The 72,089-nt window shown below is 43.3% G+C and overlaps 1 long non-coding RNA gene across 4 annotated transcripts; it reads left to right on the forward strand.

The window, feature by feature from the left end:
• Positions 1-25,038: 25,038 nt before the first annotated feature.
• On the forward strand, positions 25,039-57,375 carry LOC129633110 (uncharacterized). 4 transcript variants are annotated; one of them, XR_008704894.1, is made up of 6 exons: positions 25,039-25,188; positions 27,093-27,174; positions 27,308-27,990; positions 32,537-32,616; positions 33,561-33,657; positions 55,069-57,375. It is a non-coding gene; the product is annotated as an uncharacterized LOC129633110 (long non-coding RNA). The 4 variants fall into 4 exon arrangements; XR_008704892.1 differs by lacking the exon at positions 55,069-57,375 and adding an exon at positions 44,346-47,898; XR_008704893.1 differs by lacking the exon at positions 55,069-57,375 and adding an exon at positions 35,168-35,291.
• Positions 57,376-72,089: the final 14,714 nt, after the last annotated feature.

Consider the following 72,089-nt stretch of genomic DNA (forward strand, 5'->3'; position numbering starts at 1 on the left):
TAATATGTGTCTTGGGGTGTTTCGCCTTGGGTTTATCCTGTTTGGGACTCTCTGGGTTTCTTGGACTTGGGTGATTATTTCCTTCCCCATTTTAGGGAAGTTTTCAACTATTATCTCCTCAAGTATTTTCTCATGGTCTTTCTTTTTGTCTTCTTCTTCTGGGACCCCTATGATTCGAATGTTGTAGCGTTTAATATTGTCCTGGAGGTCTCTGAGATGGTCCTCATATCTTTTAATTCGTTTTTCTTTTATCCTCTCTGATTCATTTATTTCTACCATTCTATCTTCTAATTCACGAATCCTATCTTCTGCCTCTGTTATTCTACTATTTGTTGCCTCCAGAGTGTTTTTAATTTCACTTATTGCATTATTCATTATATATTGACTCTTTTTTATTTCTTCTAAGTCCTTGTTAAACCTTTCTTGCATCTTCTCAACCCTTGCCTCCAGGCTATTTATCTGTGATTCCATTTTAATTTCAAGATTTTGGATCAATTTCACTATCATTATTCGGAATTCTTTATCAGGTAGATTCCCCATCTCTTCCTCTTTTGTTTGGTTTGGTGGGCATTTACCCTGTTCCTTTATCTGCTGGCTATTCTTCTGTCTCTTCATCTTGTTTAAATTGCTGAATTTGGGGTGTCCTTTCTGTATTCTGGCAGTTTGTGGAGTTCTTTTTATTGTGGCGTTTCCTCACTGTGTGTGGGTTTGTACAGGTGGCTTGTCAAGGTTTCCTGGTTAGGGAAGCTTGTGTCGATGTTCTGGTGGATGGAGCTGTATTTCTTCTCTCTGGAGTGTAATGAAATGTCCAGTAATGAGTTGTGAGATGTCTATGGTTTTGGGGTGACTTTGGGCAGCCTGTATCTTAAAGCTCAGGGCTGTGTTCCTTTGTTGCTGGAGAATTTGCTTGGTATGTCTTGCCCTGGAACTTGTTGGCCCTTGTGTGGTGCTTGGTTTCAGTGTCGGTATGGAGGCGTTTGATGAGCTCCTGTCAATTAATGTTCCTTGGAGTCAGGAGTTCCCTGGAGTCAGGGTTTGGACTTAAGCCTCCTACTTCCAGTTATCAGTCTTATTTTTACAGTAGTTTCAAAACTTCTCCTTCTATACAGCACCATTGATAAAATATCTATGTTAAAGATGAAAAGTTTCTCTACTGTGAGGGTGACTCAGAGAGGTTCACAGCGTTACATGGAGAAGAGAAGTGGGAGGAGGGAGTTAGAGGTGACCCAAATGAGATGAGGTGGAATCAATAGTGGAGAGAGTGGGCTAGCCAGTAGTCACTGCCTTGTGTGCACTCCACAACTGGACCGCTCAGAGATGTTCACGGAGTTATACAGAGAAGAGAAGAAGGAGGCAGGAGACAGAGGTGGCCAGAAGGATAAAAGGGGGAAATGAAAAGGAGGGAGACAGATCCAGCCAGTAATCAGTTCCCTAAGTGTTCTCCACCTTCTGGAACACACAGAAATTCACAGAGTTGGGTAGAGTAGAGAGGGGTTAGGGAGGAGATACAGGTGACCTGGTGGAGAAAACGGAGAGTCCAAAGGGAGAGAGAGCAGTCAAGCCAGTAATCTCGTTCCCTAGTGAAAAATGGGTCCTGAGGATTGGGTTCTTAAAGGTACAAAATTGGTAACAAATAGATAAAAGCAAAAATTAAAAATCTAGAGTAGAGTTTGGAATTTCAAAAATGCGATGTTAATGAAAAGAAGAAGGAAAAGAAAGAGAGAAAAAACGAACAAAGAAAAACAAACAAGGTTGCGAAAATTATAAAGAAACTACAGGTACAAAATTGATAACTAATACCAAAAAACAAAAAGTTAAAAATCTAGAGTAGAGTTTGGAATTTCAAAAATACAATGTTAAAAAAAAAAAAAGAAGAAGAAAAATAAAGAGAGAAAACAAACAAACCAACAAAAACAATGTCGCAAAAATTATAAAGAAAATACAGGTACAAAATTGATATAAAATACCAAAAAGCATAAGTTAAAAATCTTGAGTAGAGTTTGGAATTGCAGATATACGATGTTATATAAAAGAAGAAGAGAAAGAAACAGAGGGGGAAAAAAAGAAAAAAAAAAGTCACAGAAATTATAAAAAAAAAACTATATGTACAAAATTGATAACATATACCAAAAGGCTAAAATTACAAATCTAGAGTAGAGTTTGGAATTTCAAAAATACAATGTTAAAGAAAAGAAGAAAAAGAAAAAAACAAACCAAAACAAAACAAAACACGGTCAAAAAATTATAAAATATATATATGAAGTTTGCTGAAGAAGAAAAAAAAATAGGGTCTTTTTTTTTTTTTTGCAAAGTAATAGTTATAAAAGTGAAAATTAAAGGACAATAGAGGACTTAAAATTTTTTTTAAAAAAATTAAAGAAAGAAAGAAAGAAAGATTGATCGTAAAAATAATAAAAATATATCTAGGTCTTTCTCTGGTTTTGTTGTGAGTATTGTGGGTTCAGTTCATTTTTGGCTAGTTCCTTGGTCTGACTTATATTTCTCAAGATCTATAGGCCCCTTCCTATGTAGTCCGTAGTAACCACAGGGTTTTAATCTATGGCCTGTAGCTTCCAAGGCGTTTCCCTCTGTTATAGCTTCTTCTGTTTGCTGGTCTCTTCAGTGTCTGGTTCCCGCCCTGACACAAAGGGGACGGTGGAGGACACTATTTTTTTTATTTTATTTAGGCTCACTTGTTCAGCCGCGCTGTGGGGAGGGAGGGAGGGATGCTGCAAACAGATAACACTGGCGTGCGCTCGCAGTGCCTCAGCCACACTGGGTCTGCCCCCGCTCACGGCGCGTGTAGCCTCCCTGCCCACACTGCTCGGGCTCTAGGTTGTTCCACCGGGAACAATCAGAGGCCAGCCCTGGGCTGAGCTCCCAGGTCCAAGCTGCTCAGGTTCAGGCACTCGGGTAGTCCTCAGAGGCGCAGACTCGGTTGGGCCTGCGTTTTGTGCTCTTCCCAGATCCGAGCAGCTCAGGTGATGTGTTTGGCGGGCGCCAATGCTGCGACTTATCGCCTCCCCGCCACTCGGTTATCTGGGTGTAAAACCGGCGCACCTTCTCAGGCAGATGTTGACCGTCCAGACCCCCAAGAAGTTTTAGTTAGCAAAGAAGCCTGCTTACAGTTTTATAGATAGTGTCTCTCTTGGGCTGCGATTGCCCCCTTCCGGCTCTGGCTGCCTGTCACCGGAGGGGGAAGGTCTGCAACCGGCTATCTCTGTTCAGTCCTTTGTTCTGTGCGCGGGCCTGGCGGTGTCTTAGGTTAGGGCTGGCTTTTCGTGTGGTAGATATCCCACAGTCTGGTTTGCTAGCCCAAATTATTTCGCTCAGCGCTCAGGACATTTGGGCCGATTCTTACTCTAAGGGACACAGCCCGCGCCGCGCTTCCCTGCCCAGCCCCCGCTTGCTAATGCCGTGTGCAGGCATCTGCGCTGCTTCTCCGCTGGGGGAGTTACCGTAGGGCTCACAATCTGCGATTTTTAATTGTTTATTTATTTTTTTTCTCCCTTTTATGTTGCCCTCTGTGCTTCCAAAGCTCGGCACAGATTCGGCAGTGAGAAGGTTTCCTGGTGTTTGGAAACTTCTCTCTTTTTAAGGCTCCCTTCCCAGGACGGAACTCCGTCCCTCCCTCTTTTGTCTCTTTTTTTGTCTTTTATATTTTTTCCTACCTCCTTTCAAAGAGTTGGGTTGCTTTTCTGGGTGCCTGATGTCCTCTGCCGGCATTCAGAAGTTGTTTTGTGGAATTTACTCGACGTTTAAATGCTCTTTTGATGAATTTGTGGGGGAGAAAGTGTTCTCCCCGTCCTACTCTTCCGCCATCTTGGCTCCTCCTCCCCCATTGAGAACTTAAACCAGTCCTTACTCCCCAGTTCTCCATTCCTACAGTTTGAGTTCACTTCTGAAAGTAAACTACCTCCATGCAAACACAAGTCTCCAAAAGCTCTTTTTTAGAAGGAAGAAAATAGGGCTAAGACATTTCCTACATTTCTTTCAAACTGCCCCACCCCACCCCCACTGGTCTCTCCCATACCCTTCATTTAGCAGTTCAATTTCAGTCTTTTACAATTTTTCTTAATTCTGACATCCTGTATGGCTTACAACCATCTTATTTAGTCCAGATTTTTAGCCTAGTTTTCTTTTCAAGCCTAGTGTACTGATGTCTCCAATCCTTTCAAATCCATAGCTATAAAAATGCCTCAATTCTCCTCTGAATTCAAATGCCCATTAATTTCAGTGGATTTAGCCCAGGATAAGGTGAGGATAGCATTGTGTCTTTAATTAGGCACTTTTCAAATCTCCTGTGGTATGTAGAGTTTGAATTACTAAATTATGCCAAAAGCATTTCATGTGAGGGGGGTGTGAAGATTAAGAAGTCGTGGTTTCTAAACCGCTTTAAAAATCTAGATATGCAAGGTCTTTTGCAAACATACGGCAATGCCTCTAGTAACAGACGTTGCCTCAGCCCACAGAATAAATTCTCTTTGGGGAAAATGTCTTGGCCCACTAAGCCTGGAGAGGGTAAACATGCTGCAGCAACTCCACACTGTGATAGCACAGGCTTCAGCAACCCGTTCATTCACCCATTCAAAGACACTCATTAGATACTCATCATATGTCAGTGACTCGACTAGTCCTGCAGAGCAAAGACGTCAATCACCTCCAGGTTGCTCAGATACCAGTATGTGCATATGCATGTATTTGACGGGGTTGACCAGTACACAATCACTACGTATCTTAAGGAGGAAGCAAAGTGCTAGGAAGGTTTAGAAAAAAGAAAGTGCTAACTGGAAGATTCAGAAAGGCGTCACAGAAGAGGTGATCTTTGGATGAAGCTTGAAGGGAAAGCAGAATCTTATTTAATATATTTTTAAATTTTGAAATAAGTTTTGTGGTTGTCCAGTCACTCAGTCATGTCCGACTCTTTGCGACCCCATGGACTGCAGCACACCAGACTTCCCTGTCCTTCACCGTCTCCCAGAGATTGCTCAAACTCATGTCCATTGAGTCAGTGATGCCATCCAACCATCTCATCCTCTGTCGTCCCCTACTCCTCCTGCCTTAAATCTTTCCCAGCATCAGGGTCTTTTCCAATGAGTCAGTTCTTTGTATCAGGTGGCCAAAGTATTAGACTTATGGGTTTGGCGGGGGTGGGAATCACAGAGAAATGCCCTTGTTATCACACTATGTCAGGGAGTACCCAAAATCCACAGAACATCATAGCCAAGAAATAAGTTTAGATATATACACAGTTTAAAAAATATTAGAGCATTGTCATGTATTTCTCACTTGGTTCCCCCTCCCCCATTCTTAACATCTTGCATTCCTACAGAACACTTGTTAAAAGTAAAACCAACATCGATGCATTACTATTAACTATACTCCACCCCTTGCGGGTGTCACCAGTTTTCCCATGAATGTTCTTTTGCTGTTTCAGGATCCATTTAAGGAAACCACATTGCGTTTGGTTGTCATGGCTCCTCAGACTTCTCTGGTCTGTGAAATTTCTCAGTCTTTGGTTGTCTTCATGACCTTGACAGTCTTGAGCAGTGGCCACATAACCCAAAGCATGTCCCCCAATCTGGATTTGTGTGATGTTTTTCTCATGGTCAGACTAGACTATGGGTTTGGGGGGAATCACAGAGAAGTGCCCTTGTTATCACACTATGTCAGGGAGTACCCAATATCCACAAGACATTGCAGCCAAGAAGAAGAATTTTAATGAGGGAACTTGACCCACCGGTGAAAAGGGTCTTGTGTGAGCAAGGTGTGTTTGCGGACTTGTGAGCAGTCCGGGTGGGCTGACGGGTATAGTACTCCCAAGGGACCAGAGGGAGATAAGGTGAGCGTTGCACTAACCGCTTTTAAAAGATTTTGTGGAAACTAACTTTTTCAAAGCTTAGGACTTTGTGGTAAAGTGCTTGGGTGGATATTGTAGCCCCCAATATTAAAAGGTAAGAAAACTGAGGCTCAAGCATTTAAGAGGATCGCAGAAGGCTTCACGAACAGTGGCAGAGGCAGGCCTTAGGCACCATTCTGTTTCCCACCCCAGGGTTCTTTGTTCTTCATCTTGGTCTCTGTGCCCGGGAAAGGCCCATGGGTTAACTGATGGAAGTGATGAAACAGTATATGTGAGTCTGACGAATCTATCAGGGCTGGACCCCCATGTGAAAGTAAAAGTGAGAGTGTTAGTTGCTCAGTCATGTCCGACTCTTTGTGACCACATGGACTGTAGACCACCAGGCTCCTCTGCCCCTGGGATTCTCCAGGCAAGGATCCTTGAGTAATTAGCCACTCCCTTCTCCAGGGGATCTTCCCAACCCACAGCTGAACCCAGGTCTCTTGCTCTGCGGGCAGATTTGTTACCATCTGAGCCCTCAGGGAAGCCCCCCAGCCCCCATGCTGTAGCCCATTGTCCATCTACACTCTGCTCACGAAAGCAGAGCAAAGTCAGCTCTTCCTTTTGAAGAGATGAAAGCTCTTCCATGCAGATCTGAGGAAGTCTCCTGTCTGCTACTGCGTCTGGTGTTTGCTGCAGCATCCATGCAGAAAGGGAATGTGCCACCGAGGTTCTAAGGGTGGAGAATCTACCATGTAGCTCCTACTAGCAAATGTTCATCCATGCGTTCCATGAATGATCAGGGAAATAGAAGGAGCACAGCGGTCTTTTGGCCACTGGAAGTTAACTGTTGGTCTTGGTTGACTCAGGTACAGATTGAGGGGACAATGTGAAAGACCAGAGGAGTCTCTCTTCCTTTCTTTCCCACTGAACTGTGGGACTGGCCCCTTAATATGTCAGTTGCTGCTGCTGCTGCTAAGTCACTTCAGTCGTGTCCGACTCTGTGCAACCCCATAGACGGCAGCCCAACAGGCTCCCCCGTCCCTGGGATTCTCCAGGCAAGAACACTGGAGTGGGTTGCCATTTCCTTCTTCAATGCATGAAAGTGAAAAGTGCAAGGGAAGTCGCTCAGTCGTGTCCGACTCTTTGCGACCGCATGGACTGCAGCCCACCAGGCTCCTCCATCCATGGGATTTTCCAGGCAAGAGTACTGGAGTGGGGTGCCATCGCCTTCTCCATAATATGTCAGAAAGGGAGCTAAAATAGGCTAATAGAAAGTTTCCTTATCCCACCTTTTTTAGATTTAACATTTACTTCTTTATTTCACAAAGATGTATCATGTACTCACCATGAATCTGGGTTTGTTAGGCAACAGAAATGTAAGATAAACAATATTAATAAGTCTTCTTGCTTTCAAGAAGCTCACCACCAGGGAAAAGAGTAAGAAGAAAACTTAGTGGGAAAGAAAGTAATTATCTATCTGGGCTTCATAGAAGAGGTGATGCTGGAAATGGGTCTTGTAGGACTGTAAGGGGTGGAAACCAGCACATGCAAAATCATGGTCGAGAGCAGCAGCACTGCACGCCTGGGGGAAGTGGGAGTCGTTTGGTATTGCTGGAGCATAACCCGGGGTGTTGGGAACACAGCTTCTGCTCCAAGCCTCCATCCAGAGCCATCCTCTGGGGGTGAGGGTGGGCAGAGACCTCCAAAAAAGAGCTCTCTGGCATTTTACCTTCTATGATACTGTCCTTTAGACAGCCAGCTCTTTGGGATTTTTGCCTGACTTCCCATTATTGCAACTCCATCTTGGAAGTACATAGCCGTAATGCCTAAGCCCTTAAAATGTGTTGAAAGCATAACAGTATTTGGTCTGTGATCAGCAACAGACTCTCTTGCAACTAATTTTTATGCAGCTCCAGATTGAGTGGAAACATCCCACTGTACTTAATACAGGGTTCCTGTAAAACTGCAGGGTTTTGGGGGGGGGTGGGGAGATTATCTGTTGATCTTTGATATTCACTTGTTCACAGAGCTCTGTCATTATACTGTGTCACATGGGTCCGTTATAGTTTCCAAAGCCATTAAATGCTAAAGAAAACAGGATTTTTCCAGCTCTGATCTCATTATATGTACAAATTCCAAGAGCAGCCTCCCAGAAAATAAAAGTTTTTATACAACAGAGTGGATGTGTTCATGAAAGATATATTGTTTATTTTCTTGGCACAGAGTTAACTCTAAAATAAGATTACTTAATTGAAGAAAACATTTCCTGACATGCTGAGAAGCAACATTTGAACCAAATCTCCTCTCTCTTAGATTAAGTCTAGGGTGGATATGTTCTAGGCTATTTAATCCATGTGAATCTCAAACAAAATCATTTTAACTACTGAAGCATTTAGTTGGTAAGGCAAAATGTAACTCAATACTGTAGGCAACAGCTTGTAATCAATTATGATTTTTAGTTGGGGAAGTTCCTGGGGTTTATTGTTACAGTAGTAGTTTATTTATTTATTTATTGGCACAAAAATTTTCTTAAATCTGGAAGCATTCAATTCAATTTTTCATTGCACGGGCTGCTTCTGGCTTTGGTTTGCAGGGTAACTCAGCTCATTTTTAGTGGTTCTGTTTGCTATTTTTAGGACTTTGGGAGCAGCATCATAGTATATAATATTACCTATTATATACTACATTATAGTTATACCTAGCATGATATATAGTTTGTATATTTATTATATAGCATCTATAATATATAGCATTATATATTATTTTATAGTAACATATAATATTATATATTATACATAGTCATATTTGCACTATTAAAACTAGTCTGTATATGTATGGTTGAGGCAGCTAGTTGTTCACTAAAATGCCTTTTCCCTTTGGGCACATGGCTGCCTACTAGAACAGATTTTTGATCATACTTGGAGTTGGGTAAGGTCATGTTCTCATCTGCAGAATGTGAACACAAGTACTGGCTGCCTCTTCTAGGGCCAGGCTTTCCATGTGAAATATACCTCCTTCATACCCACCTCCCCTTTTTTTAGATTTTTGTTTTTTTTGATGTGGACCATTTTAAAAGTCTTTATTGAATTTGTTTCAACATTGCTTTGGGTGTTTTTTTTCTTTTGACCATGAGGCATGTGGGATATTAGCTGCCTGACTAGGGATCGAACCCCCACCTCCTGCATTGGAATGCGAAGTCTTAACCACTGGACCACCAGGGAAGTCCCCCCATACCCTTCTGCTGGAGTTTGGATGTGGAGACTCAGCTTTGCCCAGCTGGTAAAGACGATGCCCTAGGATAGTGGTACAACACAGTGAAAGGAACTTGGGTCCCTGCATGTTCGTGTGGAGTGGAGCTGTGCTGCCCATCTGGACTGCTCACCTTTGAGAGGGAAATAAACTCCCCAATTTTTTAAGCCATTGCATCAATCAGGGTTCATTCGGAGAAGCAAAAACACAAGGAAATATAATGTGATCAGGGATCTGTTACAGAGATTTTTATCTTAAGCTATTGGGGTAGCTGGTGGAAGTCTCTGTTAGACTGGCTCTGTGACTGACGCTAGAAATTGAAGTCTGCGGGGCGGGCAGTGGGGAGGGAAGGTGGGGCAAAACAGGGTAGAGCAAGAATAAAGCGGAACCCATCAGCGCCGGCTGGAGCTGTGGCTGTTTCTGCCCTCGATGGTACAAACGTCTTCAGAAGAAGCTGAATCCTTCATCATAGACCTAACACACGACAGCTTAGGAGTCAGAGAAGCCGAAGGCAAATCCGGTAGAAGGAGGAGTAGCTCAGGCCGGACTCCCACATCACACCATCAGGGTGAACCAGGAGATTAGTAACAGCAGCTGCCGCGTCTCTTCTGCCTTCCAAATCTCACGTGAGAATCTCTCTTGTGATGCATTCTAACTGGAAACATACAGGGAGTAACATTCTGGGAAATAGAATTCAGCCTAGCTACGCTGACACATGACAAAGCCACCACGGTCAACCCTTGTCAGCTTACATTATACACGGTTGTTTAAACCATATTTTATCTCCCAAGCCATGATACAGTTGTGCTTCAGCCAGATGGGATGCAACCATCACACATACAACCAAAAAACACAGTGACTCTTTCCCCAGAAGAGGATACAAAGTCAGTTTTTTTGATTTTTGATGTTAATTTTTCTTCTAACTGATTCACAATCTCTGTGCTTTGAATATTTGTATAAAGCTAGTTACTACATAAAACCTTTTGGGTTAGGTGATATGGGGATTAGAAGGGAAAGAAAACAAAAATTGTTGGTTAATATATATATTATATATAAACATATAAATATTAAAATGAGAAAGAAACTCTGACCATCCTCATTTACCCAATGGTCACATGATCATTGCTGGCATACAGCATTCCTTTCTTCTGCCACCCATTCCCTTTACCCTAAGCAAGCACTTCAGTTGCTTATGGTTCCTTTCCTGGTGGGAGGACTCAAATATTCATTCCTCAAGGGTCTGGGTTATTTGTGATCCTGCCTCAATTGGGTTGTTGTAGTTTTCCTTTAATTCTAGGAAATAGAGATAGTAAGAGGTGGCCCAGAGAATCTCCTGCACTCCAGATCTATTGTTCCTTAGCCCTATTGTGTAGTAATTCCAATTTCCCCATGATTATCAGGGTCAATCCCCAGAGCCAGTACCAGATCCTCTTCTCTGCTCATGGATTCACTGGCATGAACAGTGTGCAGGTGGCAATCTCAGCTTCCAGTTCAGTGGAATCATTGCTGTATCCCTTGGTGGAAGCATTTTCCACCGTTTGTGCCTTTTGAAGCTAACATTTTTAAAACCAGCAGAGTCAGTTGCAGGGATGGGAATAAAAAATGTTGCTATGTTGCTAGTGAATCACTAAGGGGGTAATTAGTGATAAGAGTCAACTCCATGTCCTCCCCTTGATTCCCACACCCATAAGTCCAGGCTGTAGGAGAAAACCCACCATATATTGGACATCAGTTTGATGCATATACTGGAGGACATTGCCCCAGCCCTGCAACGCATTGTCACCTAGCTGGCACCCAAATGAGTTTTCAAAAGGCTATTCCACTATTATATCAAGTCAGCTGCTTTAAGATGATGGGGAGCATGAATTTTACAGGCATGGACCCACTATTGCAACTTCTTTGCTGTAAAATGAATTCCTTTCGAAAACAATGCTGCTTTTAGAATACCATGATAGTGGATAGGCATTCTATAAGTCTAAACATAATTGTTTAGGTAGAAACATGGCAGACAAGGAAGGCAAGAATTGAAAGCCTCCATTCCAGTAAGAACAAAGTTCTGCTCCTTTTATTTTGAAAATAATCCAATATAATAAATTTGTCACCAAGCGGCTGGCTAATCCCCCTGGGGAATGTGCCATATTAGGAATGCAAAGCCTATTGGGAGTTTGGGCACTCAGCAGTGGTTGTAGCCAGATCAGCCTAGACTGGAAGTTCATGTTGCTGAGTCCGTACATAACCTTTATCCCTACCACGGCCACTTTGTTCATGAGCCCGTTGGGCAAAGCCAAGAGTAGATAGAGAAGGATGCTGATTGATTTCCACAGAAGGGTCTGTCTCTCCCCCTGAGGGCATCTTTCTGTAAACATTCATGTGAGACACAAATACCTCACCCTCCATGCCCATTCAGAGAAGTTATCCACATACGTTTCCTTGTCCTTGACTCCAATTTTTAATCATGTTCTTTCCAAGTCCCTGACCATTCAGTCGCACCATTAGCCACAACCCATGAATCACTGTGATCATACATCTCTCCTTCCAGCCATAGCCCATCTCTCCTTCCAGCTATAGCAGGTGGTACTCGCTGAGCTGTTAACCGAGGAGAGCTAACTTTGGCTATTTCCAAAGGATTCTGCCACACTCCTGGGAAAGTCTTAGCGAAAAATGGTTTCCAGCTTGCCTTGGTTCATAAACACTGACCTTGGATACTGCAGCACTTACATATGCACTGTAACACAGCCCTACACATGGTAGTGCCGTGGATGAATAACCTGGACCGTGCTACTGCTGAGCCCGTTAGAAAGCATCCTGATGCAGAAGAAGTTCACGCATCTGCCCAGCAGCTGAGATTGCTTAGCACATGACCACTTACATCCAACAAGACTGTATGGATCAGCTACTATGTACCCAGTTCCTATTCCACAGTAACCTTTTTATACCATTGTTGAGCTAAGCTAATTTTAAGGACCCATGACATTAATTACATAACATTACATTTATTTCTTGTTCAGATTAAGCTCATGTGTATATCCAAGCCTGGAGTCGTAACTACTGCCTCAGAAGTGCTCAAAGGGGAAAAAAGGAATTTATTGTTTCCTACTAATTAAATATATAGATTGCTGAAGTGATACACTATTAAGCTCTGGGAGGTTAAAGCCCATTTCTGACACTAGTCTTTTTTTTACATGAAGGGATTTGTTCTATATTTATCTATTTATGGCTGCGCTGGGTCCTCATTGCTGTGTGCAGGCTTTTTCTAATTGCCAAGAGCAGGGGCCACTCTCTAGTTGTGGTGTGTGGGCTTCTCCCGGTGGCTTCTCTTGTTGCAGAGCGCGGGCTCTAGGTGCTCAGGCTCAGCAGTTGTGGCACATGGGCTCAGTTGCGCTGTGGTATGTGAGATCTTCCCAGACCAGGGATCAAACCAGCGTCCCCTGCTTTGCAAGGGGGATTCTTAACCCCTGGAGCACTAGGGAAGCCCCTGACATTGGTCTTATTCAGCACTCTCAAGCTTTCTTTGGTATTCTGCACATGACAGAGCTTTATAAACAATCATTGAGAGAATGAATGAGTTGTTCACCAAGCTCGTGTCAGAAATTTTCTGAGATACCTCAAGGAGCTGAACTCTTGGCCCAGAGGTAGTATGAAAGAAAAATGAAAGTATTAGTCACTCAGTTGTTTCTGACTCTTTGCGACCCCATAGGACTGTAGCCTGCCAGGTTCCTCTGCCCATGGAATTCTCCAGGTAAGAATACTGGAGTGGGTAACCATTCCCTTTTCCAGGGGATCATCCTAACCCAGGGATTGAACCTGGTCTCCTGCCTTGCAGGCGGATTCATTACCATTTGAGCCACCAGGGAAGCCCCAGAAGAAGTACAGGGTAGTAGAAAAGCTCTGGGCCAAGGCCAGGGCAGCTGAGTTCCAGCTTTAGCTTTGCCACTGCTGGCTGTGTGACCTTGAGCAAGGCACGTATCCCTTTTGGACCTTATTTTTGGTCTGAGGACATTGGAGAGTTGAATAGCAACTATGAGAGGACTCTGATTTGTTTAGACAGTGTTCCAAAAGACTGAATGCGGAAGCCTTTGGGGCACACATTCTCTGGTTTTCTGAAGCCACCACCCATTCCTACCCTTTGCGCATTTTTATTCCCATTCTGGCCCCTGGCGCCCTTTGAGTTCGTATCTTCTGAAATCTTAGACCCCAGCTCTGATAGTCTCTGAGTTCATGCTACTGGAGTCTAAGTGCCCTATGGGCAGGAGTTTGAGCTTGTTTTGATCACCACTGAATGCCAATCCTAGTATGGTGTCTGGAATCGGACAGATGCTTTAGCAGTGTTTGATGAATGAGTGAATGCATGCGTGAGAATGAAGCAGACGCTGTCGAAAGGGAGGTGGGGGGACCACCTTGGGAGATGTCTCCCTCCAGTTTGGATGTTTGTTTTGCCTATGATGGAGTAGGAAGGCCTCTGGTCTTCTCTAACTCTTAAGCTTGTCTGGGAGGTCTCAGATTGAGTGTGATGAACAGAAATAACATCTCTGCGAAAAAGCATCCAACATCAAATAATATGAGTTGGTTTAAATATTGACTGGCACTGCTTGCAAGCTTTCTTAAGAAAACCAGTCATGTGTGCAGGTGTGTCGCTGTGGGCACTTTCAGGAGCCTTGTCCCGGATGCCTCTGCCTGAGCTTCTTGCCTATATCCTGACCTGTATCCTGACCAAGTCAGTGTTGCCTGACTGCTGGGTCCACTTGAAGAACTGCCTGTGAGCTTCCTATTGCATGTTTTGAAAAATTCCTTCCTGAGAGTTTAACTCCACAGCACTGCTGTTAACACTCAATAAAAATTTTTTTTTTCTGATAGCTCTTAAACTTTAACATCAGATTATAATACACATCAGCAGAAAATTCCACACAGGTCTTCCTTGCTAAGCAGAAGTGAGTTCCCTAAACTCATCAGCTTTGGGGAGAGTAAAAACCCAGCTCACTTTCATAGCACCTGGGGAGAAACTCTAGTAAAACAACTTCCGGTCCTTCAGAAACAGCCCTGGCAGTTAGAAGATTAAAATGTCTCTTAGGCAACAGAACAAGTTGGAGTTAGAGGCTTGAGACTTAAAGAAATCATTTAAAATTAGGAGTGAATGCTGAATTACTCCTAAGCATGTATGCTATTTTCTTACATTTTCCTTACTCTTATGATATGTGGCACACATCTTTAACTGGTGAGTTAAAAATGTAAATAACTTGACAAATTTTGTTTAACAAATCCAGACTAATACTGGTTTGGATTCCTGAAGAGAAAAACTTGAGTTCAAACCGCACAGAGAGAGGACAAAGCAAAACCTAAGAATTCTTCTGGCCTTTTAAAATTGAAGACAGCAATAATGACCATGGCCTGGAAACGGAAGGTCTCAGTCTGTGCTCAGACCCCTCTGGTGGAGTAGCATTTCATTTATAATTTGGAGGCGCAGGTGGCATCTAATCTGGGCTGACAGAGCTGGGGATGAGCAGAGCAGTCCTTTCTGAGAGTAGGTGGTGGAGGCTGTAAGAGAAATTTCTGTGAACACGGAGGAAACCCTCTTTTCCTCTACATTGTTGGTTTTCACAGGAAATATCCCAGCCAAAGTTTTTGGGGTTTTTTTTCACTTGTCATTTTTAGATGAATCAGCCTAGATGCTTTTACTCTGCACTGCCTGCTCACCAGGTCACAAAGTTAGAGATATCTTGGAAAGATAAACAGGCAGAAGAAGAGAATCTGACCCACATATTCGAAGGCTCTGCCTTTGCAAATTAGACCTCAAAATAGCACAGTGTTGTGTCATGTCCTTACAAAGAACAGCAAGTCTGAGGTTTATTCATGCATCTCTGGCTTATACTGTGTATGTTATAATCTGTATCTAACCACCTAATTAAAAATAAGGATGTGAATGTGAAAATTCATTTTAACTGAGAGGGAGAGTGGTTCAGCAGACTTGAAATTTAGAACAAAAGTGATCAACTGAAATCATTCCAACTGTATAGCATTACAGGGTAGCCTTCAGAAGGACAATGGGAGAAATTAGAGGCTAGTTTATAGAAATGATCCTGCAAAACTCTTTACTAGTTTATACAGATGTAAATTATAACATGGACAGTTGAAGAATAATAACTTCATCTTTTTCTTTAGTACACTGTAAAAAATATTGTTTTGCATGGTCATAATCATCTTCATCGTCTCCCAAACCAACAAAGTTCATTCAAACTTAATTATTATATTTTAAGCATTGCTGGTATCAGACTGAATTTATAGCCCAAAGAAGACAGAAGTGACACAGATTCCTATGCAAAATACACACAATTAAATTAATTACCTGAAAAGAGAAAGGATTTTTCTCAAGAGAGAAAATCAATGATCAGAGGCAGGTAGTCATAAGAGTGTCAGAGGTGGTAAAATCCTTAAGGCAAGCCCCTTTTAAGTTCATTTTATATTTCCCATAGCAATTAGCACAATGCCTTGCACAAAATTAGTGTCAGGAAGATTCTGTCATGAAGATAGGATTTGCAAACTTTGTTTGGAAAATGGCATAACGTTTCCCTTCAAAACATCTTAAAGAAAATATAAGTTTTTATTCTGGTTCTGTTTTTATGTATTCTCTCGAAACTTTCCTCTTTAAAAGAAGGGGGGGGAAGTGCTCCCTCAGTTTGTCCCAAGTCCTTCCTCTTAAATTGGGATCCTCTCATGGTTCACTCTATTGCTCCCACTTCCTGAAAAGACATGTTTCCCCTTGTGGAGGCTTTTCAGTGACTGCTTCCACACAAGAGAACCAGAAATAAGTCTGGAATGTCCATTCTTGGAGCCCTCACCACGTTGTCGTCTGGACAATGTCTGACTTGTATTGTCTGTGAAACTCACGCTGGAAAATTTCACAGGGACTGTGCTTCTGAGTGAACTATTTTGGACTGCTGACACTAGTTGACAATGCTTGAAAAAGACATGCGTGTGTGTTAATTGTTCGGTTGTGTCCAACTCTTTGGGACCCCATGGACTGTAGCTCACCAGACTCCTCTGTCCATGGGGATTCTCCAGGCAAGAATATCAGAGGGGATTGCCATGCCCTCCTCCAGGGGATCTTCCCAACCCAGGGATTGAACCCACGTCTCCCGCATTGCGGGCAGATTCTTTACTATCTGAGCCACCAGGGAAGCTTCCAGGGAAGCCATGCTGCTGCTAAATCACTTTAGTCATGTCCAACTCTGTGCTACCCCATAGACGGCAGCCCACCAGGCTTCCCCGTCCCTGGGATTCTCCAGGCAAGAACACTGGAGTGGGTTGCCATTTCCTTCTCCAGTGCATGAAAGTGAAAAGTGAAAGTGAAGTCGCTCAGTCATGTCCAACTCTGGTGACCCCATGGACTGCAGCCTACCAGGCTCCTCTGTCCATGGGATTCTCCAGGCAAGAGTACTGGAGTGGGGTGCCATCACGTTTTCCTAGGGAAGCCATAAATAGCCATAATTCTTAGACTGATTTTGAGGGTAAGATTACTAAATGTCAGAGTTTTCATAACAAAACATTAAAAGTAAAAGAATTCCTAAACATTCTGGGTTTGATATTATCAACCACTCTTGTCACTGTCTTCTTTTTTCTCCTGAAGAGGCTTTCTCTTACTTGTCCTCAAAAGAGAGTGAGTGCTGTAGCTTCCAGTTCTACCTCTAATTAATCAGCCTCACCTTGCAGAGGATTCTGAGGAGTGTCACGCTGGGTTAGGAAACCAAGAATAACCATTGAAGTTTCCCACTAGGATTAAAACAAATGGGTGCGTGAGACCACCAAGGCTTTTAGAAAGCAGCATCTATCAATCTGTGTTCAAAGTCAATAGTCTTCAAGAATGTGCTATGCAGAAGCCCTGTGGTGATGTTGTTTTACCAAAGGTACGTGTGCACACTTGTAAAGAGGCAAGAAGTTGTTAAAAGGCTTGCACGAAAAAGAAAAGCCTGGGCTCTCTGTCTCTCCTCATTCTCACTTTCTGAAGACAAACCCATCTATTTTTCCAAACAATTATTTGATATTCACATCTGATGATTTATCTCCAAATTAAGTGATTTTATTGCTACTTTTTGAGCTTTCACTCTTAACTATTATCTTTTGACTTCCTAGAGCAGACTACAAGGATCAAACACTCTTTTTCACCCCTTTCTATCCCCCATATTCACATGATCCATCAGTCTCCAACCCTGCACTCCCTAATACTTCTACATGCTTTTAGTTATACATATATATATATATATATATACTGCTAAGTCGCTTCAGTCGTGTCCAACTCTGTGCGACCCCATAGATGGCAGCCCACCAGGCTCCCCCATCCCTGGGATTCTCCAGGAAAGAACACTGGAGTGGGTTGCCATTTCCTTCTCCAGTGCATAAAAGTGAAAAGTGAAAGTGAAGTCGCTCAGTCATGTCCGACTCTTAGTGACCCCATAGACGGCAGCCTACCAGGCTCCTCTGCCCATGGCATATTCCAGGCAAGAGTACTGGAGTGGGTTGCCATTGCCTTCTCTGATATATATATATATTCCCATTTTATGACCATTTAAAATGCTACTGTCAGCTGAGCTATGTAGTACACTATGATTGCTTTTCCTTTTCTCCAAAACTTACTGTTTTCCCTGGCATCAATAATTGCCTTACTGCTTTTTTGCTTGGTTTTCTATATATTTATCACCAAATGAGTCCAAACTCTCTTCCAGTTATGAAACTCTCCTCTTAATAAGCTCAAATACTTTAGATAGTCCATTAGATGTCACCCCAAAAGCCTTCTAAACCCTTCCAATCTTGATTACTTTGTCTTTAGGTTTGTTACATATCTGTTGTCTTGGGTTTTCCCTTCATTACTATCTTGAAAGTTACCTTGGCCTCTGTCTTATGTTGAATTCCCTGTTTTTCGGATCTCATGTCTTCCTCTTTCTTGGTTTATTCAATTGTTTTGATGGAACACATCCTCCAGGAGTTTTCTGAGAAAGGGTAAATGGTGATAATGTTTTGAGAATTGCATTTCTGAAGATATCTCTATTCTACCACTCTACTTGATTAGTGCTAGGGCTGGGTATAAAATTCTAGGTTGGAAATAATTTTCCCTCAGGAATGGAAGACATTTCTTCTTGGCTTTTATATTTCTTGCATTGCTGTTCAGAGGTCAAATACTATTCCAATTCCTGGTACTTTGTACCTAATTTTTAGGATCTTCTCTTTGTCATAAAATGTTAAAATTTCATAATGATGAGCCGAGGTGTGAATCTATTTGTATCCACTTTGGCCAGAACCTGGTAGGTAATTAACTCTGCCAATTTTAATGAGTTATTGGATGATCTACCCCCTTATCTGTTTTCTTTGTCTCTTTCTGGAACTCCTACTCATCAATGATCAACATATAGGGCTGGTCCCCAAAATTTCTCACTAGTCTCCTATTTTTCTATCTCTTTATTTTACCCTCAGGGATATTTTTTCAATTTCATTTTCAAAACTTTTATTGAGACTTTCATTTTTATTTCCTATATTTAATTCTCCCCTTTTTAATGTAATATTGTGTTATTGTTTCATGTAGGTGGTTTCATTTGTTAAAGGTTTCATCTCCCTACATTATTTTCTTCCAAGTTGTTGTATATTTGCTTGATTGTTGATTTGGCCTCTTTTTTCTTATTAGAATTCGTCTTCAAATGTTGGTAATCTTGCCACCTATTGGTATGTAAGAGTAGGATGCTACAAAGTTGAAAGGAAGTTCTGTATGCAAAGCAGGGCTTGTCAGACTCTGAGCTTCACCTCACTCTGGGGTGATCTGGGTAGGCCATTTCATAGGTGAATCCCTGATGTCAGTTTCTAGGTCTTTTCTCCTAAGCTGGCCAGATTTATTAAAGAAGTCTCTTCTAATTAGGATGTCAAAATACTGTGGGATTAATGTCAACATTCAGTGTGTCAGCTTTCACTTATTCACCCCCTTTTTTTTTTGGACACATTTTCCACCTTGATTTCTTGGTGTTCCCCAGCCCAACAGATTCTTTGTCTTATCCTCTTCAGGGAAAACATTTCTATCTTCTTTCAGAGTATTGGAGGAGACGTGGTGTGGGGTTGGTCTCACTGCTTCTCAAGCTCAACCAGTCCTCTGGATATTAGCCCCATCATTATCCCCACTTCCAGAAGTAACTGGTACTGCCAATTCTTAGACCTATTGGGGATTTCATACCTCTCAGCTTTTCCTTGGACTTCCCTGATATCTCAGTTGGTAAAGAATCCGCCTGCAATGCAGGAGACCCCAGTTCGATTCCTGGGTTGGAAAGATCCCCCTGGAGAAGGGATAGGCTACCCACTCCAGTATTCTTGGGCTTCCCTAATTTCTTGGGTCTGCTAAGTCATTGGCTCTCTTTCAAGTGCTTTTCAGCTGCTAAAAGCACTTGTTATTGTTTCACCTCCTCTCTTCGTTTACCTTTTGTTTTTTGTTTGTTTGAATCCTTAGTTGTCACTTTAGTGGAAATTATGGACGAAGTGGAGGCAAATGTATATCCAACCAACTATTTTTAACTGGAAGTTCACTCAGTAATCTGATATATTTATTAAAGAAAAATAGAAGTAATGTTCTACAGGGAAAGGTTCCCTTTTGTGCCTGACATGTGCAGAATCTAGGACTTACCATACATTGCTAAGTGAAATAGAAAGTAATATCTTTATCAGTTCTCTCTAATATCTGATCTGTAGGTTGCATCCTTGATTCACATCCCTGCCGTGTTGGCCAGAAGTCCTGTGGCAGTCCCACACCATTGGGCCTATACTAACAATACAAGAGTCTTAGAAAGAATTTCAGCCTCTCATTTTAGCACACCATTCTCTTCACCTGCAGCCAATTACTGAGTAATAACAGGGATGGGAGAGGAGGACCTGAAACTCTAAGAAATGCACTACTTCTCCTCCTTTATGGCATAGCCATGAGTTTGCCCCTCCAGCTGCCCTTCTTGATCTATCTTTTCCCTGGTCACCTTCACAACTCCAGGACAGAGGGAGAAGCACATGCTTCAGTAATCCATGAAGGACTGCCCAGTCCATGGAATCAGGAGCTAGATTCTGCCAGATCACTATTCTCAGAAACCCAGTGGATAAAGACATGGTTGCAAGGAAACAGCTTATCTGCCTCCCATTTGCATTACTTCTTTGGAAGGGGAAAAAGAAAACGAAGATTTAAAAGATTTTTAAAGCCAAGAGCTCTCAATAGGGTCGATTCTTTGTAGGTGAGTTTACATGTGGGGCTTCCAACTATCTGTTGATATTTACATATACGTGCGCACACACACACACACACACACACACACACACACTCCCCTTAATGCTTTTATGTAGGGCAAATGAGACCTACATGAGTACCAGGCAAGCCTGTAATGGGAGAGAATCCTCAAAGTGGGAATTCCAAAATCTCAAGACAGTGTTCATGGGATGGGGGAAGGGAGGACCCTTGGCTTGGCAAGCGTGGGATGAAAGTCTGAGTGCACTGACTATATAGACAGGCCTCAGGATTGCCTATGTGTTTGCTTTTTAAAGTACCACCTAGGGACTTCCCTGGCAGTCCAGTGGGTAAAACTCTGTGCTTCCACTGCAGGGGGCATAGGTTTGATCTCTGGTTGGGGAACTATGATCCTGCACGCCACAGAGCAAGGCCAAAAACACAACAACAAAAAAATAAAATACCACCTGGCTGTCTAGTATCTTAAGCTCCACACCCTGGGCATTTGTCAACTTTCGATATTTAATAGCTGTGTTCCAGCCATATCTCTGACTCTAGAGCCGAGGCTTGCTTGATTTATGATTTGGATGATTCACACAAAAACTTCTTGACATTCCTGCTTGGGTATGGAGTGTTGGCAAGAGTTCTCATCTAATGGGGTCTTCCTTTATGTTTTCCCTCCAGTGTGCTCCTGTGTTTCGAATTCAGATTTCTATTACTCAGTCTGTTGCACGGCTCAAGAGCTTGGGAACTGGAGGAATTCCTGAAGGTACAGGGAAGCTGCTCAGGCTTGGACGTTAATGATACTGCTTATTTCAGCTACTTGGACAAGTGCCGCAGGCTCCATCCTGCTCTGGCTCCAAGCTTCTCTCAGAGCCAACACCATTTTCTGCATGTGTGTCTTTATACATAATTTTCAGTAAACTTTGCAGGCAGCTGTCTTTCTACATAGGGGATCATCTGCCAGAAATACAGGAAACCACACAGCCCAGAAACAAAAAGACACTCGAGGTATTGTTTACAGAACACATGTAAGATGTTAGAAACCACAACATCCTACACCTGTAGCAACATATACTGCAGATGGGTATGTGCTTTGCAGTCCATTTTAGACTTTAATGCGAATGACTTCTAAGAAACAAACTCAGGCTTTCTTTCTGCCAAGTTCCCTGCTGTAGATGATTACTCCTGAAAGACCGCATACATTACAACTTTACTACCTCTGGAGCAAAGAGGAGACTTTATTTGCAAGGGTTTGCCCAACTCAAGCCAAGGTCATCAACTGAGGTTTCTGTCAGAGCAGTTTTGGCCCCAGAGATTCTGCTTGCTCTTTCAAAGTAAACAGGAAACCCAAACAAACCCTATAGGGCTCGTGCCTAACAAAAAGCAGACCCACTCAGTCACTCACTCACTCATTATTGTCCAAAAGTAGCATTTACCACGTCAATATTAGTTCTAAGAAAAGCACATTAGCTCTGTGAGTTTTAACTCCCTCCTAATGGCGTTTTCTGAGGCTGGACCCAGGGCTCAATGATAGACTCAAAGAACGCACTGTGCAGCAGGAAGCTTTCTATTGACTGGGGTTTGAGCACCTTATCAAACAGAGATTTTATCTTTATTAGTTTCCTATTTAAACCCAAGCTATAAACACCGTAACCATTAACAGTTTCACTGTTCAGAATACATGAATGTTCTTAAAACTGATGACTATCTACAATTTTGGGCAAGATCCAAGACTATAAACTCTTGTGTGCAATGAGAACCACAAGGGCAGTGAGGCTGGGAGCATCGGGAGTGTTATGTGTGGCTGACTGCCTCTTAGGAGATATTTTAAAATTAGGGGCTCTTTGGGGATTTCTTTCATTTTTGTTTTATTTTGTATTCATTCTGGGTTTTTCTGCCTGAGCCAACTTCTAAACAGGGATACTGGAAAGGCTTGGTGAAAAAGACCCAGAATGTTCTTCTATTAATTTTGTCCCTGGCTAACTTGAGTACCTTGAGCACGTGTGTCTGATGATCAGTTTTCTGAGCTGGTACTTTATTCCTTTCACGGTGCTGTGTGCATGCCTGCGTGCTCAGTTGCTTCAGTCGTGTCCAGCTCTTTGTGACCCCGGGGACTGTAGCCTGCCAGGGTCCTCTGTCCATGGGATTCTTCAGGCAAGAATACTCGAGTGGGTTGCCATGCCCTCCTCCGTGGTGTTGTGTGAGGACCACATATGTCTCTTTGAAAAACATAAATTGATAAATCTAAGGCTCCTTTTGCCTTTAAAGTGAAGAAGGTTATTAAATTACCCAGTGTATTAATTTATCTATTGCTATATATCAAATTATCCCCAAACTGAGCCGCTTAAAGCAATAAACACTGTAAATTTTTTTTATTTTATTGAAGTACAGTTGATTTGCAATGTTGTGTTAATTTCTACTGTACACCAAAGTGATTCAGATATCTCTCTGTATATATATATTTCTTTTTAATATTCTTTTTCTTTATGGTTTATCACAGGATAGTGAATATCATTCTCTGTGCTCTATGTTAGGACCTTGCTGTTTACTCCTTTTATATAAAATAGCTTGTGCTGAGTCCCAGACTCTCAGTCCATCCCTCTCTCATCTCCTTTTTCGCTTGGCAACCGCAAGTCTGTTCTCTATGTCTGTGAGTCTGCTTCCCTTTTGTATAAAAGTTCATTTGTGTCATATTTTAGATTCCACGTGTACGTGACATCATATGATATTTGTCTTTCTCTTCCTGACTTACTTCACTTAGTATGATAAGCTCTAGGTTCTTCCATGTTGCTGCAAATGGCATTATTTCATTCTTTTTTATGACTGAGGAGTAGTCCACTATGTATACATATACATATATGCATATGTATAAAAACATCTTTTTTTTTTAATCCATTTGTCTTATAAACAAAAGTGGAGTCTGGCTACTCACTGTTCAAAAGCCATTAAAGAGACAAGGTTGGTGGAAAGGAAAATTTGCTTTGTTTTGGATGCCAGCAACCACGGGGAGGATGAACTCCTGTCCAAGGGCTGACTCCCCCACAACTGACAATTAGTGGGCAGATTTCATAGACAGGAGGGGGTTACAGGTAAAGACAGTACAGTTAGCTTTGATAGTCATCTTAAAATTGTCATGTGATGCTCTGACCAGTTTCAGTTGATTATTTTAGGTACAGTTAGTCTTCAGTTCTAGGGTTGGTTTGTTCCCATTTCTCTGCGGTCAATTCTTGGAACTGTGGCAGCTTATATCATGGCTATAGTCTATAGTCTACTCATCATGTGGTTAACTTCTTCTATTTGGTAGGGGTTTCTGTATCTATAAGGCAGCTCACAGGATATGGCTCAGAATATGATCTATAGCCCATGAAGAGGAACTAAATATTATTATTTAGTCTTGTTGCACTGTTTTCCTTTGTTTCTGCATTTTCTCACTTTTCTGATTAAATTTATTCTTTGGCTAAAGTTTTTCCACAGACAAAAGGCAGGCAGAGGACAATGGAGGGGAGGGCAGGACCACAGGGTCCTCCATTTGAATCTGTTGATGGACATTTAGGTTGCAAAACAATAAACATTTATCTCATAATTTCTATGGGTCAAGAACTCAGGAGTAGATTAGCTGGATGGTTCTGGCTCAAGGTCTTTCATAAGGTTGTAGTCAAATGTTGGTCAGGATTGCAATTATCAGATGTTTGTCTGGGGCTAGAGGATCTACTTTCAAGATGGCTCACACACATGGATATTGGCAGGAGATTTTGGTTTCTTGACACATGGACCTCTCCATAGGGCTTCTTCAGTGTGTGTGACATACCAACTGGCTTCTCCCAGAGTGAGTGATCCAAGAGAAAGCAAGGCAGAAGCCATGATGCTTTTATGACATAGCCTGGGAAATCACACATTGTCAGGATATCCTGTTGGTTACACAGGTCAGCCCTATTCACTAAGGGAGCTACACAAAAATGTTAATACCAGGAAGTGAATATCATTGGGGGCCATCTTGAAGGTTGGTTACCACAAATCAGAACTATATTGGCAAATAACTAAGTAAATTAAAAATGGTTATTAAGACCATGTTTGAACTCAGCATACTTCAAACATTTTCCCATGCTCCATTCTCATCTGTCCTGCACACAGAGTTGGAATAAAATACTCTCAAACCTTAGAGTCAGAGAGTAATGGTTACAAATCTAATGGCTAATTCATGCACTTCTTGAGCCAATATGCTCTCATTTGCAAAATGGAAGCAATTCTGTACTTATTTCACAGATTTATCATAGACATTAATCAAAAGAATAGTACCTAAGTATACTCAATCAATAGTAGTCATTTTTATTAATTATTATTGCTTTCACTATACAATTCAGCTTGAGAGATGAGCTGAAGTGCCCAGCGTTTGCATTCTGGCATTCTTGAAACAATAAGTCTGGATATTGCCTAGGTTCAGGTTTGAGGAATACAATGGCTCAGTGACATTATCAAGTATGCAGGTTCTTTTTATCTTTCTTCTCTGCCATCCTTGATATTTGTGTTCCATCCTTGATAAGGTACAGTAACTGCTTCAACTTGGAGCATCATGTCCTCATACAACTACATACAAATGAAGAAGTCCCTTTCTTTTACTTCTTTTTAATGTGAAGAAAATCTTCCCCTAGCCCTAGTAGAATTTTCCTAATAGTTAATTGATCTCAGTTGTGTTACATGCCTATTTCTAAGCCAATCATTGGCAAAGGGTAAGGAATTACAACATGTTGGCTTAGATTAATCAAAGGTACTCCTTGGAGCTGGGGAAAGGCTTGACTTCTCGGAAGCACATGGCTATATGATGCCTTTAAAAATTAAATGAAAGAAAGATGGAGATGGCTTTTGGGTGAGTCAGCAGCATCTGTTTCAGGGTACAGGGAGATAAAACTTTTAGAATTTTGCATGGCTGAAAATGTCTTAATTTTGTTTGCACACGTGAGTAGTTCAGCTGGCTGTAGAATTCTGGACTGGAAATTATTTTTCCTTAGAATTGTAAACACATTGCTCTATTCATTATATTTCACTTCTAGTGTTATTTTTGAGAAGTTCAATGCCATTCTGATTTTTGGTCTGGAACTGGTTTTTCTTTCTGGAAGGGTTTTGGAGTTTCTATTTATTCACAAGTTTCTGAAATTCTGTGAATATGCCTTTTGGTATAAGTCTTTTGTTAGTCTTTGTGCTATGCATTCAGCTGGCCCTTCTGTAGTCTAAGAACTTAGTAAGTTCTGGGAAATTTTCTTGTACTGTTTCTTTGAAAAAAGAAAAACTCTCCCTCTATTATCTCTGTACTTTCTTCCTGGAATTTAATTTGAGTGTAGGATTTCCTGTATTGATCTTCTAGTTTTCTTATCTTTCCTCCCCCTATTTTCCATCTGTATTTTTGTTCTTTCTGACAGATTCTTCAACTTCATCTTAACTCTCTTTTACTGAATTTCTTTTTTGCTACCCTATTTTTAATTTTTAAAATTTCTTTCTTGTTCTTTTAATGTTTCATTTTTAGAGCATCCTTTTTACATTTTCTGGATGCAATGCCTTTTCCCGTCTCTACAAGGATTTTACTTGGAAGGTGTGTGTGTGTGTGTGTGAACATTTAAAAAGTTCTCTAACTCTTCTCAGCTGCTTATTGTTCCAATCTGGTTTTTGTCTTTTGTTAAATATCTTCTTTAAAGTATCCAGTGACTCTTCTTCACTTTCTTACATATAAAAGAAAAAAAACACTTTACTCACTTCACTGTCTGCTCATAAGATGCATTGTAATAGAGCAGACAGGAATGCTAAAGGCCTAATGACATTATGAGGTAGTGCTTCCAGGTGAAGTTGAGAGCAATCATTGCTAATGCTTATTAAGTGAGTGTTATTTTATCTAATCCTCATAACTCTGTGCTCTATGTATTATTACCATCCTCATTTTGCAGGTGAGGAAACTGATGCTCATAGGGTTATATAATCTGTCCAAGGAGTTGATGAACATGAGCTCTAAATCATAATACCATACTGCCTCTTAGTAGGTGAAATTTGTCCTTAGCATGGCCCACTTTCCCTCTCTCTCTCCCAGGCCCACCATTGAGTGTTCTTGCTTCCTAATTCTTTGGTGCCCTCATGGTTTCCTTAGGTATCCTCACTTTGTCTTGATACCCATTCCTATTATTTTTCAAGATCCTCTGCCTTCCTATATTTCTCTCCCCCCCACCTCCCTTTCTCCTCCTCCAGTCAAAATGTCAATTTCTTTAATGGTACTATCTCAATCTGGCTTCAGAAGAAAAACAAATATGTCAACAGATATATTGACATATCTCAGAATGAACACCCACCACTACCACTCCAGTAACTAGCCTTTTAGAGGGGACTATATTAATTCCAATTACTTGTGGAGCCAACATAAGTAACACTTCTTGATCCAGCACTGCTCTGTAGGACAATGGAGACAATTGGTCTTGGTCATTGTTCCTAATGTGTTGAATTTTTAGTTGAGAAGACAGTTTGCCAAAACGATAATCATAGTACATCAAGTATTATATGCTACTCTGTGAGATATTGAACACCTTTAAAGATAGTGACTGCTTGACATCATAAAGGCAACTGGACCTTCCAAGTACACTGAGTTTCAAAGGAAGGTGTGGACTCAGGGCAGCAAGGTCTGCAAGAGATGGTGCCCAGAAAATGCCTAGAGGGATGTGTGTGGAATCTAGAGAAGGGACAATGATGAGTAACGGGTGTCATGAGAGGTGACCTAAGGCTATCCTTACTCAGGTCATCAGAAGAAAAGGGGTCTGTGGCAGGGTGCTCTTTGAAGCAAGGATGAGGAAGATGCAGAAGTGACAGATGATTCAAGGTAAATGTCACACCAGTTGCTCCCAACTTTGGTTCTCAACAGCAACAAAGCTGCAGAAAAAGACGGCTGCTTCTTCAGAGTATGTCTCTTCTGAACTTTTGAATGTTTTCTAGATGAAAATGCTTTTTTTCAGGCTCTCCAGGTGGCCCAATGGGTAAAGAATCCATCTGCCAATGCAGGAGATGCAGGAGACGCGGTTCCATCCTTGGGTGGGAAAGATTCCCTAGAGGAGGAAATGGCAACCCACTCCAGTATTTTTGCCTGGAAAATCCCTTGGACAGAGTCTGGTAGGCTACAGTCCATAGGCTCGCAAAGAGTTCGACAAGACTGCGCATGCACGCACACTTTCTTTTAATATACCTGTAAAATCTGGAAGAAATACGATAAATTAATGTCGTAATTATAGATCAATTAAAGATGTATCAGCTTCAAATTTAATTATGTTTCTTGAACCGAATTCCTCATTAAGAGAGCAGACCTTCAGTCAATTTTCAAGACTTCAGGATGAACTAGCAGATAGATCTTCATTCAAAACAAACAAATCCCTTTTCGACTTTGATCTTTGACTTTCAAAACCGAGCACCAGCCGCGGATCGAAAAACGCCTTCCAAGCTGGCCTTCCAGACCCTTGCTGCTGGGAGTGGGTCCTGAGTCCGTCTGGGCGCGCGCTCGGAGTCCCGGAGCCTCGGTGTTAGGAGGCACGGATTCGAGGCCGCAGCTCTAGGCGCCGCAAAGACACCGAAGGGTCGCTAAGCCGCAACCCAACGACCCGTGTTGAGCACGCCTGGCCTGTGCGGCTGGGATGTTAACTGTGAGGTGTGTGTTTTGGGAAGAAAGCAGGACAGACGCTTCTCACAGAGCGGCAGGTTTCTCGGCGCTGCCTGCGCCCTCAGGGCCAGTGGGAGAGGGCGCGTGGAGAACTGAGCGCGGCCCCACGCGGGCCTCGACGTCCCCGGCCGCAGGGACGCCAGGCAGCCTCTGCACTCATGTGGGGACCCCCCCGAGCGGCCCCCAGCTCATTTTCCACTCGGCTGCTTCCCGGCCGAGCTGTAAACCCAACCTGACGTGGGCTCATTAATTTGGCAGCGACTGGAAGCCTGGGCCAGGGCGGCGCACCCGGGAGGCCTTTGTGCGCTCAGGGTCAGGTCAGAGGGCAACCGAAACACGGCTGAACCCTGCACGCGGCTCCTGGGCGCGGGGCGGCGCGGCCCGAGCCGCTTCCTCCCGCCTGGCCGCCCAGCCAGCGCAGCTTCCGGAGCCCGGGAGCGCGGTGACCCGGGCCCAGCGCAGCGCCGGGCGGAGCTGGGAGCCGGCGCGCCCTGCCCGGCCTCTCTCCTCCAGCCCCGTCCGGGTGTCCTCTGGGAGGGTCTCGGGTGGGCTGGGCGCGCCGGCTCCCAGGCTTCCCGCCTCGGAGATTCAGTCCCCTGCCTAGGCGACTCCCTTGAGTCTCCGCGCCCCGCGCCATCCCGGAGGCGCCGGCCGGGCCCGGAACTCAGAGCTTGCCGCGGACTCCGGGGAGAGGCCGCCGGGTCCGGGCTCTGCCCCCGAAGCCCTGGGGCCGGGTCCTGTGGCCTCTCCGGAGTTTTCTTGGGGGTTTCGGCCCGGCGCCCCCGAGGCCGGGCTCCGTGGTCTTCACGCACATGGTGCAGCCCTAGCTTAATCGGCTGGCATCAAGGCAGCCTCGTGAGCCTTTGTGTTCTCTCTCGAGCGGCCGAGGCGTGCGTGCGGGAGGAGGGACGCACAGGTCCCGGCGGGGAGAGGAGACCGTGGCCCCTCTCGGGGCTCGCGGTCTAATTCCCCCGCGTGCTCCTTGGACCCACCAGGCTGGCAAGGGCCTGCAAGATTTCCTTCCCCTCCTCCAGTTTTCTCGACGGGCGGGTTCAGACTTCGAAACCCTAGAGCCCGGATCACCAACCCAAACTGTTCTGCTCTTCCCAAGGGCCTGGAACCCGGTGGCGTGGGGAGTGGAGTGGGGACTGGGGAGTGGGGGCGGGGCAGAAGGGCGACTCTGTTTTTCACAAGTGACTCCAGCACAGATTAATTCTAGTAAGTTTCTCAAAAACAGAGCGGCTTCCTTCTGTGCCTTTAGGTGACTTTTGTGACATTTAGCAGCAAAGAAAACTATTTCCTCTGCCATTCAGAGCTAACCACGTGTAATTGGCCCAGAAGTCTGTTGTATTTTGGGAAACTGTTTGCGATATCCCATCTGTTTTCATCTCGCGGTTCAAACGAGTCTGTGTTTACCCTTCTGTCGGGGAAATTGGTTTACATGCGTAGCAATTTCAGTGCGACACCAAAATATTCCCTTGAACTAACGCTACGGGTCGGACAGGCTTTGTACTGCTAATAACCCTCCATTACGTCTGTCAGGAGACATTTACACAGCCTCTCGGTCGGTCCCCCATAAAGGAAATTTAGATCCTAGGTTTATCTTACTTATTTGAAAACCAATTGGTCTCCGGCAGTGGCCAGAGACGCAGACGCACGGGTCGAAGGAGGCGGCGGGGCAGCCCGGGAGCAATCGGGTCGCGGTGGGCAAAGCTCTGACGTGTTCTGGCTTTTGTGGGGTGGGCTAGGCTACGCTGACACTGAACGACCCCCGCAGCAGCTCCCTCCTTCCACCCCGCAGACTCGTTTGCGACTCTTTTCTGCATACGGCGATCCGCAGCTTCCCGCCCAACTCCCTGCGCGTTTCGCGGATTGAGGATGGGTTGGAAGCGTAGGCGGCTCAAGCCGTCTAGTCCTTTGGGGAGCCGCGGGAGATGGTTCGGGGCTCCCAGGAAGAACACGGTTTCTTCCCAGGGCCGGGGCGAGAAAAGGGACCCAGTCAATGGAGCGTGAAGCGCCGGCCGGCACTGGTGCGGGTGGGTGGCGGTCTCGTGGTTTAGGCCCGCCGGCGGTCGTGAGTGGCCTCGTAACAAGCTCCGCAGCCCGGGAGGGTGCGCTGGAGTCGCGCCCCGGCTGTCCTGGGGCTGAGTAATTGGAGAAATTGCTCTGAAGTAGTGTCGGCTGCCTTGGCTGAGAGGCCCGTAATCAGCCCTTGGCATGTGTGCAAATGCTGATTTTGCGGGTGTTACTTAATCCACGCTGGCGGTGAAAAGCCTCGGGTTGGTGGCAGGCTCACCTCCCAGCGCCAGGCTTCTTCTCGGTCTGGTCTGAAGAGCAGGACGTGGGGTGGGGTGACCGGGTGAGAGTGTGAGTCCGACGTTGGGGCTTCTTTGGCCCATGGATTGAGGACTGAAAAAGGAATGTGAAAACGAAGCTGTTGACAGACGTCTGCCGCCTTTATTTGGGCGATTGTCCCAGTGTCCTGGTAGAAATTAGCCATTTCCTCTGCAGCCCATGCTAACTTACTCTCTCAAGGGGAGGACTAGTTGCTACAGGAAAAAACGGTAGTGATTTACACGCAGTACAAAATGTGACTGAGGTCGACTTGAAGAAGGTACTAGAGGAGCAACATCCATTGATCATTTAAACCTCCGTACCAGAGAGTCTGTGGAAGGCCATAAGATCAATGAAGGGCTCATCTACAAAGGAAGACCCAAATTTTAGTCCTAGCCCTTAAAGTGACCTTTGCTAATTCCATTAGGGTGGAGGCCCTCTCCTGGGTAAATGCAGATAAGGCCAGAACCCATGTCTCCACAGATAAAGTGTCCATCTTTTCCAAAGTTGAAAGGAAAAAGCTCCCACACAGCCTTCATGATAACCAGCCCCCAGTTTCCTTTACTGCCCTCGATTGCTTGTCATTTGACTTACTATTATACTGGCAATGAGTAATTTAAAAAAGCAAGATATTCTGGGAGAAAAGGAATGAAAATTCCAAAGCACTTCATCCCTTAAATTTCAAAAGGCAAAATAATCCATTAACTCATGACTGTACTTCTCCCCACCCCCTCCAACAAAGGAGTGAGAACTTAAATTTATGCAACAATTTGGCTTTGGTCTCAATTATAAGGGGCAGGCTCTCTTTTCAGATCCTTGAGCATTTTATTTTGTGGCCTTTCCGGTACTTTCTACTGAAAACAAATCTACAGAAGATGTGAAAGGATCTGAGGTAGTTTTAGTCAATTGGTGAACACAAATTGGAAGGTTTGCCCTGAAAAGTAATAATTTTAAGGTTAAAATTATACTTTTTTATTCATAGTTAGCATAGCCACAAAGTGTGAAGAAAGAAAGACAACAGAATTATCTCAGAGTATAGTAAAGACAAGGTGTTAGTTTAATAAGGGTTTCTTTGTAGAGGCTGACTCTGCCTTATTGTCATTCTTCATATTTGCTTTCCTTTGTCTGCCTTACACATCTAGTACAGCTGACAAAACTGACACCAAGGAGAGTCCTCACACAATTTGCTTTTGAGAGACTGCTGTTTGCTTAGCACTAGCAATAATGAATGGAGGAGCCTGGTAGGCTGCAGTCCATGGGGTCGCTAGGAGCTGGACACGACTGAGCGACTTCACTTTATTTTTTCACTTTCATGCATTAGAGAAGGAAATGGCAACCCACTCCAGTGTTCTTGCCTGGAGAATCCCAGGGACGCGGGAGCCTGGTGGGCTGCCGTCTATGGGGTCACACAGAGTTGGACACGACTGAAGCGACTTAGCAGCAGCAGCAGCAGCAATAATGAAGGATATGAAAAGAACAGATGATGTGTTCCCTCCCCCTTTGGAACCTCTGATTTGCTTAGGGAGAAAAGACTTAGAAAATTTAGGATATTTATATCCCTTAAAGAGATAGGAAGGGCTGTATAGTATTGCTGAGGGACGAAGTGAGGAGAGCAGCAGTTAGAACATGAAGAACTGCTCAGTTCACAGGAATCTTTTCCGGGTCACCCAAGTGGTCCTCGGGTCATGTTGGAGACAGAACTGGATGAGTAGATTGGGAAGCTAGTATCCAGATGGGGCCTGGCTCAGCTTTGCCCTTTTCCCCCTGACCCTTCTGCACCTGCAGTGGGCACTGGAAACAACTGAAGGACAGATCTAGAATTCATGGTGTGTGTCTGCCTTTGCAGGGGTGAGGTGGACAGGGAAAGGCCAAATACATTATCTGATCATTCTTTATCTGTGGGGATGTTGCTGCTGCTGCTGCTGCTAAGTCGCTTCAGTCATGTCCGACTCTGTGTGACCCCACAGATGGCAGCCCACCAGGCTCCTCCGTCCATGGGATTCTCCAGGCAAGAACACTGGAGCGGGTTGCCATTGCCTTCTCCAGTGGGGATGTTAGGGAGCTCCATTTGCTGGCTGTTGACCCAGAGCCACTTACCTTGCTACCTGCATGGCTAGGATGCCCAAATGTAACCTCAGGAAAAGAACCTAACTGAATTATGAGCTAAAAAAGTCATGTGGCTTTTTTTCCCCCCTGCCAGGATCTCAGCAGCTGTGTTGACAAACATGCCCCTACAAGACTGCCGCCATCACAGGATGAATCTAAAGGACTTAATTGCCTGTGAGTAATTTACAGAAAGTACTTGAAATTTGGTATGTGATTAGAAAGAATAATCACAGTGGCTCATCAATTGCATTTCTAATCATTTTAGAGACCATATTTACCTGGTTGGTGTTTGAAAGCAAAATAATTTTCTCTGCTTGAGAAACATGTTTGATTCTGTTCCTCCACATGCATTTATTTGGGAGAGTTAAAACACATCCGGAGAGAGTTGCTGTTTCGATTCTGCTCCCCCATCCCCCTCCCCTGCCACCCTCCACCAAAACCTACACTTTGTCTGGTTTGATTTTTCAGACCACACACACAGAGGACTGAATGGTCCATACATGATTGTAGTCTTATCAGTTCTATAATTGGCAGAAGATTTGATCTTTGGCCGCTTGCCTCTTCATGTTATTGCTCTGTGGGAAGAGGTGCCCCCATCCCTTAATAATATGGGATGTTGTAGGGTGACCCTCATGGCCCCTCAACTCTGTCATTTAAAACACAGCTAGTTTAAGTCCAGTTGGTCTGAAACCTGCTTTCTTCGGATCTTGCCCAAGATTTTAACCATTATCATCTGCAATGAGCCTATGCTGTCAGATCTACCAACCTGTGCTGTGCCAGAAGGCTGGGGCCCAGGCTGTGGTCAGCCCAAGGCCTGGAAGAGCCTGGAGGAGCCCTCTGGGTGACATACCTTTTGGCACTTCCCTAATCACCCCATTTTGCCCTCCCCCTCTGAGGGCTAAAAGCACCACTTGTCCCTAAAATATCTGAAACAAAATACACATTTAGAAACTTTTGTTCACCTGTAAATGGTTAAATTTTTTCCCATGAATGAAATCATCAAGTACTTAGTTTTTATTTCCTACTTGAATGGCTATTCATGGGTGCATGGAAATCTTGCCCAGCACACAGAGCATTTAGCAGTCAGTTTCTTCTCTTTTGGAAAACCACCTATGCAGGTTTTCAGAGATGAGCAGGGAGACCCGAGCAAGTTCCTGTGCAGCCAGTGAGGCCCCAGCTGGTGGACGCCAGGCTTCTGGCGGAGCAGTGGATGAGGTAGGTAGAGGCAGTGGACAGGGAGGGGGAGGAAGATTGCTATGTGATCTAGAAAGTCTAGTTTCGATGTTTCTCAGCTGGTTCTGAGTATGATATCCTAAAGATGGTAGCCCTTCAGATGTGGTAAAGATTATAGGTATTGGGTGAAAAAGAACAAGAAGGCCACTTAAAAAAAAAACAACTCAAAACGAAAAAAATTATCATGCTTGTTTTGATTCTAGTAAAGCAACAATCATACGTAAATAAGATATAGTTATTCCTAACACATATATGTTTATTTTTCCATCTATATTTCTTCCCTCTAGATACCCAAATAAAATACAAAATCAAAGTCAGCACTTATCCTTTATCATATCAGTTCTGTATACTGATTTTTCCTTAAAACGTACAGAATTTTTATTCTATGGACTTCTTTTGGGGCATAAAACTCACTTTACATTCTGAAAAACACTTTAAGTTGTTTCTTTAGCCAAGTTAGCTTTGCCCGTTTTATTAATTGCACTTTTATACTTTTGTTTATTTTTGTGATTTATAAAAATGTCCTCATCATTTTAATAGTCACCCCTGGGTGCATAGGCAATGGTTTAGAAAACTTCCAAAATATGGTAATACTACTATAGCAAAACACCATTACAGCAACAAAAAGCACAAACCCACTGAACATGAGCCCAGAACAACATTCCTCCAACTATCTGGGGAAAATAAACCAAAAAGAGCTATCTTTCATCATGCCTGAAAGGTCAACTAACCAGGGCTCTCAGGAGAACAGAGGAATGGTATTTTACAGAGGAGGGCCCCTTTTGGAAGACCCTCTGCTTCCAGCTCCCTAGAAATGCACTGCAGGGTGGGGTGTGGAGACTGAGCTCATTCCGAAAGCTCAGGAAGGAAGCAACAGAGAGCCTGTCCTACCTCCTGTGGATATCTGGGGCTGCATGGGTGAACAGTCACATGTGGTCCATTAGAGCTGATGACCACTCTTGTTCCAGGTGCTGAGGTCTGAGCTCATTTCTTTTTTTTTTTTTAGTTATTGTTATTTAGGGCTAATAAAGGGCTAAAGGAAAGATTCTTCTGTTGTGTTGCAGCATCATGATACAGAGATGGATTTTGAGTCCCAGCTGTGATTTTTTTGACTTTTTATTTTATATTGGAGTACAATTAATGCTGTTGTGTTAATTTCAGGTGTACAACAAAGTGATTCAGTTATACATATAGATGTATCTATTCTTTTTCAAATTCTTTTCCCAATTAGGTTGTTATAGAATACTGAGCAGAGTTCTCAGTGGTATACAGTAGGTCATTGTTGATGTCCATTTTAAATATAGCAGTATGCACATGTCAATCCCAAACTCCCTAAATATCCCTCCCTCCCTTCCTCTGGTAAGCATAAGTTCATTCCCTAAGTCTGTGAATCTGTTTTGTAAATAAGTTCATTTTTATCATTTTTTAAGATTCTTCATATAAACAATGTCATACAATATTTCTCGTTCTCTGTCTAACTTATTTCACTCAGTAGGAAAATCTCTAGGTCCATCCATGCATTGCTGTTTACACCAGCCAAGACATGGAAGCAACCTAAATACCCATTGACAGAGGAATGGATAAAGAACATGTGGTACATGTATACAATGGAATATAACTCAGCCACAAAAAGAATGAAATAATGTCATTTGCAGCACCCAGCTGTGATATTTACTGGATGTTTGATCTTGGGTACATCACAAAGTTTTTCTTGGATTTTAAGTATGTCTCAATGTTAGAGACAATAGTGACGAGGCTTCTCAGAGTTGATAAGAAAATTAAATGAAATAACCTGTGTGAAAGTACTAGAGTCATATCTTGAAAGTGCTCTTTATGAGACTGTACTGCTACCCAAGTTTTTTCCTGAGTCTCAATCATCTGGACTCTCTATTTGTCTTTACTTACATGTAGCCAGCCTTTGCTGTTGTGAACTGGATCTCAGCAAATGCCTGAAGAATCCAGAGAAGGGAAGGGTAGCCAGTCCGAGAAAATGGCCCCATGTTGCACTGCGTCTGACAGCGCTAGGCGTGCAAATAAAAACCGAGTCACTTGGAGTGCAACACAGATTCCGGCAGAGCCTGGAGTGAAAGAAAATGCAGTGGGGCCTAAAGAAGGATGGAGGGGACTAGAGGATGTTCAGCTAACTTTTGCCAGCCGTGTGGGGAAGCAGTGTGGGGTCTTCATTTTTCACTAGTGATTTTTCACCACCTTAGCTCTTCTATTTGTGTTTTCCCTCTTCCTACTGCTTCTTGAATGTGACCGAGGGGTTCTTCTGAGTTCTGTAGACCCTCAGGTGATCTTGCATTAATCAGACCAGGGATGCTCTTGGTTGGGATGAACCCATGGGCGATGGACTCACTGGACAATGCTTGATTTCTGGTTTTTATGAAATCAACAAGAAATGAAACATGGAGCATAAAAATATTAAATGCCCTGTTGGTTTCTAGGTAATCCAATAATCTCATTCTTCATGCTACTATAGATCCAGAATGATACCATCATTATTTGAAGAGATGGAGAATAAATACTAACACCTGCCCAAAACATTGCAGGGCTCTGCAGTTTCCTCTGAAACCTCTTTTCCGTTTGTGGACGGACTTGAGCTCAACAGACCATAGAGCATCATTGAGCATGCCCACTTTCATAGCAGTCTGAGCTTCATAGGCCTTGAGCTTATGGCATCCCTTCATGGTGGACATGGCAGAAAGTGTCGGACATGCCATTTTAGACTGAGCTCTGATCTCCAGACTGTGAGTCGAGTAATTCATATCCTCCATGTAGCTTTGCCATTGACAGTTATTAGCCAAAAGTGTTGCTGCCAACACAAGTTTTGAGTAGATTGTGGTATAAACAGATTTCCTCTTTACACATTTTAATCAGTGCAGAAGGATTGTTTTTATTGAAACCGTATCTCAGCCTGTTTCTCCACACATGTAGACACACATGTACAGAGTTTAAATTGTATTTATGGTTGGTAAATGTTCTAATTATGGAGCTGCATGTGTTCAGAGGGGAAAATTAAATCAGTGAACACGGGAGGCCAGGATGCCCTTCCTGGCCTGGTTTAGGTTCTTTATGGTTTTAGGCTTTGAGAAATCAATGCTGTGAAGTGGTGGGTGACAATCCAGGAAGACATTTGATTCCTGACTGATTTACAGTTATCTATAGATTTTTTTTTTCTTGATGAGGTGGAGTCTGGTTCCTTATTGCTTGTGTCTTCTTAATGTGTCACAGAGCAGTTTCCAAAAAGCTATTCTCCTGGAAAATGTCTTGGTCCTCTTTTTCCATATTAGAGTACATGAAATGCTAACATAGAAGAGGGATGTAATTGATGCTGTGCCCACTAACCCCTTCCCACACGACTGCCATGATGATGACAGCGAGTGGATCACTAGTCACCAAGCAGTGCCCAGTCTTTGGAACTCACCTAAGGAGAGATTTGGACATCTTCCCCAGTGCCACTAAGAGTGCGGTCCTAACTTTAGCAGGCCAGTGTGCGCTACAGGGTTTTGAAAGTAGCTGCTGCCGCTGCTGTAGAGTTAGCTAAAGGATGTTGTAGTTTGCAAAAATGGGCAAAATATGCACTCCAAGGATACGTAGAACATAATCTAGCCAGCTCTACTCAACAACAGAAATTCTGCTGCTTCAGGCAAAATGCCTTCCTGGTATAAGTTCGAGCTGACAGATTACTGAGGGAAATTTTTGTCTCACCTACACTCCCAGATTATTCAGCTCACTTTTATTATAATTTTTTTTTAACACACCACTCAACCCTCCATGCAGACTGTGTGGTATAGACCTGGCACCCTAAACTGAATAATCTCCTTGGTGACAGCCGAAAAGTAAAGGCATCTGTAGCAGTCGGATGGGGTGCCTCAGGTTGGTTCCAGATGTCAAGCTGATTAATGTTAGAGTCAGGGCTGCCAGCAGCTAGGCCTCGTGAGTGCACAGATCCTGGCGGTTGTGGCATCAATGGGTAGAGACGTATGCTCATGCACTGAACACACGCCAGTCCTTCTGTAGCAGCCCAATAGAATGAATGCCCAGAGGATCATGGATTCTTCCAGCATGCGAACTCCAACACATCAAACTTTTCAGCCATTTTCATGTTTCCTAACCTAGTGGGTTTGTTCCCTTAAATTAACATCAGTATTTCTATGCTAAGAAGTCCAATCCAGGAAGGCCCTAGTGGGAGAAGCCCAAGATAAAGTTTGGATCTTTGTGACAAAAAAGCAATATATTTCTATGATGCTTCCAATTTTCCAAAGCATCGTTGTTTTCACCTCCTTTCTCACTTGTAGCTTTAATCCCTGTGAAGAAGGCTGAGACAGGTGTAATCATGTAAGTGATCCAGGGTTTGTGTTTTGAAATACTCTGTGGATATGAGGTGTTATTGACTCTCCCCATCTGCATGAGCCCCGTGAGATGGATGAAAGGTCTACTGAAGGTCGTGCAGTTTCGTCAGCACGACAACTGACCCACCACCCTGCTTAAATCAGTGTTTCTCAAAGTGTGGTCCCTGGACTAGTAGCATCAGCATTATCCCAAACATACTGGGTCAGGACCTCTAGAAGTGGGCCCAGCAATGTATTAACAGAAGCCCTTGAGGTTATTCTAATGCACACTCAAGACTGAGACCCACGGGCTTGTATCACTAGTTCCCAGCTCAGGTTTCTTGGACTCCAGAGCTCAGTGGACATAATGATCAAACCCCATAAGTGCTCTTCAAAACTGCATGAAACTTAATGAATGAAAATCATACTTTAAAAAAACTGTATATTTTACTACACAGGGCTGATAAATGAATGTTGGGAAAGGAAATTGATTATTTATCAATGCCATTTGGTATCCTTTCATACATGCAGTCACTCATTTAATCATTTATAGGTTATCTAATATGCTCTGTTCTAGATACTGAGAGATTCAAAGATGGTACAGTCCCTACTCTTTTTTTTTCTTTCTTTTTTACTTTTTAAATTTTGAAAGTATGATGCCACATTTACAGGAGACTTGGAAAATACAGAACAAAGTTACATATAGTTCCACTATATATTACAATTATTTTTTTTAATAAATAAATATTTTTAGTTGGAATTTCAGTATCAAACTCTCAGAAATTAATAGAATGAATAGACAGAAATGTAGAAGGATATAGTAGACCTGAAAAGTAATGAACCAATTCAACATAATTAAGAGTTATACAATTTTCACGTAACAGGGAGATACAGATTCTATTCACATTCCCATAGACTGTAAATGTGGAGATACTGTGGTCCCTACTTTTGAGATAACATAAGCTTGTAAACAAATTATTGCAATACAATATACTAAGTACCAAAAGGCACATTAAACAGTACTGTTGTAGAAAAAAAAAATCTTCTGAACTTGGGGGAAATAATCTTCAGACCTGGCCATGTTACTGTTACTTTAGGGCTTTGTGCTTGAACTTGGACAGTTGAGACGGGGAGAGATGGGATGGCAAGACAGCTCCCTCTTGATTCCCAACCACTCAGCTGAGAACTGGCAGAAACACGAACCCACCTCTGGGTTCTGGGTTTGCCCTCTTCTTGGAACTTCCTTTGTTTCCTGGGCTATAGCATTTCTGATTATGAGGAGTACAGAGGGAGTGTTTGGAACAGGCTCACAAAGGCTCTGTTAATAAGGAGAACTTGAAAAGGAGACCTGCAACATATTTCTATAGACTTGCCTCCTCTTTTATTATAATGGGCAGTTACTGAAAAGGTACTTCTCTTTTTAACCAAGGACTTGAAATCAAACGAAATGTCCTCTTGATTCAGAGTCTGCTTGAACATTTCAGTTTTCAGTACAATTACTTTGGAAAATAATAGGTTTAATTTCAGTTCAATTGTTTCACAGGCCTTTGTCTTTTAAAAAAAAAAATCCGTGATTATGTGGCGGGGAAAAAAATACTCTGGGTTCATTTTGCTTTCAAATTATAGTGAGGTTTGTTCCTATTTGTCAGTTTCTTGGTTCTAGAATCCTAAGCCTAAGCAGATGCAGGGCCCACCTCTGTGCTTCATCTCAAGTTTACTTTCTGTCTGTAATTCCACTTCTAAATGTCTGTAATGCATGAAGTATATCCAGCATAACTAAAACAAGAGGGAAGGGAAGGGGCAGGGCAGAGATGTTAATACCGGGAAACTTCATATGTAACAACTGAAACTTACGTGGAGAACATGAGCAATGGCTTTCTTCTGGTGCGGGAGTGCTTCTGGTTCTAAATGAGGTGTTAGTGTTTGTGGGGTGATAACCTTGTCCCACTGAATTATGATGAGAAAACAACCCAGTTGCCTACAGAGCCAAAAACAAATCTCAGAACTGCTTAACTCATCCGTCAAACAAATTGTATTTTAGGAAATGCAGGACAGAGAAAAATGCACAAAAGAAAAGGAGATTTATTTATTTGTACAAAAGTAGAACGACAGGCGTTTGAGTGGATCCAAATAGCATTTAGGGAGGAAAAAAAAACGTGATTCATTGCCAGCTATTAAATCTTGTTTATCCTTCTTTAAACTAACCAGAAACACATTTTGGGAAAACGCTAGTTAACAGTTTAAGCATTGACAGCCTCCTGTTGTGCCGCTTTGCCTTCCCTGCCTTCCAAGGGAAGACGATGGGGTGAGCTGTGAGCCTTGTTTCCTAAGCCCGTGGCAAGGGACGAATTCCAGTCCTGTTTGTGACGCTCACCCTCAGACTCTGAGAGAATTCTGTCAGTTTCCTCAAAGAGGAATGCTTGCCTCACGGTGAGGGCAGGAAGGTCCGTGTTTACATGATAGTTTCAGATGAAACACCCCGAAGGACACAAGACATTAATCAAAGACACAATGACTGATGAAGTCATGTGTCCTCTAGAAACTGCCATTTCCCCGGTAGCCAGTCGTTATTACAGTGTCTCCCAGACCGACAGCTGAACTCACCAAAGCTGGCTCCAGACACAGCTCTGTGATCGAAATTCTTCCCAGCACTTGACAAGGATATGAAAAGTTTGCTGAAATCCCACGACCCCCAGGTGGGAGAAAGCCCCTCAGCTTGCAATATATGTGGTGGGGGCCCCTTCCAGCCCTGCCCTACCTTCTTCCTTCTACAGAGCTGCAAGGGAGTAGCCTTCTATGGCTGCTTCTGCTGCCCTGTCCCCTGCTCCAGCACCCCTTTTTTAAATGTATTAGTATAATTATTTCGGAGAAGGCAATGGCACCCCACTCCAGTACTCTTGCCTGGAAAATCCCATGGATGGAGGAGCCTGGTAGGCTGTAGTCCATGGGGTTGCAAAGAGTCGGACACGACTGAGCGACTTCACTTTCACTTTTTCACTTTCATGCATTGGAGAAGGAAATGGCAACCCACTCCAGTGTTCTTGCCTGGGGAATTCCAGGGGCAGGAGAGCCTGGTGGGCTGATGTCTATGGGGACACACAGAGTCAGACACGACTGAAGTGACTTAGCAATAGCAGCAGCAGCAGTATAATTATTTGGGTTGTCGATGCCCTTAGAATTTAAAGGGGCTGTACCTACCATAGACTGTAGGGATTAACTTAATCAATTATAAAAATATGCACATTTTGGGGAAAAAGCCACTACTATCTTTTTGCAGTCCAAGCAAATCATTCTGCCACCATGATTATCAGGATTTGTAGTCTTCATACTATCTAGAAAGGTGACTCTGTGAGTTTAAGACCACAAAGAAAGGCCCAAGTGGACTCATTGGATCCAAACAACTCCGTTCCTCTTCCCACTGCAGCAGTCTAGGCAGAAGGAAGATTCACACAGTGATTTGCTGACCTTCGTGCCTAGAGCACTCATGGAAGGAACATGCTCTTTGCCCTTGGTGGTCGCCTTCTCTCCTTTTTCCTCATAACCTTCAACTGTTCTCCTTCACCCAACACATCACATTGCCTCATGTATTTCTATTAATACTATAAATTCCTTGAGGACACAACTTATTTGTTTTTGTACTGTCTTCTCTTAGCAGAGCACGTACCACATAAACTTAGGCATTGAAAAAGAGTGGTCAAAATGTTTTTCTCACAAGTATGTAGAGCCTTCTCACCTGCCAGCATCATGAGCCACCTAGGCAGGATCTGGAATTCCAGTTGAGCTATTTCAAATCCTGAAAGATGATGCTGTGAAAGTGTTGCACTCAATATGCCAGCAAATTTGGAAAACTCAGCAGTGGCCACAAGACTGGAAAAGGTCAGTTTTCATTCCAATCCCAAAGAAAGGCAATACCAAAGAATGTTCAAACTACCACACAATTGCACTCATCTCACATGCTGGTAAAATAATGCTGAAAATTCTCCAAGCCAGACTTCAGCAATATGTGAACCATGAACTTCCAGATGTTTAAACTGGATTTAGAAAAGGCAGAGGATCAAATTGCCAACATCCGTTGGATCATCAAAAAACAAGAGAGTTCCAGAAAAACATCTACTTCTGCTTTATTGACTATGCCAAAGCCTTTGACTGTGTGGATCACAGCAAACTGTGGAAAATTCTGAAAGAGACGGGAATACCAGACCACCTGACCTGCCTCCTGAGAAATCTGTATTCAGGTCAAGAAGCAACAGTTAGAACTGGACATGGAACAACAGACTGGTTCCAAACCGGGAAAGGAGTACATCAAGGCTCTTTTTTGTCACCCTGCTTATTTAACTTATATGCAGAGTACATCATGTGAAATGCCAGGCTGGATGAAGCACATGCTGGAATTAAGATTGCCGGGAGAAATATTAATAACCTTAGATATGTAGATGACACCACCTTTATGGCAGAAAGCGAAGAATTAAAGAGCCTCTTGATGAAAGTGAAAGAGGAGAGTGAAAAAGCTGACTTAAAACTCAACATTCAGAAAACTAAGATCATGGCATCTGGTCCCATCACTTCATGGCAAATAGATGGGGAAACAATGGGAACAGTGAGAGATTTTATTTTCTTGGGCCCCAAAATCATTGCAGATGGTCACTGAAGCCATGAAATTAAAAGATGCTTGCTCCTTGGAAGAGAAGTTATGACCAACTTCTCTTCCAATATGTTCAATAAACAGCATATTGAAAAGCAGAGACATTACTTTGCCAACAAAGGTCTGTCTAGTCAAGGCTATGATTTTTCCAGTAGTCATGTATGGATGTGAGAGTTGGAATATAAAGAAAGCTGAGCCAAAGAATTGATGCTTTTGAACTGTGACTCTTGAGAGGCCCTTGGACTGCAAGGAGATCCGATTGGTCTATCCTAAAGGAAATCAATCCTGAAATTCATTGGAAGGACTGATGCTGAAGCTGAAACGCTGATACTTTGTCTACCTGATGCGAAGAACTGACTGATTTGAAAAGACCCTGATGCTGGGAAAGATTGAAGGCAGGAGGAGAAGGGGATGACAGAGGAAGAGATGATTGGATGGCATCACCGACTCAATGGACATGAGTTTGAGTAAGCTCCGGGAGTTGGTGATGGACAGGGAAGCCTGGTGTGTGGCAGTCCATGGGGTCACAAAGAGTCTGACACAACTGAGCGACTGAACTGAACTGAGGCAGGATCTGCACAGGTTCAAGGTGGTAAGACACACTTCCCCCCAGATAGCTGCCCAATACCTAGTATTTGGATGAGTCTTCTTTTTTCATTTTAATTAACTCTAGAAACAACATTTCAACCTTTTCCACCACTATCACCATCCCATCACGAGAACAAAAAAGCAGCTCTCATCATCATCCTGTAGGTTTCCTGAGCATCTGCATTTTGAAGATGAGAATCCATCTGAACTGTTACAACAGAACCTACAGAATTTCTTGGATGAGAGGAACAACATAGAATATCTTGAGAGGTCAGAGGAAGACAAACTTCGATTGGAAGAAAGGTGTGCATTCTCTTCCAGCTGTTTGGCAGTTGACAGAGGGAATGAAGACAAAGGTATAGAAAGGAATGAAGAGCATCATGGAATGAAGGAAAATATGGGTAGGAGATGGACCAGGCAGAGTGTTAGCAGGGGGGTCCAGCCTTGTAGATCTCTGGCTTTCATTGCAGAACACAATGATAAAGGGAGGAAAGAATTTAGAAAGTAAATCATTGAAGTTTCCAGGCACTATAGACTGTATTCCTCCAGAATTCGTATGTTGAAACCTAATCCTCAATGCAGTGGTATTTGGAGGTGGGCCTTTGGAAGATGATTAGGTCATGGGGGTGGAGCCTTCGTGAGTGGGATTAGTGCCCTTATAAAAGAGGCCCCAGAGAGCTCCCTCACCCCTTCCACCAAGTGAAGACACAATGAGAAAATGGCTGTCAGCAGTCAGCAAGAGAGCTTTCATGAGAACCTGACTGACACCCTGAGCTTGAACTTCCAGCCTCTAGAACTGTGAGAAATAATTTTCCATTATTTATAAACCACTCAGTCTATAGTATTTTGTTAGAGCAACCTGAACTAAGACATTGAAATACAGTAGTGGGTTAAAAAATCTTATCAGCCCTTTGCACCTACTCAGTTGGCCACCTGACCCATGTTTTGGTGTTTCTGGAAAGAGCAGTGCTGAATGGGCTGTGGATGGGACCATAGGTTCAGGAGAGGAGCTGAGCTCACAGCTGGAGGCAGTGGGAACTGCCTCCAAGGGCCCTCTGACTCTGGCCTGGCTTCCTTTGTCACCTCGCCTTCTTCCCTCTTTCCAGGAAGGCTGTGGTCTTTATCACATTCCAGCAGGAGACATGGACTCACATCAAGCCATCACACTGAACCCTCTGTGCTTAGAGCTTTGTATCCAGGAGCATGACAGCAAGGACTATATCGTCATTTGGCTCCATACTCCTGCACTGAGAACAAGAATCTCAAGAAGTGATGAAGTCTGTGACCCAGCAATTCCACTTCTAGGTGCACATGGAAGAGAACTGAGAACACATACATATAAATGTGACAGGCAGCACTATTCATAACAGCCAAAAAGTGGGAACAGTCCAAATGTTCATCAGCTGATGGCTGGAGGAACAAATGTGCTATGTCCATACACTGGATTATTATTAAGCTCAAAAGGAAATAGAGTAATGATACATGGTATAAGATGGATGAACCTTGGAAACATTATGCTAAGTGGAAGAAGCCACATACAAAAGGCCATATACCATGTAATTCCATCCTGATGAAATATATAAAATAAGCAAACCCATAGAGAATGAAAGTAGATTTGTGGTTGCAGGAGGCTAGGGGATGGAATAACGGGACATGTGTGTGTGTGCATGAATTTGCTTCAGTCGTGTCTGAGTCTTTGTGACCCTCTGGACCATAGTCTGCCAGGCTCCTCTGTCCCTGGGATTCTCTAGGCAAGAATACCAGAGAGGGTTGCCATTTTCTCTTCCAGGGCATCTTTCCCACCCAGGGATTGAACTTGTGTCTCCTTCATTGTCAAGTGGGTTCTTCACTACTAGCGCCACCTGGGAAGCCCAGAATAATGGGAGTGGCTGCTGAGGGGTATGGGATTTCTTTTTTGGGTGATCAAAATGTTCTGGAAGTAGATAGTTGTGATGGTTACCCAACATTGTGAATATACTAAAATGCACTGAATTATACACTTTAAAATGATGAATTTTATCTCAATAAAAAATGCACTTAAAAAAAAACGTAATGAAATCAAGTTGCTGGTGAGCAGCAGTCCCCTTTCCTTCTTTCTTCCCTTCCTCAGCCGGCTGGGAACCTTGTTCAAACACTTGTACACCCTAGATCTGTATTTTCAGCTCTTCTGTTGACTCTTCCATCTTTTCTTCAACTTTCCAACCACTTCTCTGCCCTTTAGGGACCATCCTTTGAGACTCAAGTGGGTATTCAGTTCTGAGTATTCCTTTTGGTGCCTGCAGTCTGCCTTGGGTCTTTGGGACTGGGTTGATCTAGATAGAAATCCCAAATCACCACTCTGTCTCTGGGAACACTACACCTCTGAGCTGCTCTCTATGGAAGCTGGACTTCTCAAACGTTGGAAGGCAGCAGGGAGGCTGGTTTAAGAGACTGACTGATAAACAAGGCCTGGCAAAATGCCAGTTTGGGCAGTCTGGGTTTTGTTGGTATTTTGCTGCTGTCATGAAACAAAGCCTTGGGGTAAAGAGTTGCCTCTATTACAGGGTTTCTGAGGACCCCTCAGTTTGCTCCTTTACCTGTTCCCTCCGCAGCCGGGGCCAGCACAAGCCCCTCCCTCAGGCTGCTTGTGTGGAATCCACACATCTATTTAGCTGAAAGCATGAGAGTTCTTCAGGGTACAAACCTCATGAAAGTAGCAGCTGGGGCACTCATTGTGCCCATTCTGAGGGCTCCTGGCTGCAATCCTACCCCCTCCCTGCCCACCTCACACATGGGACTTCCTGCTTTGCTCTCTGGGTAGATGACTCTCTTTCCTCCTGCCCCCAGGTGTCTCAATCTAGGTGTTTCTAGTCCTTGCTTATCTTTCACTCATTTCTAATAAGCACATCCAGGAGCACTTTTATTCCCATAGATGAATCTGAAGGACAGACAAAATGGGAAGCTTCTTATCATACAAATTCTGGGAGGAAAAGGGAAATCATATCCCACCCTGGCTTTTAAGCAGCATGCTGAGATGTGAGGCAAATGAGGTAGTACTGCCTTATCCAGACTAAAATAGTTTAAGCTGGTTAATAAAAATGAAAGCTTTGGGGTTTATTTTCTTAGCTGACAAATAAAGCTCAGAATAGTCAAGTGGGTTGAAAAACATTCAAGTGATTCACATCAGAATGCTGGCCGTTGGTTAGTCTACAAGGAGCACCAGTAGAACAAGCCAGGTCATTATCTGCAGATTTATTGGAAACACACAGCCCTAATCATTAACAGCTTACTGAGCTACCTCCCACCAGCCAAAGAGAAGATATTTTTGGAGTCAGCATTATGTCTTTCTCAATTGTGTTCGTGGGTTAGTCAGAATGCTGTGGTGTAAGTAACAGACAGAGATTCTGGATGAACCAAGGAAAAGGGATTTTACTGGTATCTGCTTTTACTGGTATCTGATGTTCAAAGATTGACAGGGAGCCTGGAGAACCAGGCCTGGGGAGAACAGTAACCAAGACTGCTCCAGAGTGAGGAAACCTGTAGAATGAGAATGATGCCATAGCTGGAACATTTGGGATAAGGCATGGGCGCCACCCTTGGGTCACTTAAGATTCAAAGTCTCGAGAGGAAGCATCCAGTTGGTTGAGGCTTTATTGCAAGTGTGCCAGTCACTTTACTACCATAATGAAAGGGAAAAGCATCTCGTCTCTCAGCTTTTGTATAGGAAGTGGGTATCATCCCATCAAAACTACAGGGACTTCCCTGGTGATCTAGTGGTCAAAAATCCACCTTGCAATGCAGGGGACGCAGCTTCGATCCCTGGTTGGGGAACTAAGATCCCACATGCCTGAAGCAACTAAGCTGCACCTAGCAAATCCTGTGCACTCTGAGCAGCAAAGATCCTTCGTGATGCAGTGAAGATCCTGCCTGCTGCAACTAAGACCCGATGCAGCCAAATAAATAAATATTAAAAAAAATGATTGGATCAAAACCAATCATCGCTTCTTTCATTTGAAGCAGAAAACCACTTGAAACAAACGACCATAGCTTCTCTGTGGAAGAGTGTCCAGTTATCTGTAGGAAGTGTTTACAATGAGGCCTTAATTTTCTGGGCATTCTGGCAAAGGTGATGTATGAGGATGAGCTAAAGGAATATCTGAAACTCTTACTAGTGCTCCCGCTCAACTGGTTGGTGCAGGCTTGGCTGTGTCAGTGGAGACGATGTGAGCTCGTATTTACACACAGACAAATGACACGTGTATATAGCAGTCAATCCAAGTAGGTAAAGGTGAGCTGAATAAACCTCCTTTGTGAGGGACTTCAGCCACTTTTTTCCATCAAAAGACTTAATAGGTGATGAGCCCTTCTGGTACTGAGAGGTAGGGCGCTAGGAGACTCGCAATGCACTTAGAACCTCTGTGGACTCCATCAGCATTCACAGTATATGTACATATGCTGTTAGCCAGGGCCAGCAGCATGGCATCCAAGGAGCAGCAGCCCAACATCCTGAACAAGCACTCGGCCCATGAGGGCCCTTCTGGGTTAGCCTGCGTAGGGCATGGCAAGCAGTGTTGTTAAGTGGGCTGTTTACTTTGCCTCTCCTATCATTTACACTTCGTTCTGGCAAAAAAAAAAAAAGTGTGGAACGTTGATGGCTGAAAAAGATCTACTGTGATGGTGCCGGACCTGTTCCAAAGAAACTAAGGCAATGATCATGTTGGACCACATCGTAAGCTTTACAGCAACCCATGTTCCCTTAAGGATGTGGTTGAGCAAACATGGGATAAAGTTCAGCAGGCAATTAGGAACTGCAAGTCTTGTGACATTGTGGAAGAGATCTGAAATATCACAGCAGCCTTGGGAGACTTAGTAACAATTAAATGAATGGGAGCTGGAAGAACTGCCCCCAGAGACATGTCATGACTTCAGGGGACTGGAGAGGATTGGGTGTGTGCTTGCCACAGCGTAGTTTTCTCGGAGCATGGAAGGAGGGAGCAGGCGGTGCTCCCTCTCCCAGAAACACCTCCTCACTGGAGGAAGGTGCCTGCCTTGAGTAGCTGCTCTTTACCCACTGGTTTCTCAGATAATTGACTCAGCTTTTCACTCTTGCAGAGCAAGTCAGCAAGGCTTTCAGAGAGGAAAGTTTGTTTGTCTATATAGTATTCAGCATGGTTTTGTGGTTGCAATAGATATTCCATTAGGATTCTTGGTGGATAAACCACAGATAACATTCTCCATGCCTCTTTGCATGTAATCTTAATAATGAAGTGCTTGGCCAATATTTTATTGATTATTGAGAATTAGGAATAATAATGGTTGTGTTTGTTGGACAGCGTCTGGGGAAAGATAATTAGAAACATATTTTTGTCACGGCAATGAAACAATTGTCATGTTAATTTTTTAAAGAATTCTTCTAAAAGAATTAGGATTACTTCTTTTTTAAGAACAGCTTCTAAAGTAAAGATCATGATATAGTGCTAAAAATTAATGTTTTGCTTGGGCAACTTAGAAATAAGTTTGTGAGAAGTAGAATACTATTAATAATGAAGAACTAAAACGTAAGCTTAGCTGTTATCGTTATGCAGACCCACCTCTAGAAAATTTGGCTTCCAGGAATGGGCACACAGAATAGAATCCAACTATTCAGGTTTATCCCATGTTTTGGGGCTTCTTAATATAATAATCATGCATTTTAATATAAGTTTATATAACATTCTGGAGATACTTAAAGTCTATGTCAGTTTGAAAAGGATTTAAATAGCAGCGTCTAAATTGTTTTCATATATAGTGTAGCTTAAGAGATGGATAAATGTAGAAGGAGTATTCCATAGTCCTAGACAACTTGATTTTTAATTATAAATCTCTAGAGCCAGCTTAGGATGGATTCTTTGTAAAATCAAACATTAAAATAGAATCAATATTATGCCTATGACTTCATATATTCCTTTGGTATGGCAATGGCACCCCACTCCAGTACTCTTGCCTGGAAAATCCCATGGACGGAGGAGCCTGGTAGACTCCAGTCCATGGGGTTGCTAAGAGTCGGGAATGACTAAACGACTTCGCTTTGACTTTTTACTTTCATGCTTTGGAGAAGGAAATGGCAACCCGCTCCAGTGTTCTTGCCTGGAGAATCCCAGGGACGGGGGAGCCTAATGGGCTGCCGTCTATGGGGTCGCACAGAGTCAGACACGACTGAAGCGACTTAGCAGCAGCAGCAGCAGTTTCAAATCTCTGTTAATACGTGATTCTTTGCATTTCTCAAGCTTTAATATAATGGTGTAAAAACCACAGCATTTTAGCAATGGAAACTATCATTGATTGGAGTGAGCACCAATCAGGAGGTTATTGCAATAATTTGAGCAAAAAATGCCAGTGGACCTAGTAAGAAGTAGCTGGATTGTTAATAGTTTTCAAAAGAAGACTCACCAGAATTTGCTGGTGGATTCCTTGTGAGTGTGGAAAGAGGACTCAAACATGGCTGCAGGGTTTTTGCTCTGAGCAGACAGAACAATGAAGTTGCCATTTACTGTCATAAGGAGAGCTATGAGAAGAGTAGATTTTAGAGGAGAAGTCAGGAGTTCAGTTTTGGATTACTAAGTTTGAGATAACTTTAAGACTTCTAAGGGAAGATGCCAAGGAATTCGCTGGAATAAAAGTCTGACATTTAGGTGAGAGGTCTGGGCTGGAGGTAGAAATCTGCGCATCATCAGTGCGTATGTGTATTGGAAGGCCTCAGAGTGCAGAAGGATGAGGACCAAGGATGGAGAACCTTGGGACGTGCCAAGATTCAGAGATCAGGCAGATGCACGGAATCAGCAAGAGTTAACTCTGAAGTGGCCAGAGAGGGAGGGAGAGCCCAGGGAGAGTGGCGTCCCAGAAGACAGGACAAGAATGCTGTTCAGGGAGGGAAGAGTAATCACCTTTGTCAGTTGCTCCTTAAAAGATGAGAAAAATAAGAACTGAGAAACAGACTGCCTTAGTTTGTCCAGAAGTCCCCCAGTTTGGGCTACAAGTCCTCAGCCAGCTGGGATGGTTGGTCACTCTACCAGTGAGAAATGGCCATTCCTTAGCAACATATTGGTCAGGAGTGATTTAGGCACGGTAAGTTTGTGTGGAATAGTGGGGACAAGTGTGGACAAAACTGAGTGGAGTAAGTTGGTTTTAAGAGAGAAAAGGTGGATTATTGTTACATCAGGTGTGTGTATGTGTGTGTGTATGTGTGTGTATACGTGCGTGCGCGCGTGCGCTCAGTCATGTCCGACTCTTTGCAGCCCCATGGACTGTAGCCCTCCAGGCTCCTCTGTCCATGGGATTTTCAGGCCAGAACACTGGAGCGGGTTGCCACCTCCTACTCCAGGGGATCTTCCCGGCCCAGGGATCAAACCCATGTCTCTTGTGTCTCCTGCATTGGCAGGTGGATTCTTTACCACTGTGCCACCTGGGAAGCCCAGGTGTTACATCATACATATTACAATACCATTACCTCATTATTCTTGCATAAGCTTAATATGTTATATACAAAATTTTTTTATTTTTTACAGATGAATTCTGAAGTATTTAAGAGAAAAATGTCATGTTATCTAGGACTTTCTTTAAAACACTTCAGCAAGGACAAAGCAAATAAGTTATCTCACCTATAATAATAATAATTGTTGTTATTATTATTATTTTGGCCATGCCATGCAGCATGTAGAATCTTAGTTCCCTGACCAGGGATCGAACCCATGCTCCCTGCATTGAAAGTGTGGGGTCTTAACCACTGGATGGCCAGGGAAGTCTGTCACTTACAATTATTAAGTCTGGGTAGTATAATTATGAGGTTCATTATAATATTCTCTATGTTTATATATGATTGAAATTTTTCATAATAAAAAGTTTTTAAAAATTTAAAGAAAGTGAATGGGTGAAAAGGAATTAGAGGCAGCAGGAATATACAACCTTTTGAGGAGGTGGACTGTAAAGGAGAGTAAAGAAATGGGCAGTACCTGGATTGGTCTCTGTATTTTGTTTTGTCTTCGAGACGGGGGAAGTTGCAGTTTGTTTGGATGCTGATGTGGAAACACTGATGAGGCAGGCAAGGCGAGGCAAATGCAGGTGTGCTGGCCTTGCTTGAGTAGGGAGAGGGGGTGGGGCAGGCAGGGCACAGGTGTAATGGTGCTGAGCTTGTCTGCTGTCAGTAGGGATTCTGTGATGATTGGCTGTAAACTCCAGAGGGCATCCAGTGGAGGTGTCTGAGGTTGGGAAGGTGGGGAGTTGGTCAGACTGGGGGGATATACCAAGATCTGTGGGAGTGAGTCCTAGTGAGAGGGATGGTTTGGGATCTTGGGATTCTGGTCATGATGGTTAAATATCCAGAAAGTCAACATGGGTGTGGGTATCATGGGATTAGCCATATCAGGCAGATGTGAGGGTGAGACTGAGAGTTATGGGGAGAGAGGAGGCTCGCAGAGGGGTGGGCCATCAGGAAACACAGGAAACTCTGCAGCTGTGTCCCCCCCACCCTAGCCCCCAGCTGTCTAAGTCCCAACTCTATCTCTGCCTCAACCTGTGGGGTTTGGGACCCAGTGATGTTCTTATCAGAAAGAGGAGGGGAGGGAAAAAGGAAAAAGCAAGAGTCATATACTAAGGAGGGCTTCCCAGGTGGTGCAGCTGTTAAGAATCCACTTGCCAATGCAGGAGATGCAGAAGCCTTGGGTTCGATCCCTGGGTTGGGAAGATCCCCTGGAGGAGGAAATGGCAACCCACTCTAGCATTCATGCCTGGGAAATCCTATGGACAGAGGAGCCTGGCAGCCTACAGTCCATGGGGTCACAAAGAGTCGGGCCCAACTAAGCACACACACAGAATATACTAAGGGAAATTAGAGACATCTTTCAGCTCCCAGACCTGATAAGGTCAAGATGAGAACATTCTAAAAACCAAAAATGCCAATAAATTTACTGGTGGGTCACAAGGCCATTAAGTTCAAGTTCAGGAATTTAATCTCTCCTTTGGTCATTCTGTAGACTTTCCAGGGGCAGAAAATTTGTCATGTGAAATGGAGTGTTCTTCCTTATGAGTTTGTAGGTATGCTGATTAGAATTTATGAAGACATGGAGCTTTATCTTTTATCTGTTATCAGAATGAAAGATATAATGCTTAGTGGCTTTCCAGTACTTTCTCAAAAACTTGTGAACATATCACTAGGACCTCAAAAATAATTGTATTGGATCTATAAAGACACCTGTGTACCAGGGCCTTCTGTGGTGTGCCTTGCTGGAACCTGTGCAGGAGGATGCAGGAGGCCCAGCTCCAAGCCCATTTCTGGGCAAAGCTCTCTCTGACCCACTCACTCCAGACTCCTGGTTCTGTGAAGTTCTGAGGAAGCCCTCACACCACCCAGTGGTAGCCCTCACACCACTCAGGTGACCCCTGAAAGCAACCTTTGGTTGTTTTGCCTGAGTCTCCCATCTCTGCACAGATAGTTTCTCATGGTTCTTCAAGGAATCTATTATTTTGAGTCTCACACATTGCTTGGCATAAAGTAGGTATTTAATGAATATCTGTTGCATGAAGATAAAAGAAATGCATGAGCTTGTTTATTTATTGAACACCTTATAGGTTGCAGACATTGTTTTAGGTACTAAGGAAATGCTTGTAAATAAAAGAAATAAAAATCTCTGCCTCACTCTCATGGGTCTGACCTTTTAGAGGGAGGGAAGCAATGCATGTTCTTACAATACATGAGGAGGGAGCAGGGTGGCAAAAACTGAACTGCGAAGTGAAGAAGTCTTACTGAGTGCCTATCATGTGCCAGTTGTTTTAACATGCCATCTAGAACTTCCCTGGTGGTCCAGTGGTTAGGACTCCACCCTTCCTTTACAGGGGGCATGAGTTTGATTCCTGGTCAGGGAACTAAGATCCCGCATGCCTCATGGTGTGGCCAAGAGAAAACAAATGTCGTCTAACATGTCACCAGGATGGCATCACCAACTCGATGGACGTGAGTCTGAGTGAACTCTGGGAGATGGTGATGGACAGGGAGGCCTGGCGTGCTGCGATTCATGGGGTCGCAGAGTCGGACACGACTGAGCGACTGAACTGAACTGAACTGAATGCAGTAAGTAGTATTGATCCCCATCTGAGAGATATGCAAACTGGGGCTCAAAATGGTGAGATTCCCAAGATAATGGTGCTAAATTGGCAGAGCAGGAATTAGAGTGCAGATCTCTCTGACTTCAGGGCCCAGATTTCTCACCAGTACACTGCCCTGCTTCTCAGTCCCTGTTGAGCACTAGTAGGGGCATTTCTGTTGGGAGCGCAGGTTCACTGGTAAATCTGGAATCCTCCGTTCTCTCTCTCTGTCATGGACAGGAGCTACTGAATAGCAGACACCTCTCTTGCAACCAGCCTTTGACGCTAAAGGCACTTGATAGCTTTAAGCTATCTAGCTCTCAGGTTAATTACCATTTAGTTACAGGTGAAAATCTAAAAGCTACTGCAACTTAAATCCAGGAGCCATTTCACAGGTTGTTAAAATGCCAGTTCCTACCATATGACTAAGGAAAAAATGATTCCGCTCAATAATCTACCCACATCACCTAAAAATCAGCAGTAATGCCCTCATAATCCCTGTTCCAAGTCATGCTCTGAATCCTGGACAACATTCCTGATTTATTGTTCTTATTTTCTAGTGAGGTATGATTGACATAAAGTATGATATTAATTTCAAGTATATAACATACCAATTTGATACTTCTGTATGTAGTGAAAGGATCACAATAAATCTAGTTAGCATTCATCACCATGTGTACTTACAAACTTGTTTTTCTTGTGGTGAGTTAGTGTTTACCCAGAAGTGGAATTACTAGATCATATGGTAGTTGCATTTTTAATTTTTTGAGGAAACTCCATACTATTTTCCTTAGTGGCGGCACCAACTTACAGTCCTACTAATAGTGTAAGAGGGTTTACTTTCTTCCACATCCTTGCCAACGTTTGTTATTTGTAGACTTTTTAATGATAGCTGTCCTGACGGTGTGAGGTGATGTCTCACTGTGTTTTTGATTTGCACTTCTTCATTAATTAGTGATGTTGAGCACCTTTTCATTGTGTCTCTTAGCCATCTGTATATCTTTTTTGGTAAATTTCTATTCAGATCCTCCACCTATTTTTCAAGTGGATTTTTTTTTCTGTTAAGTGGTAGGAATTTTTTAATTTATTTTTTATATTAATGCCTTATCAGATATATGATTTGTAAAATCTTTTCTCCCATTTGGTAGGTTGCCTTTTCATTTTGCTGATATCTTTCTTTGCTGTGTAGAAGCTTTTTAGTTTGAAGTAGTCTCATTAATTTAATTTTGCTTTTGTTGCCTTTGTGGTTGGTATTAAATCCAAAAGTCACTGCCAAGAGTGATGCCAAGGAGCTTACCACTTATGTTTTTCTACTAGGAATTTTATGATTTCTGGTCTTGCATTCAAATTTTTAATCCAGTTTGAATTAATTTTTCTGTGTGGTATAAGACAGGGATCCAGTTTCATTCTTTGGAATATGACAGTCGGGTTTGCCCAGCACCGTCTGTTGAAGAGACTTTCCTTCTCCATTGTATGTTCCTGGCTCCTTTGTTCTAGACTCACTGATCATATATATATGGCTTCATTTCCAGGCTCTTTATTCTGTTCCATTGATCTATGTGTTCATTTTTTATTCCAATACCATACTGTTTTGATTACTATAACTTTGTAATATAGTTTGAAATTAGGGAGCATGATGCCTCCAGCTATATCTTTTTTTCTCAAGATGACTTTAGCTATTTGGGGTCTTTTGTGGTTCCATATTGTCACCCTGCTTATTTAACTTATATGCAGAGTACATTGTGAGAAACGCTGGACTGGAAGAAGCACAAGCTGGAATCAAGATTGCCGGGAGAAATATCAATCACCTCAGATACACAGATGACACCATCCTTATGACAGAAAATGAAGAGGAACTAAAAAGCCTCTTGATGAAAGTGAAAGTGGAGACTGAAAAAGTTGGCTTAAAGTTCAACATTCAGAAAACGAAGATCATGGCATCCAGTCCCATCACTTCATGGGAAATAGATGGGGAAACAGTGGAAACAGGGTCAGACTTTATTTTTTTGGGCTCCAAAATCACTGCAGATGGTGACTGCAGCCATGAAATTAAAAGATGCTTACTCCTTGGAGGGAAAGTTATGATCAACCTAGATAGCATATTCAAAAGCAGAGACATTACTTTGCCAACAAAGGTCCATCTAGTCAAGGCTATGGTTTTTCCTGTGGTCATGTATGGATGTGAGAGTTGGACTGTGAAGAAAGCTGAGTGCGGAAGAATTGATGCTTTTGAACTGTGATGTTGGAGAAGACTGTTGAGAGTCCCTTGGACTGCAAGGAGATCCAACCAGTCCATCCTAAAGGAGATCAGTCCTGGGTGTTCACTGGAAGGACTGATGTTGAAGCTGAAACTCCAATACTTTGGCCACCTGATGTGAAGAGTTGACTCATTGGAAAAGACTCTGATGCTGGGAGGAATTGGGGGCAGGAGGAGAAGGGGACGACAGAGGATGAGATGGCTGGATGGCATCACCGACTCGATGGATATGAGTTTGAGTAAACTCTGGGAGTTAGTGAGGGACAGGAAGGACTGGCGTACTGCGGTTCATGGGGTTGCAAAGAGTTGGACACGACTGAGCGACTGAACTGAACTGAACTGAAAAATTTTAGAATTGCTTGTTCTATTTCAGCAAAAAATGCCATTGGAATTTTAATAGCTATTGCATTGAATCTGTAGATTGTTTTGGGTAGTATGGGCATTTTAACCATTTTAATTCTTCTAATCCATGAATATAGAACATTTTTCATTTACTTGTATATTCTTTAGTTGCTTTTGTCACTGTCTTACAGGTTTTAGTATATATGTCTTTTATCTCCTGGTTAACATTTATTCCTTAATATTTCATTCTTTTTGGTGCAATTGTAAATGAGAGTGCTTTCTTAGTTTGTCATTATGCTAGTAAAATATTAGTGTATATAAATACAACAGATTTCCCATATATTGATTTTGTAGCCTGCCAATGTGTTTGTTCGGAGAAAGCAATGGCACCCCACTCCAGTACTCTTGCCTGGAGAGTCCCATGGATGGAGGAGCCTGGTAGGCTGCAGTCCGTGGGGTCGTGAAGAGTCGGACAGGACTGAGCAACTTCACTTTCACTTTTCACTTTCATGCATTGGAGAAGGAAATGGCAACCCACTCCAGTGTTCTTGCCTGGAGAATCCCAGGGATGGGGGAGCCTGCTGGGCTGCCGTCTATGGGGTCACACAGAGTTGGACACGACTGAAGCGATTTAGCAGCAGCAGCAATGTGTTTGTTTATTATATCTAATAGTTTTTTAGTGGAGACTTTAGAGTTTTCTTTATATGAATTCATGCCTTCCACAAGTAATGCCAGTTTTACTTCTTCCTTTTCAATTTGGGTGCCTTTGATTTTTCTTCTATATTTGCTCTAACTAGATTTCCAATACTATGTTGAATAAGTGTCAAGAGCGGGCATCTTTTATTCCTGATCTTAAAGGGATAACTTAGTTTTTCACCATTGAATGTGATGTTAGCTGTGCGTTTGTCATAAATGGCCTTTATTGTGTTAGGATATGTTCCTTCTGTATATATTTTAAGAGTTTATATCATAAATGGATGCTGAGTTTTGTCAGATGCTTTTTCTGCATCTATCGAGATGATCATATGGTTTTTACCTTTCTTTTGTTAACATGGTGTGTTACGTTGATTGATTTATGATTGTTGAAGCATTCAATCATCTCTGGAATAAATCCATTTGATTAGTGCAGTAAGTCTCCTACAAATGAATAAGTTCTGGTCCGAGAGCATGTTCTGGGTCCAGTTTATTCCTAAGTCCAACAAAGTTAGCCTAGGTACTCAACTACCACAATTGGCTATATATTGTATACTGTATTGTAACAGGTTTATAATGCCTTCCACACAGATAATACATAAAGAACAAACACAAAAAATAGTACTGTAAAGTACAACAAAGCACAGCCACTTTCAGAGGATGCACGCATGTGACAACACATGCCAGACACATTAACTTACGTGGACTGGACATGTGAATCTGTGCAAGTTTCAGCTTGAAGGTTTGTATATAGGGGAATTACTGTATATGATATTTTTAATGTATTGTTGAATAAGGTTTGTTTATATCTTGTTGAGTATTTTTGCATCTTTGTTCACTGGCCTGTAATTTTCCTTTTTTGTGTGGTATCATTGCCTGATTTTGGTATCATGTAATGTTGGCCTTGTAAAATAAGTGTGGAAGTATTGCCTCATCTTCTACTTTTTGAGAGTTTATGAAGGAATGGCTATTAATTCTTCTTTAAATGCTTGGTAGAATTCACTAGTGAAGCTATCTGGTCCTAAACTTTTATTTGTGGGGGGTTTTAAAATTACTGAATCAGGGTCCTTACTAGCAAGCAGTCTGTTCATATTTTCTATTTCTTCATGATTATTTTTAGGAATTTACCTATTTCCATTAGGTTGTCCAGCTTCTTGGTATATAATCATTTGTAGTAGTCCCTTGTGATCCATTGTATTTATGTGATTTGGGGTGTAAGGTCTTCTCTTTCATTTGTGATTTTATTTATTTGAGTATTTTCTCTTTTTTAAATCTACTTTGTTGATTTTTTTCCAAACAAGCTCTTGATTTCATTGATCTGTTCTCTTGTTAGTCTCCATTTCATTTATTTCTGCTCTGATCTTTGTTATTTCCTTCCATCTTTTAGCTTTGAACTTCATTTGCTCTTTTCTAGATCCTTAAGGTATAAAACTGTTTATTTGAGATTTTTAAAACTTCTTGAGGTAGGCATTTACCACTATGAATTTCCCTCTTAGAACTGCTTTTGTGGCATTCCATAAATTGTGGTATATTGTATTTCCATTTTCATTTGTCTCAATATATTTTTTTATTTCACATTTGCTTTTGTCTTTGACCCATTGGTGTGTTGATTAGTTGCCACACATTTGTGGATTTTCCAGTTTTTTTCCTTTTAGTTGATTTCTAGTTTTATTATGGTCAGAAAAGATTTTGATATGATATCAGTCCTAAATTTATTAAGGTTTGTTTTGTGGCCTAACATATGATGGATCCTAGAGAATGTTCCATGTGTACTGAGAAGCATATGTATCTGATTGCTTTTGGGTGAAATGTTTTATATTACATGAAACAGGCACTTCTCCAAATCTACCAAGACCAGTCAGTGTCCCAAGGGCTTCCCAGGTGGTGCTAGTGGTACAGAACCCCCTTGACAATGCAGGAGACATAAAAGATGTGGGTTCGATCCCTGGGTCAGGAAGATTCCCTGGAGGAGGGTGTAGCAACCCACTCCAGTATACTTGCCTGGAGAATGCCATGGACAGAGGAGCCTGGTGGGCTCCAGTCCATAGGGTTGCAAAAAGTTGGACACAACTGCAGTGACTTAGCACTCACAGTTAGCACGTAGATTCAGACTGATTGGAAGCCAGACCCCCAGGCAACAGCTTTTAAAGAATGCAATATATACAGGCCTGTGGGCCTACAAACTTAAGCCATGCTGTCCCCCAAGAGCCAGGTGATCTGGAGGTGTCCCTAGGGCTTCAGAAGACTGTGTGCGCTACTTTCTGGGAGATAACCAATGAGTCGATGTGAGGCAGAAGGAGAGTGTAAAGATGGCATTCCCCAACCTGCATTCCCTGAGAGCACCTCCATATCCCCTAGATGTGTGCCAAACCCGAAGCCTACCCCTCAGCAGCCGCTCCAGGAGCAGCAGCTAGGTGTCTGTCGTGGAAATGCTGAGGGTGTGTTCCAGTTGTCTGTCTGTGCATTGCCCTGGAGGCAGTTACCTGTCAAGGACTGTCTCTCTGACTGTTAACAGTCCCACAGGCCCTAATGAGCAGCCTGGCTCGTTCCAGTTTACTGACTATGCAATCTACTCAAGAGCTGCCTCCAATTTTTAGAGTCCCATGGGACCCAGGAACTCAAGTCCTTCTGGCTTCCAGAGTCAGATGATGAAGAGGCATCTTCTGGGGGGAACTACAAAAACCAGGTCCCCAGATATTGAAGCCAGGGCACCAGCCATGTGTAGATGCTCCCCTTTAGGAGATACAGGGTGTGGCAGAGAGAGGGCAAAGGCAAGGCAGAAATGGAGTGTAAAGATGGCACAAGCTGAAAACAAAAAAGAGGGGAAAACAAAAAGAAAAAGAAGAAAAAAGAGATGGTTTCTGTTGGCTTAAGCAACGCAGAGAAAACTCAGGAAGATGGCTCCCACCAGCTTCTAGCCCAGCTGATTATTCCAGCAAGTCCCTGCCCCTCAGACCAATGCTTTAAAATTAGGAAAGGAGTCTCTCACACGAAGCCTGGGTGCTTTTCAAAGGGCTGCTTCTGCACTGGGCCCTGGGCAGGGTGAGTCTGCATGTAAGCCATTTAAGAGACATTTCTTAGTTCACTACAGCCCCGTGGGTCCCAAGGCCATGCACCCCATTGGTTTTCAAAGCCCGATGTTCTGGGGGCTCTTTTCCCAGGTGCTGGTCTTAAAACCTGGGGTGCCCAATGTGGGGTACAAACCCTTTGCTCCTCAGGGAGAAGCTTTGGGTTTTGAGTTCCCTCCCAATTTTGGGATGCCATGCCAGGTGTGGGGTTTAGGAGAGATTGTGTCTTAGCCTTTTCTACCCACTTTGATGAGCTTTCCCTCTCCTTTGCCCAGTGTGAAAGAGTGGTTCCATCCGTTTTTATGTTTTTTTCCCAGAGGAAATTTTTTCCTACCTTTGTGTATATTCAGTCTGTCTGTGGGAAGAGGCAAATTCAAGATCTTCTTGTGTCGTCATCTTAAGCTGAATCCCTCTTGTGTTATTATTTTAAAAGTATATTTCTGTATGACTCTGAGCACAGGGGAAAGCAGAAGCAGAAAAGGAAGTTGTCCAGTCAAGACCCAAACTGTGAGACCCAAACTGTATTGTGAGTAGTAATTACCTCCACACCAGTAGTGGGTCACACCAATTGTGGGCCACACTCCACCTCGTGTGTCTTCTGGAGCCGTGCTGCAGTGCAGGGCAGGGTGCCTGCGGGTGTCCAGGAGGGGCCCCGCTGGATCTGGATGCAGACCCAGCCTCTGTGTCCCCACTTTCTTTCACCCTGAATTATGTGTATCCAGGAAGTGCCCTGCTGGATCTGGATGCCGATCCAGCCTCTGCATCCCCACTTTCTTTCACCCTGAATTATGTGTTCCCCACTGTGCCCAGAGAAGGCTGTCGCCTGGGGACTTAAGGTAAGGCTGGCCAGCACTGGGGGTTCCAGCATGCTGTAGGATCACCCCACAACCTCCAGTTGGGTCCATGATGGGGTAAGGATGGGGTCAGTGAGCACCAACACAGACTCTTTCTTTACTCACCTCCAAGGCCCTGGTCACCACGTGCAGAGGACTTGAAGAAAAAGGAACATTTAAATATATTGAGTTTCCCACTGGAAGTTAAAACAAGAAATGAAGCAGCAGGGGTTTGCTCCGTTCAGTTGCCTGAGAGCAGCTGCTGACCGTGTCTTCAGCCCCCAGCGAGCACAAAGCGGTGCTTGCCCCGGGTAGGTACTGCTTCCATCCAAACCAAACTTCCCCTCAATGACTTCATTGAAAGCTAGTTTACATCGTGAAGAGAAACTCCATTTATTTATTTGTAATAACTTGGGGATTTTATGGGCCCACAAGAGGATGTAATTTAAGAAAATATTAGCAAGCTATTTCAAATACCCAGGTTTTGAAACTTGCTATGCCAAATAATGATCAATAGAAATATTTCAATATTAGGAATGAAAAGCTGCAGCAAAACTTCCTTTGAGCAGGGAGGTGGAGAGGTTTTGCAATGTATATTTTTGGTCATGACATCCTGGGGTCCTAGGAAAAGACAACTGGATTTTCAGGAACCCATTATGAACAACATATGACCTAATAGAAATGGGTACATCTAATGCCTCCCTTGTGGGGCTTTAGCCCTATAAATAACTTAGAAAATTCACAGGCTGATCCACTCTCTGTTGCTTCACTTTGAACATGGTGTTGGAGGGAGTTACATGATGTTTTTATTAGGGTTTTAGAGACAAAGTAATCCAAGGTTACCAAGAAAGAGGGTGAGCTAAGAATGGCCCCTTGCTGCAGAAATATAATATTTTTCAAGTTTCCATACTCTTAACAATCGTATGTTAGTGATGTTCTTATTTCCTTAAATAGCCAACGTCATAAACCTTTGGAAATCTTTTTGAACCATGTTCAACCCTATCCTCCTATTGGAAGCATGAGGGATCCAATGGTGGAAGACACAAATTCTTCACCCATCAAATCTTCATCTTTTATTTCCAGGAGACTCGTGTTGAAAAGGGTGGATGTGTACACATGATCACATGCTCATCTCACTGTAATTACATGCACATGCATTGTACTTACGAATCTAGGTATCCCTAACCCCACCCCACTTGACTGATCTTCCTGAGGACACAAAGAAATCTGGTTTACATTTACAGCCCTAGGCCTACACTGCTGCTCAGCTGTTGAGTAAGTTTATGAAGTATTTACTATGCTGAACACTCTCTTAAGTACTGAGGGCCAGGAAGGAGCAGAATCTACAAAAGTGACTGGGCCACTCTTTATCTCAAATTTTATGGAACGAGAATTACCGTTTCAGAGAAAAATTTAAGACCATAGCTAACATTTAAATTGCACCTTGTACATTATAAGGTCTTCTCTGACTCATATAAAAACACTTTGAGGGGGATATTTTCCCTATTTTTCAAATGAAGAAACCAAGAATCTGAAGGATAAGTGGATTTTTACAAAGTTGTAGAGCAGTGAGGGTGAAGTTGGGTCTTTCACACCCAGGTTTGGTTTTTGCCCCATCGTTTGGGTTTTTGCTTCCTCTCCCCATACCAGTTTTCCCCGAGTCAGGACACTGACACATATACACCTATTTTTTTCTTTCGTAACAGCTTTATTGAGATAAAATTACATATCACAAAGTTTACTTTTTGAAAGATATAATTCAGTTGTTTTTAGTATAATCACATATAATCACCTCTATATAATTCCAGAACATTTTCATTACCCCCAAAATAAACCTCATACCCATCAGTAGTCATGCCCCATTCCCCCTTCTCCATGGCTCCTTGCAACCACAAATCTGTTTTTTGTCTCTGTGGATTTGCCTGTTCATATAAATGGAATAGAATATATATGGAATATGGACTATATATGAATGTTTCACATGAATGGAATCAGGCAATACATGGCCTTTTGTGTCTGGCTTATTTCACTTTGCATAATTTTCTCAAGGTTCATCCATGTGGTAGCATGTGTCAGAACTTCATTCCTCTTTATGGCAGAACAGTACTCCAGTATGTGGACATACCACATTTTGCTTATCCATTCATCAGTTGTTGGATATTTGCATTGTTTCTACTTTTTGACTATTTTATTTTATTTTTTTTAAGAGAATAAATCTATTTATTTAAGGCACTCAGTTTGTAGTAATTGGTACAGCAGAAATGGAAAATTTAGTATGGGGTACGTAGAAAAGCAAAACACAGTTTTCCAGAAACATTCTCATCTCATCAAGTGTCTATGGCCCTTGCACTATAGTTGATGTGATGTTGCAGTTCTACAAAGCACTCTAATAAAGCCAAAGATGTGGACGCCTGTAAAAGCCTTGACACTTCACCACAGAGCTGCCATGGACATTTGTGTACAAGTTTTCATATGAAGATACATTTTCAATTCTCTTGGGTATATATACCTAGGAATGAGAATTGTTGAGGCATGTGATAACTATGTTTAACATTTGGAGGAACTTCCATACTGTTCTCCAAAGTGATTGTACCATTTTACATTCCTGCTGATAGTGTATGAGGGTTGCAGTTTCTCTGCATCCTCACCAACACTTGTTATTTTCTGTCTTTTTTGTTGTTGTTGTTGTTATAGCCATCCTGGTAGATGTGAAGTAATATCTCTTTATGGTTTTGATTTGCATTTCTCCGATGACTAACAATGTTGAACATCTTTCCATGTACTTGCTAAATATTTACATACCTTCTTTGAAGAAATGCTTATTCAAATCCTTTGCCCATTTTTTTCTAAAGTTTTTTTTTTAATGTGGACCATTTTTAAAGTCTTTATTGAATTGTTACAATATTGTTTCTGTTTTATATGTTATTTTTGGCTGTGAGGCATGTGGGATCTTAGCTCCCAGACCAGGGATTGAACCTGCAACCCCTGCATTGGAAGAAGTCTTAACCACTGGACCACAAGGGAAGTCCTAGATGGCATGTTTTTGTTTTCTTCAGATAAATATCCAGAAGTGGAATTACTGGATCATATGGTAGTTGCATTTTTAATTTTTTAAGGAACCTCCATACTGTTTTCCACAGCAGCTGTACCAATTTACATCCCTACCAAGAGTGCAGGATGATTCCCTTTTCTCCATATCCTCTCTAGCATTTATTATTTGTACACTTTTTGATGACAGTCATACTGCCCAGTGTGAGGTGGTACCTTAGTGTGGTTTAGATTTGTGTTTCTCTGATAATTAGTAATGTTCAGCATCTTTCTATGTGCCTGTTGACCATCTGTATTTATTCTTTGGAGAAATGCCTATTTAGATCATCTGCCCATTTTTTGATTGGGTTATTTATTTATTTTTAATATTGCATTATATCAGCTATTTGTGTATTTTGGATATTAATCTCTTGTTGGGCACACCAGACAAATAGGAAGTCTTAAACTCTGGAGGTTTGGTCACCTTTCGGGACCCATCTTTCAGGTCATCTCTTTGGTCGCATCTTTCGGGACCTTCTTTGCAGGAGGCTGCATGGGTCTGAGCCTCCCTTCCATTTAATCTGAAGATCTGTATATATCTAGATATCTAAGTTGAAAGGGGTGTTAGAACTGGTGCGGTTTAATCATGGCTTAGTGCTGCAATCACACTGTCCCAAGAACATTTTATGGCTAACAGTCCCATCCCCAGTGTGTGCTGGGGGCAAGAATCCCAGGGGAGGCGGCAGCAGTTGTAAGATGTTGAAGGACACTCTAGCATTATTTTAAGCCTCCACAGAAACCTTGTCACCACATCGTGGTTCTGATTATATCCATAGCTGGAGCTACTTTAAGCTGTTATTACTGCCACGGTGGCCACGTTTTGGTTTGCCTATAGGCAGGGACGATAATGCAGAGGATGGGCCAGAGGTGCCATTAAAGTAGCCACATGAAGATGTGTGGGATATAACAAAGAAACCGTTGTCTTCATCTTTTTCTTCTGTACTATCGTAAAGAGTTTTTTCTGGTATGATGTTAATTCTTGTTTGGCTACACCTTTGAAGTTTGCATGAAGAGACAACTAGCTAAAGGGGGGTCAGGAAAAGGAAAACAAGCATGCTCACCAGCAGCGGACAGTGGACACGGTACATAAGCACACCAGAGGGAGAACGCTTTCACCTCTTGATTAAAATCTGTGTGCACAGCTCGTGCTTTCTCTGGGCATGGGTTTTGGCATGGGCTGCCTTCCAGTATGACGCTCTGGGAGGCAGACCAGCCAGGGCTTGCCCTCACTGTGAAAATGGGTACAAGTGATCTTAATACTTAGGCACTGTCCGTATCTTATCATCCTGAATTTGCCTCCAGAGGCACATTAGAATTTCTGGTGACCCACTGCTCATGGAGCAAGATTAGTAAAAGAAATCTCTGGGAGACAGCAAGGTATGGGGAAGTTGTGGGTAGGGTCCTGAGCCTCCCAAAGCTGCTTTCCCCTCCTTGCTTGGTTTATCTTGTGAGGAGTGTGGGTCAGCAGTAAAGGGACAGTGGCCACTTTTTTGTGAGGGATTTGAGGAGCCTGTTCATACCCCTCCAGCTCAGAGAAGCTGCAGCTGAGCCTGTGGACTATTGTTGGGTGCCTAGGAGACTGCGGGTCTGTAGTGAAAACCATAACAGAGGCAGACAGCTGCGGGAAACCTATAGGCAGTGCGTGAGCACTGGGGGTGGAGGCTGTGACGGGGAAGGGAAGGAAGGCCTTTTATTTATTTTTTAAATTAATTAATTTATTTTAATTGGAGGCTAATTACTTTGTAATATTGTGGTGGGTTTTGCCATTCATCAGCATGAATCAGCCATGGGTGTACATGTGTCCCACCATCCTGAATCCTCCTTCCACCTCCCTCCCTACCCCATCCCTCTAGGTTGTCCCAGAGCACCAGCTTTGGGTGCCCTTCTTCATGCATCGAATTTGCACTGGTCATCTATTTTACATATGGTAATATACATGTTTCAATGCTCTTCTCTCATATTGTCCCACCCTTGCCTTCTCCCACATAGTCCAAGATAAGATCAGATCAATCGCTCAGTCGTGTCCGACTCTTTGCGACCCCATGAATCGCAGCACACCAGGCCTCCCTGTCCATCACCAACTCCCGGAGTTCACCCAGACTCACATCCATTGAGTCAGTGATGCCATCCAGCCATCTCATCCTCTGTCGTCCCCTTCTCCTCTTGCCCCCAATCCCTCCCAGCATCAGAGTCTTTTCCAATGAGTCAACTCTTCGCATGAGGTGGCCAAAGTACTGGAGTTTCAGCTTTAGCATCATTCCTTCCAAAGAAATCCCAGGGCTGATCTCCTTTAGAATGGATTGGTTGGATCTCTTTGCAGTCCAACGGACTCTCAAGAGTTTTCTCCAACACCGCAGTTCAAAAGCATCAATTCTTCGGCGCTCAGCCTTCTTCACAGTCCAACTCTCATATCCATACATGACCACAGGGAAAACCATAGCCTTGACTAGACGAACCTTTGTTGGCAAAGTAATGTCTCTGCTTTTGAATATGCTATCTAGGTTGGTCATAACTTTCCTTCCAAGGAGTAAGTGTCTTTTAATTTCATGGCTGCAGTCACCATCTGTCCAAGGGAAGGCCTTTTAAATGGATCTTTCAGTATGACTGGTGGCTCAGACAGTAAAGATCTACCTGCAATATGGGAGACCTGGGTTCAATCCCTGGGTCACGAAGATTCCCTGGAGAAGGGAATGGCTACCCACTCCAGTATTCCTGTCTGGAGAATCCCATGGACAGAGAAGCCTGCTGGGCTACAGTCCATGGGGTTGCAAAGAGTCGGACATGACTGAGTGACTTGCACGTTCAGTGTGACTGTGCCGCTTACTGAAAATGGCAGCATAGTGGGGACGGTCAGCAACTCTGCGGTGCTGGGAGGTTTGCACTGAACTCTGCCCATGAGGAATTTTCTCCTTAATACAGGCTGGTGGAAGAGAGATTTTACAAAAGCAACAGGAAGTCCTTGAATGGCTTCTAGATCACCCAACCTTCTTATTTCAGACAGTTCTTAAGCTACCTTTAAGGTCTCCCCTGCCTTTCTTTGGCTCATCCTACTTAGCCAGGTAGATGACACTACGACAGATGAGCGAGGGAAGAGCAGGCTGGGGGTGGCTCCTGTTGAGGGTCACCAGGAGGCTGTGCGGGTGGCTGCCCTGGCTCTTTGGAGACCACTCAGCTAAGAGACCAGGGAGAGGAGCTCTGTGCAAGTCCCTGAAATCGCTCCACACCTGACCTGCCACTCACTACAGTCCAGGCCCCTTTTCCAGTGTGGCCCCCTTTCCTCCTGCCTCCCAAGCAGGGCTTCTAATACTTTTATCTTCTTTGTTCAATTTAAGTCCAGCTCATAGGTTGCTAATGTTGCACTAGCAATATACCTGCTGCATATCATAGTTTTTTTTTTCATATTTTTGTGCAACTGTTACTACCATCCATCTGCAAAACTCTTTTCATCTTGCAAAACTGAAATTCTATACTCATTGCACAGTACCTAACTCCCAACACCTCCCTTCCCCCTGGCCTCTGGCAATCACTATTCTACTTTTTGTCCCTGTGATTTTGACATCTCTAGGTACCTCATATAAGTAGAATCATACAGTATATGCATTTTTGTGACTGGCTTATTTCAGTTAGCATGATGTCTCCATGGTTCATTTATGCTATACCGTATGTCAGAATTTCTTTCTTTTTTAAGGCTCAATAACATTCCATTTATGTATATACCGCATTTTGCTTATCCATTCATCCACTGATGGACACTTGCGTTGCTTCCATGTTTTGGTTATTGTGAATAATGTTTCTATGAACATGGGTATACAAATATTGATTTGAGACTCTGCTTTTGATTATTTTGGGATATGTACCTTAGAGTGGGGTTATTCGATCACATGGTGGTTCTGTTTTTAATTCTGTGAGTATCTTCATTTTACATTCTTAACAATAGTGTACAAGGGTTCCATTTCTCCATATCCTTGCCAATATTTGTTATTTTCTGTTGTTTTGATAGTAGCCATCCTAATAGGTATGCAGTGGTATTTCACTGTAGTTTTGATTTGCATTTCCTTAATGATTATTCATGTCGAACATCTTTGTATGTGTTTATTGATAATTTCTGTGTCTTCTTTGGAGAAATGTCTATTCAAGTTTTTTGCCCATTTTAAAATCAGGTTGTTTGTTTTGTTGTTGTTGTTGTTGAATTTTAGGCATTCTTCATATATTCTGAGTAATAATCACTTATCAAATATATAGTTGCAAGTATTTACTCTCTCTTATAATTCTTTATGAAAAGATATTTAATCCCTGCCAGAACAGTGATACTACTGATAACTAACATTGAGCCTTTACCATGTGCTTGGTCCTAAGTGCTTTACATACATTGTACCCTTTATTCCTTAAAACTAAATGATTATCTTAAATGGCATATTAAAAAGCAGAGACATCACTTCACTGACAAAGGTCTGTATAGTCAAAGTTATGCTGTTTCCAGTAGTCATGTATGGATGTGAGAGTTGGACCATAAAGAAGGCTGAGCACTGAAGAATTGATGTTTTCAAATTGTGGTGCTATAGAAGACTCTTGGACATCTAGGGGATCAAACCAGTCAATAAAGGAAATCAATCCTGAATACTGATTAGAAGGATTGATGCTGAAGCTGAAGTTCCCATACTTTGGTCACCTGATGCAAAAGACCCTGATGCTGGGAAAGATTGAGGGCGGGAGGAAAAGGGGATGACAGAGAATTAGATGGTTGGAAGGCATTATCGACTCAATGGACATGAGTTTGAGCAAACTCCAGGAGATTGTGAAAGACAGGGAAGCCTGGTGTGGTGCAGTCCATGGGATCACAGAGAGTTGGACATGGCTGAGCGACTGAACAACAAATGATTATCCCCAGTTTGCAGATCAAGAATCAGTGGTAAACTAACTAAATAAGTGCTGGGGTTTGAACTCAGGTCTGCTGATGCAGCAAGCCTGCACTTAAGTTCTACACTAGACTCCTTCACAGGGATGTGTGCGGCCCAGGGGCCTGATGTAGCACAGGCATGTTCTGTGGCAAGTCCACAGGCCCACTTCTAGTCCTGGCTCTGCCACTGACTCACGGACCGAAAGGGAATGAATGGTGGCCCCTTCCCAACGTGTGCCACGGCCTATCACCTTACGTGGTGAAAGAATGAGTATTTACCTTATATAGCAGAAGATGTGATTAGCAATTTTGAGAGGAGGCGCGTATCTCGGTTTATCCAGATGGGACTTACATGGCATCACAAATGTCCTTATAAGAAAAAGACAAAGGGAGATAGCACAGATGGAAGATAAGAACATGGAGGGTCTCACAGAGGAGAGGGCAGCGTGAAGACAGAACAGAGAGATGCAGCCACAAGCCAAGGAAGGCCGACAGCCTCCAGAAGCTGAAAAAGGCAAAGAAGGACCTCCAGGGGAAGTGCAGTCTGGGCAACAGTGTAGTTTTGGACTTCTGGCCTTAGAACCGTGAGAATATAGTCTGTTAGTCAAGCTACCCAGTTTGTGATACTCAATACAGCTGCCACAGCAAACAGATACAGACAAATCAGACACGGGAGTGACTTCTCTGTGAAATTAGCACGTGGGCTGAGAACACAATTTGGCTTGGTTACTTGGTTGCTGCACTGGAATCACCCACTATAGGAATCTCCAAAACTTAAAAACATTTGGGGGGTTGGGCATCACCAAAAAGTGAAGCAGAACCACTTGGGTCTGGGCTCAGAAAACAGCACCTATAAACCCCTCCAGGTCATTCTGCTGGGGTCGGAGGTGACGTATCCCTGGTTTCTGTGTGTCTGTCGTTAAGGCTCTGAGGATCTATCAGTCTCTGTGCCAGAGAGAACTCAGCATTCCGTTACCTCTTTCCTCCAGAGTCTCAAGAAACAGTCTGCATTTCTGAGGAGAGAAGCAGAGCTTGCCAGAATAGAAATGGATGTCAGAGGACGTCTTTCCAGGACCGCAGAGGCGAACAGAGAGCTTCGGGAGAAAGGGAAGAAGCCAGCAGGGCAGTGGGTGGAAATGAAAGCGCCTGGGAGGTCTGGGGAACCTTCAATAACACTGGATCGGACAACGGAGGGGGCTGTGGGGCCAGGGGGAGGCACCTGTGAAAATAGCAAATACTTGAGCCAGAGACGGTACACATCCTGCCCTGGATCCTTCAGGTTCCCTGCAGAGGCAGGGATCACAGGGCCAGGGTGACGTGTCTCCCACGATGTCAGCGTCCCTGAGGGCCCGTCAGGAATGTGCCGAGGAACTAGCTCAGGGGCTGCGGAGACATCTGAGAAAGGCAGAGGGGAGAGAGAGAGGAAGGGACAGTCAGACCGTCATTCCCAGAGATATAGCTTTAACCTCTGCCCCTTCCTGCCTGCCAGCTCTGGGAGACCCTGACAAGCCAGGAAACTTCTGTAGAAGGGGTGGGTGGGGCTGCGGGCCAGGGGAGGGCCTCTGCCAGGCGCCACGGTCTCCCCTCCACCACACAGCTGACAGACACTTGAGAACTTTCCTTCCCAAGCCTGTATCCTGCTGGTTCGGGGCAAAGTGTGCAGCTTTCCCACCAGGATCAGTGAGGAAATGGCCTGGTTTGGACTCAAACAGACTGCTGTGTTTTCCCAACAAGGCCACAGCTCAGTTCAGGGAGCCCCAGCAATGCCCATTCTTCCAGGGTGCCTCTCCTGCCCTGCCTCCCTCTACCTCCTCTGAGAACACATCACCTAGTGTCTGTAAGGCTTCTGCTTCTTGTTTGACACCCCTTATTTACAAAGCAAACAGAATGTTCCTTTTAACACACATCATGCTAAGTTTATTAATGCAGAAAACAATCCCAGGGGGCCGACCCCGGGGGACCCTTGAAACCTGCCAGCACAAACTCTTCAAACGCTCAGTGCGTCAGATCCTCCAGGACAATATTTCACACAATGGAGTAAAAATAATATTTTTCTTTGGGCCTTTCCAGCCGCTTTTGTGGCGAGCAGACAGAAATTATTTTCTTACTCTGCTCCCAGAGCAGAAATCTGGACGAAGCTGCGTTTATTTGTTTAACACAATGATTTCATCCTAAATGTCTCGACAGCAAATAGTTGGTGGTTTAATAAAGGGCCTTTGAAAGGAGGCTGGAGCTGGGGAGATGCAAGGCCTGTGGCTCTCGGGGCCAAGCTGCCACGGGCTACTGCGGCTGGGGCAGAGGAGGATGGGGTGCCCCTCTCCGGGCGTCTGGGGGCTCAGAGACATTTTGTGCTGCTTCCACCCTGGAGAAGGAAAGAGACTGGCCCTTTGGTCACAAATGCCAGGTCTTCCCCAAGACCAGCTCTGCCAGATACAGACAGACATAAGCCCAAAAGCAGATACTCAAAGTTGCTTAAAGGAGAGAAGCCTTTTGTATTCATTCCTGCTTTTCCCCGATGAAAAATTATGTCCGTGTCAACCAAATGTTGGCTGCTGTTCTGATGCCAGCCCAGAGTTCAGAAGCCAGGGCTCTGATTTGGAGGAGGGAGAGGGAACTGCGCGGGCTCAGGCTCATTGACTCCACTAACAAGCAGAACCTTTGCTTCAGCCAACTGGGTCTTCCAACTTGCAATTAGAAGTGTCAACAGAAACTCAGAAAGGCTCGTTTGCACTTCACTTCTTTTCTTTGGGAAGAATTGTCAGAGGGAGTAAAATGGAACCAATATACTCAGAGGAAAAAAGCCAAGGGAAGGTGGTGAGTGGTATAAAAGTTGTGCAGGTGGTCCCAGATCTTTGGAGTCCAGCTCCCTCATTTTACAGGGGAGGAGGCAGGCCCAGAGAGGGCCTGTGATATGTCTGAGGGTACATAGATAATTAGAGCTGTGGCTGGAACCTGGGCATCCAACTTCCGGGATAAAGAGGGAAAGAGCCCAATCTAGCCTTACCGCCAACAAAACCAAAAGACTGAATGACAGGTCTCCTTTTTGCCAGCTGGGACTTGGATGAAGCATCTGATTCAGTTCCTGGTGATTTGGTGCTTGGAATAACTGATTTGGATCTGAATCAGTTCCCAAAAGAGATGTAAGAACCAGCGTAGAAGAGAATGTCTGTTCATGCATGGAGATATACTCCCAATTATAAAATTAATGCTTACTCATTGAAGATTATGTAGAATATATACAAGGATAAACAAGACAGCAAAGACTACTTAATTACTTTGCATGCTAAGTTGCTTATTTGTGTCCAGCTCTTTGTGACCCTGTGGACTATAGCCCATCAGGCTCCTCTGTCCATGGGATTCTCCAGGCAAGAATACTAAAGTGGGTTGCCATGCTCACTTCCAGGGTATCTTCCTGACCCAGGGATCTAACCCACGTCTTTTATGCCTCCTGCATTGGTTCTTTACCACTCCTGGTGGGTTCTTTACTGCTAACGCCACCTGGGAATCCCAATTACTTTAAGTACCTATAATAATGTATTATTGAGCCTCTTGATCAAAGTGAAAGAGGAGAGTGAAAA

Source organism: Bubalus kerabau, chromosome 18, assembly GCF_029407905.1.
Source record: "Bubalus kerabau isolate K-KA32 ecotype Philippines breed swamp buffalo chromosome 18, PCC_UOA_SB_1v2, whole genome shotgun sequence".
In the NCBI taxonomy this organism is placed as follows: Eukaryota; Metazoa; Chordata; class Mammalia; order Artiodactyla; family Bovidae; genus Bubalus; species Bubalus kerabau.